The following is a 65,272-nucleotide window of genomic DNA, read 5'->3' on the forward strand; positions in this document are numbered from 1 at the left end:
TAGCAAAACAAGACAGAAGAGGAAGCAAAAAAAAACAAACAAAAGGGTATTAAGGAAACAGTGGTGGTGAAATATGATAAACAGCCAAACACTGGAATAAACATTAAAATAAAATGGGAGAAAAGAAAACGGGAGGTAAACAATTAACGTAACAACAAAAGCAACAAACAAACAACAAAAGCCACAAATACACTCACACACAAGTTACACGCACGAAATAAGCAAACAAGCAAACGAAACAAACACACTTCCATACAAACAGACAGACCGACACAGCGAAGTGGAAAACAGAACAGTGAAAAAGTACAGAAGTACACATACCACACACACACACAAATACAAACACACACATACGAGTGTAACACAGCAAAGCAAATGGAAAACAGGAGAGTAACAATGGTGAAGCAAACAAGCAGTGCTAGGAAGGGCAAAAGAAAGCTGTAATTTTAAGAATCAATAACGTGAGTTAACGAAAAATATAAGATAATGATTTAAAGAAGATAGTGTTTTTTCGACAAACCGGTTGTTTTATTTAATGTGATGATGTGAATATTGGATATTGGAGACTAACATCCGAACAATTGTTTGAGAGGATGATGGATTGGAGTATGGCCAGTTCCTCCAGTGGCAATTCCAAATATTTGTTGTCCACTGCTCACTTGTCTCAATCGAGAAAGTATTTTAGAAAGCAAGGTAGCTTGGACGACAGCAGCTATGGCTCCTACATATATTATTTCAATAACTCAACCCTCTACAGTTCATGGCAGTTCAAGTTAAATGATTTAACTGCCCGTTGCTAAATTACTCACTTATAGCGCCCACGTTTACTGGTTTGAAATTGAGACATGAAATATTTCATTGAATGGGCTGACATATTTCACAGGCCTTTTCGGATTCTCGAAGGAACTTCAAAGCAATGTTGTTTATATTCTGTACTGTACGAGTTCAATTTTCATCAGCAATGATATTTAGACTGGTTCTGAAGTTTTTTAGTCTATTTTGAGTGGAATTAATATTTTAATGTTGTTCTACTCCATTTTTATTCTTCAAACTCCATAAAATCTAATTATTTCTCCCTCACACAGCACCCAGAAATAAACCTGAGGGCATATACACCTCCTGCGGCTGTCAAACAATTTGTGTACCAAAACAACGCTGTACGAGCGATATCAATATTTTCACCTGATCGCCGCAAATTTTAATTACTTTATTACAGAAAATGTCTATTGAAATTGAATCTGCCGAGTAAGTGCCGTGAACGGTTTCGTGAGTGCCAACAACAGCGACCAGCATCAGCTAACATTTGCCTCCATTTCAGCGTGATTCGTCTCATACAGCAGTATCTGAAGGAGTCGAACCTTCACAAAGCACTACAAACATTGCAGGAAGAGACAGGCGTTTCTCTCAACACCGTCGACAGCGTGGAGGGTTTCGTATCCGACATACACAATGGCCACTGGGACACGGTGCTGAAAGCGATTCAATCACTAAAACTGCCCGACAAAAAGCTGATCGATCTGTACGAGCAAATAGTGCTGGAGTTGATTGAGCTGCGGGAGCTGGGTGCTGCCCGGTCTCTGCTACGCCAGACCGATCCAATGATAATGCTTAAGCAGCAGGAGGCGGAACGTTACATCCATCTGGAAAACATGCTGCAGCGTGCGTATTTCGATCCGCGTGAAGCATACCCGGAAGGTTCCAGCAAAGAGAAGCGACGTGGCGCAATCGCTACGGCACTGGCCGGTGAAGTATCGGTGGTACCGTCGTCGAGGCTGCTGGCACTGCTGGGCCAGTCACTTAAGTGGCAACAGCACCAAGGATTGCTACCGCCCGGCACAACGATCGATTTGTTCCGCGGTAAGGCCGCCATCAGGGATCAGGAGGATGAATCGTACCCGACACAGCTAGCCCGACAGATCAAGTTCGGCCAGAAGTCTCACGTCGAGTGTGCCCTCTTCTCACCTGATGGTCAGTATCTGGTCACGGGCAGTGTGGATGGGTTCATCGAAGTTTGGAACTTTACCACCGGCAAGATTCGTAAAGATTTAAAGTACCAAGCGCAGGATAACTTCATGATGATGGAACAAGCCATCCTGTCGATGGCGTTTTCGCGCGACTCGGAAATGCTGGCGACCGGTTCACAGGACGGTCAGGTGAAGGTGTGGAAGCTGATAACGGGCCAGTGCTTGCGACGGTTCGAAAAGGCTCACTCGAAAGGCGTGACGTGTTTGCACTTTTCCCGCGACAACAGTCAAATACTGACCGCTTCCTTCGACCACTTGATACGACTGTACGGGTTAAAGTCGGGCAAAATGTTGAAAGAGTTCCGTGGCCATACGTCCTTCGTGAATGAAGCCGTCTTCTCGCCCGACGGTCATCACGTGCTGAGCGCCTCGTCGGACGGTACGGTAAAGGTGTGGTCGCTCAAGACTACGGAATGCATTTCAACCTTCAAAGCGTTGGGCACACATTTGGCCGTTAATTCGGTGCTCATCCTGCCAAAGAATCCGGAACACTTTGTGGTGTGCAATCGGTCGAACACGGTCGTCATCATGAACATGCAGGGCCAAATTGTGCGTTCATTTTCGTCCGGTAAGCGCGAGGGCGGTGCGTTCATCTGTGCCACGATATCACCGCGCGGCGAGTTTATCTACTGCTGCGGTGAGGATCTGGTGCTGTACTGCTTCTCCGTAACGTCGGGCAAGCTGGAGCGTACGCTGAACGTACACGAGAAGGACGTCATCGGGCTAACGCATCATCCGCATCAGAATTTGCTCGCCTCGTACGGGTGTGACGGTTTGCTGAAGATGTGGAAACCTTAAGGATTAATGGACAGGCACCGTTCGGATGGTTGGTTTGAATGCATGCGGACAGTAAAAATAACACAGTAAGTGCATAAAATAAGTAAAATAAACGACAAGTGTGAGAGTAAAATAGGAGAAAACTGACATAGATAGAAATGAAAGAACACGGATTTCATTCTTGGAATTAGCTGCTTTCACAATGGTCGTACAGCACAAACGGCTACATTTAACAGACACCATGAATATTAAATCATTTTTTCACGGCATACGGTCGCCATTCGACAAGATCCGTAGACTAGCGGTGGAGAATGGCGAACAAAGGTCCTACTAATGATGTTTGCTTTCTTCTTCACCGTCTCACCACTCGACGACTGGTGCTGTATGCAGAATAATTTCGTTAGTGGCAAACCGGACGACAATACCACTGGCTCAGCACTGGCATCCTGCGCGAAAAGCGTAGTTGCGGTTGCCTAAAAATATGTTTCCGATAGAAAAGATCCTAAATTTGCATGTTACATTATGAAGTTGGAGAATTCCTTATAAGTAAATTTTTACTTGTATCAGAATCTCGGAAATACCCGTCAGTGCTACTGTGTGGCATTTTATGAGGTGAAGGCTGGTAATGAAATTATTCCCCTTCGAGGATCTTATCAGTTCACGAAGCCGTGGTATCACAAGTTCAGCCATAACTATATTCTCTCTCTATTGAATCAGTCCTTCGGTGTGCGGGTTGTTCCGTCACAAAAACCGGGGGAACACCGTCAGCTTGTTCCGAGTTCTAACGGTTGATTAAATCATAAGGCCAGCTCCTGCAGTTGGCTCTTTTAATTTGATTCTAACCGCCCTGCCATAAAAAGGCCCCACAATAAAGGGAGCTATTTAAGGGACATCTGCAGAGGGAAAAATATAAGGAGGTCACAAGACAGCCAGCAACATCTTTTTCGTCAAGGAAACTATCGTGGATCGTGTTGTTTTACCCCAACAAAAAAGAAAAGCGGATCCCTTCATCTTTCGGAGGAAGGTATTAAAAACAAAATCTTGACGACAAATATTGACATCTGATAGGAGCTTCATCCCTTTTCGTTCCTTTTTTCCTCGTATCCCTTCTTTTTTTTGTAGGTCGCATGATCTCCGGCATTACCGGCATATGTATGGGCCCCGTTGGCAGTAAAGTAGCAAACCCTTCAGAGGCTGTTCCCACGTGGCCGCCTGTTTTGCTTCGTTTTTTTTTCTTCTTTCGGGCCTTTTCGTGTTGTAAACAAAGCTCGGCGGGGACGGTTGTTTACATGGGAGCTAAAATAAACCACATCACGTATGCGCGTATACAGCGACAACCACGCGAACCAGACTCGCCCACCCACCGACCGACCGACCCGAGCTCCAGAAACAATGCGGCGTATGGGGTTGATGAAATGTTTTTGATGTTCGGAATTTGAAATGTGGTGCCATTCATTCAATCATCTCGCCGCTGGAATGCATTCGATTTCAATTGTGTTTGGTGGGTAGTCGCTGGATAGGTTTTTCGGTGCGTTGGACTCGGTATTACCCGTCAGACCGCTAGCTCTTTACGTTGGTAGAACCCATTTAAGGTATGCAATAATTATGTCCGGTTGACCAAATATTCAGCGTGCCTAATGCTCGCGGTATGATTGACCTGTCGGTGATAGCTCGGCGTACGGTTTTACGCGTTAATGTACACTTCCGCTTCGTTCAATTCTTTTCCCCCCTGCCCGTCCGGCTAACTGCAAGTCAATTAACGCACGGGGTGGTTTATTTATGTTCGGTACATTGAATTAGCTCGAAAGCTGAAGCGAATTGAGCGTAGTATTAGCGGCAGTGGTCCATGAAATCGAACCACCTTTCGAACGATTCGTGACATCAAATCCATACTCGGTGGGAAGGGTATTGGAAGCCACATGAAAACGATCCAGCAGGACACCCACCTACCTGTACGTAGTAAAAATCCCCTGATAGTCGCTTTTCACATCATGTAGTAACGTAGAGCGAGATAAAAATAATCTGATCTTAAAAATAGATTACAATTTATCCGATGATTGGGAACGCCACGGTGGGCATTTTGGACCAAATGTCTGGATAAAATTACTATTTATTATCAACGGTCATTAAGTGATGTATTTTTATTAATTTTACTGAAAGTACACAAATAGTTTCCAAACATACCCAAAGACTTTGGTGGTCATAGCGAACAATACAGTGCGCAACATATTAGTACAAAACCTGTTTTTTAAGTAATATAAAAATTGAATATAAAAATAATAAAAAATAAATAAAGAAAAAATAAGCATCTGTAAGTTTACTTGAAAACCCTAAATGTCCTTTTATATATATTTTTAATGTAAGTGGGATTGTCAGTCCAGCATACGGGGAGGCGGTCTGAATGGGATTTTAACCACGGACCTGCCGTGTGAAGACCTTAGCCGCCAACGCCTGTGCCACCAGGTCGCCCTTCATTTTTTATTAGAGCTTGAATATTCTTATACGGCCGTATTATTTTACAAATTTATAAGAAATTCTCTTTCCAAATTTTGCAGCTTTGTATCAAAATTTATTTGGATTCTGAGAAGTTGCCAAAAATGTTACTTAATTTTTTAATGTTTCGACTTAGCCACCTAACAACTTTTAAACAAAAATTTTTAAAATTTGATTACTTTATTTTTTTTTAAGCTCAACTGACATTTTTTAACAATTTTTAGATTGGTAACACACCCAATATGCATCATTCACCCCTTGTTATAGACAACTTGCTCGCTACAGCAGCTCACGTGAAATTTGTTCCGTCAATGATTTTGGATACAAATTTTTCCAATAATTCAATTCCAACGTTGGATGGCGGGGGTGGATTCTTGCCATCCCGGTCTCATCACTCGAATTTCCCAAAACAGCAGAACCGATTATGTGTCGGGGAGGGAGGCATTAGCGGCCCTAAGCCGCTAAAACCCGACACCGGAGACGGTAATTAAATTGAGTCAATTTTCAATTTCTCGTCCAACCGCTCCACCCGCCTTGTTTTTCCCTCATCGTCCTCGTTGTCGATGTGAGGTGATGGTAAATTAATATTTTTGGCATTCAATTGCGTGTGTGATCGCACACCGCCGCCGATACCGATTTTCTCGCAATGCGATTTCCTGTACCGTCGACTGGGTGTGAGATAATTTCCTTGATTTTGCCCTCCTGGGGAGGAGAGTGTTTATAGGGCCATGCAAACATGTACTATCCGACCACCCACACTTTCCCCGACTCGATGGGTAAACGGAACCGGGCCGGGCGAGTAGCTTAAAGACTAAACATCAATTTTCTGTGTGTTTCAATTCCGGACCGACGAAGACGCTGACTGCTAGCTGGTAATGAAATTGAATTGATTCCAATCCAGTACCGATGGGTTTTCGGATCCGAATGGGTCCGATTACGAGCGCTGATGGTGGACATGGCCGGTTGGCGCGCTACTCTCCTCGTGCAACCTTGTCCCGCTTCTGTTGAAACAATATTACGCGTTGAAAATGAAAATTTGCCCGATGGTCCGCTTACCGTGTACTTTGGATCGGTGGAAGATTGTATTCGATTCGTCACTTCCTTCCTTCCGGTACGGCTCCCATCCTTCCAGTTCCGTCCGACGCTTAGAACGGGAAATACGCTTATAGCGCGCTTTGCCTGATCCAAGCTCCGGTTTGGATATTTTTCCAGCGAAATTCATTTCGTTTTTCTCGTTCGGGTTTATATTTCAATGGTATCTTGCTTTAAAATTTTTGCAAGAAATCCGTGATAATGTGGCCATTATTGAGGAAAAGCAGAGGCGCGTTGCCTACAGTAACGCTTTCAACGAACAGCGCTTGGGAGAGTGTTACGACAAACGCTTTCGCGTGGCTGATACGATGGAGAAACTTACTCGCGGTACTCGGATGTAATACTAGATTTTCTTTTTTGGGCTCCCTTGCTTTTTTTTTCTCGTTTGAGCGTGTATTCTGGTATCTTTACCGAATACACCGTTCCTTTAAGACGAGCGACCACATGAAGCTGCTGTCAAACGCCAGGGCCGGATATCCTTTTATCTGTGCAACAATCCGAAGGCTTTGTCGATTCTCTCGCCACCTGTATGCCCGTTTGTGTGTACGGATTTATTTTGCGAGGACAGGCCCATTAAGCTGTGTGTGTGTGTGAGGTTTAGCAGACAACGATTCGGTGTGTGGGGAACCTTGTCAGAAACAGTTGCTGGCTCAAACCCTCGGCACATCATAAGGTGTGCCCGGAATTGTACGGTTTGGACAGGTCATAATAGACCATTGCGGATGGCAACGGAACCGGTATCGATTACACGCACACACACACACGCCCAGCAGAAGATGTAAATGGGAACGGGTTTTCCCCGAAATTGGTCCCGAACCAGAAAACAACAGCTTCCCATTCCGCGTTCCGCCGGGCTCCAGAAACAACTCCAAACGGTTGAGCTTACCGCACATTCGTTTGGCTGTGTGGAAGCTGCAGTTGAAAGTGGTCGTTTTTAGGGTGGGAGATAAACAAAATCTCTTTCTTTTTGAGGTTGGTCCCAGAACGATTACTGGGCGTAGAGCATCCCAGAAGCGCCGGGTGATTATGGCGCATTATGTGTTTTAATCAAGCCAAATCTTATCGCCCCGGATGGTATGGGAGTTTTGTCGGAATGTTTAATCTGCTCCGAAAACACACCACCATTGTCGTAATGTTTTGCAAATATTAGAGGTAGAATTCAGTATCCAGCGCCTGTGTGTAGTTAAAGATTATGTTCCAACGGAAATGATCATAAAATCATAATTATTAGTACTGTGTTGTTCCCGGTGAACGTTTTATCGCTAGATTTCCACTTGGGTGATGTCCAAAGCTCCAAGAGATTCCAAAAAGTGTTTTAAAATATTAACCATTCTGGTTAAAAAGCAGGAGTAGACATAAGAACTTCTGGGGACTCAAACCAATCAATTCAGATTTCCAGGTTTTCGGTTACTTCGGCCAACAGATTATATTCTTTCGATGAATAAACCCAACAACTCCATTTTGAATTGATTTTTTTGTGAAAACAGATAGACTTTAACATGGTTTATTTTTGCTGGGAACGCGTATTTTTCCCATCAAGCTTACTCGATTTACATTGCCTGTACTCTATACAAACATACACTCGCACAATACATGCATACAAACATTGATCGACTGTTTTAAGGTTTTCTTTTTACAATTTATACTCAAACTAACCTGATGTGCTTGGGATGATTTTTTTTGATGATGAATATCTAACACGAACATGACTAGAATCTGGGTTTGTTGTTGTGTGTCCTGCCATCATTAACGGACCGAGATATGGATGATGTGCGGAAGGCTGCACTTAAACATAACCACGGACGGGACAGGAAGGCCAATTGTGGGAAGGAAGCAATATTTACAGATGATATACGCACACACACACACACACAGCTACGTAATATAATTTGCCTTCCGAGTTGGTTTTTTTCTAGAGCGAAGTGATGGCCTCTTCGCCCGCCCTTAGCTAAACCTTCTCGATCTCCGTCTGTTGGCTGGTAATGTTGGTGATCTCCGCCAGATTGGTGCTGTCCCGCAGCGTACGCTTCGAACCGCGCGTACTGTAGCTCCGGTCCAGGTCCATGTCCCGGGAGCAGCACAGCTGCCGAAACACGCAGATGTAGCAGGCCAGCAGCGAGGTCATCAGGATCGTGCCGATGATCACGGTAATGACCAGCAGCACGCTGACCTCGCCCTCCATTTCGCGCGGCGTTGCTAGATGCGTTTTTGGCGCCACCGTTAGTGGGGGGTGAGTTTGCTGGGCGTAACGTGCCGACCGGGGGGGTCGTATCGGTCAAGTTGAAGTGCACGCCGAGCAATGCGGATGAATATGGATGATGGTGGAGTATAACCAGACACCGCTGCGGGGGTTTGTTGTAGCACTGAAAGGCCGAATGTAGGGCGGGCTGAGTGTAATCACGTACTTTCGGTGGAATTCACACGGCAAGCGGGTAGCATGCAGCGTTGGAGCATACCGACGCGGTACAGATGGTGGTTTAGTTCTAAACGGGGGGTGGAAAAGAATAAAGAAATGTGTGCTATAAATAAATTTAATCGTGTAGAGAACACCGAAGATTGACTGTAAGTAGTAGGAAAATGTATGCAAGTAAGTGACCAATCATATTTGTCCTAAATTTTCGACGGAATATCCAGGAATCTAAGGCAAATATGCTAATGTTCTGATTCATTATTAATTACTTATTTCTAGATGATCTTCAGTGGAGCGGTCCGGTGACCGAGACGACAGCGGTGTTGGTTTTCACACGTCAGTACCGACGATCAAATCCCATCCCGACTCCAGACCGCCTCCCCGTACGCAGGACTGTCTATCCAGCTACGAGTAAAATTAAGCCACAGAAAGCCAGACCTGGTAGGCCGTGACCTTTCGAGGTTGTACTGCCAATGAAAAAAAGACGGCGATCATCGGTAATTAAAATATTCATAGCAAATCATGCATAGTTAGGAGATGGTTTCTGATGATCTCCCGAAAGTCTGATAAGTTTTAGACAAAATTTGATCAACAAAAACTTTACAGTGTCACGATCTAAAGATAATCTCCAAAGATAGCCAACTCGATCACAAACGCTTTATATGGTAGGAAATCGATTAGGGAATCAAATTCGGCGTATTGGAAGATCAGAGTCCACAAATCTGATCTCTGGACAACCATCGTAGAGTATGTGTTCCAAAAGGTGGTTAGCAGTAGGAGGAACAGATTTTCTTTAATCTTCCCCCATCTTTTCCTTCTTTTTTCTTGGCCTAACGATCTGCTAGATCTTGACGGCTATCTAATAGCCGCAAAATACTTTTTGATAGCTCGTCGTCGAAAGGGAAACAGCACTCGAGGGATTCGATCCCTGCAATGTAATCCCAGCTATAGAGTGAAAATACAGTACTGAAATACTTATTAAAATATTGCCGAATGACTACCAAATAAATCTAAACAGTCGTGTGGCCCTATGAAAACTAAACAGCAGTTCCTAAAACTCAGGCAATTGAAAAGTTCAAATAATATCGATGGACCTTTTGTAAGAATAAAAAACAGCTCCGGAAAGTCATTTGCTCAGGAAAGCTTCAAAGCTGCCATTAAAATGTGAAGAATTAGGTTGCTTTAAACAAATATTCAATTTATTTTATATTTATTTTGGGAAGCAAGTTTCGATTAGCTCCATAATAATTCAAGTATGTGGTCACTTCCTCATGAAACCCCTTCGCTCTTCTTTTAACTACATACAAAGTACGACCTAGCTAAGCCACAAATGATGTGTGTCTGTGACAGATTTGGTTTTTTTTTTTGCTGCCAGCATTACTTGACCACAATTGCACAACACACTTTATCGCAAATCAGCACACATCCTCCACATACCCTCCTAAGGCATACAATGTCGTTGTACGCGAACAATACTGTTCGTTTGCCTCGTTTGACACGTGCCGGTACGCGCACGTGGTGCCACACCGTATCTATCGAATGCCGAAGAGTGCCGAATCTTCGAAAGTGAAAGCAAGACTAAGACGAGAGTGTTGATTGTTGTTGTGGCGGATTTTTTGTTTTTGGATGTTCAGAGCAATAGTTAGCTGGGTCATAAAAATGGCGCTCAAAATAAATCATGTGTGTGTGTGTGGAGGGAATGTGGACCAGCTTCCCAGCCCGGAGTTATTTGTGTAAACCGTACTGTACACCTGTTGGTAAGAGCATCCAGCGAGCTGGTTTCGAGTGTTTAGAAGTGAGCGAGAGTGTGTTTACTCAAAGGATTTGTTTAGAGTTTTCGAGTGCTAAACTAATTGAAATGCGATAAAGCGAGTCGGTGTGGCTGTTTTGTTTTGCTGTATTTTGTTTCGCTGTACCGCTTCGGGCGCGTAGCTTTGTGGTTGAGTTCTGCATACCATTAGCATGCATTGAGTGCGGGATATAATGTTTGACTAAAAGCGATTCTTCTCACCCTTTCCCCATCGAAAGAGGTTGGTCATGGAAATTTTGCAGAATGATATAAGCGAAAGGGATTTTGATGGGTGCTGATGATAGGGTTTTGTGTTGAAGCGGTTCGGTATTTCATTATGCAAAGAACAAGGATCCCGATTTACATGTGCCCGATACGAAATCTAGACCGAAAAGCAGAACCCCCAAACGCAGGACAACAATCGGGGCCAGGGAACTTTTTTAATTACTTATTGCGCAACATTCAATTTGTGTGGAAAACAATTCGCACGCCCTGGGGTTACACACAACAGGGGCAAGCACAGCGGCTGTGCTTGATCGTATCACCAGCAGCAGCACCATCACCAAAAGGATATTAATTAAAAGGTAGACTAAATCCTTTTTCTGCTCAAACGAACCTAAACGGCTGTGATGTTGGCTCAGCGTACAAGGACGCCGGACGAGCACGGTGGCGAGAAATAGGCCGAGTTGTAAAGTATCTGCTTTAGTCTTCCCTGTTTTTTTAACCGGTGCGTGTTTCGTCCCATGTTCGTCCGCCAACAACAATGGCAGGATGAAGCTCCAGCAATCGCTCGCGGGTATTGGAGCAACATTCGCAACCAGCCAACAAACGGAACGCACCCGACTCGGCGCATAAAATGTTAGAGCGTTCGTCTGTGTGATTTTCTGCCCTGAGGATATCTTGAGGGCGGCCTAGTACACAGGTAGACACATAATGGTTTCGGTTGAACCTTACGCAGCACACGATGTTTATGTTATGAAAATGAGCTCCCGCCAGGACGATTGTTGTTTCGGTGAGGCAAATTGAATGGTTATGCTTTGATATATATTCATAACGAGCCGTTTGGAACAAATCTAGCGCTTTAAGTAGCACAATAATACATGATTTCGAGGACGATGACGGTTTGAAGGCTTTGGTTTAAAAATTTATGCGTCTCCATGCACCCGGGATGATCCATTCCGAGGGTCACCTGGCCACCATATAAACGGCACTCCAGAACGCTGCGTGTCTAATGTTTCGCTCGAAAGATTTGTTATTTTTCGGGAATGAATGAATTATAAATGAATCTGAAGGAATGTTAAAGCCTCCATTCGACGGTTTTATCGGCGGCGTGCTTTTTTGTGTCTGCAAACTTTGGACAGAAGGCATCGCAAGCTCAATTTATGCACGCTGAAGGTAAACGAACTTGACGGCGAACGAAGAGCGTCAAGAGTTAATATTATTGTTTTGTTTGCTCTTAGTAATATGCAAGAATATTAACAAGAGCGTCTTTAAGAATCGTGCTGGAAAATTCGTTGAAAACTCTCGTTGAAAGCAGACATTTGGCTTCTATCCATGCTCCAGCGATTTTTCTATTCCTTCAAAGTTTTTTCTAAAGGATTTTCTGGTTATAAAATACTTATTGGTAAAAAAGTTATCCTATTAAGGAAATTACTTCCTTACAATACTTTCCCAAAAAACGCTCATTACGTTTTCTCTCTTCTCTTCATACTGCGAAGAATAGAGTCCTCGATTAAAGAGTAATGCACTTCAACCCCAATTAAGGCCGGAAGAAAGAAATAGGTCGACTCAGTTTTTGCTGTCCGCCGTTCATTTAGCCCAATTTTTTTTCCCAAAAAAAGGTCCGTCGATTAAGAAATCCAGCTGCCCGCGCGCCGAATCAGTTCCGTAAACGAACCGTGTATAAATTATGAACGTCTTTAAATGGACGGAAACTGATCAATAAACCAGTTCCGTGCTTACGAAATTGTGCTTCCTTTCAAGAATAAATGCAGACGAGCGAACCGACGGCATTGATTGCCAACTGAGAAGCACAACAAAACTGCTGCAACAAGATCAAACCGCAATCGGTGCAATCGGTTGCTGACGGGTGGGAAAGTAATGAGTTTTAAATTGGAATCGATTGGAGTTGAACCCTTTTGAGCTGGAGCTACTATTTGATAGTTGGCGCTGCGAGAGAAGCGATGTCGTGAAAGATTCAAATTAAGTGCTCAAATTCAGTTCAATTGCAGGCCGATTGATGATGATCAAACAGATCACTGCAAACAGGTCTGAACCTTTGTTTATTGTTTCTGTAGGTTGTTTGGGGGAGACGCGAGACGAGAGCAACACCGGTCTTCACACCACAGGGCCGGGGCTCAAATCCTATGCAGACTGGCTCCGTCGACCGCAGGACTTGACTATCCAGCTCATACCATTTGCCCGGTTTCTACAGTACGTATTATCGTTTGGTTAAAAGTGTATTATTACTCTCTACAACTTTGCGCAACATCGTTGTAACCTATGTCTTCAACTTTTCTAATTATTCTGAAAAAAAAAAAAAACGAGTGGCCTTATTGTTATGTTACACACTGTATAAGAGTGATGTTAATAAGAAAATTATTTTCTTATTAATTATTTTCTTATCGAATTTTGTGAAGCAAGCAAGCAGCTAAATAATTCATAGTCATCCAAAAGTTCGCCTAATTCAACAACGATAAACCATGCTCATCATCTACTTAACCTGACGTGTACCCCGTTGCCTCGGTACACCTGTGTTGACCCTGTGGACTCTGTAATGTCTCGTGGGGTTATCTACGCAGCCCTGATAGCTGCAATCAATCATTCCGAAACCATACATCCACCTTTTCTCTCAACATCCGTGCTCTCGATTTCTCCCGGGGGGTGCCTTCTCCATTGATCCTGTGTCCGTTCGGCCGAGGCAAGCAGAAATTTAATAATCCTATCGGTCCCATCCACCACCGATCACAGGTTAAGAGGCTTCTTAACCGGAGGGTTCAGTTCAGACAACGAAGCCCCAGCCCCGAACTCAACAGCGACAACAGCAAAGGCCAGCTTCCGAGCGTGCCCAGTTGCGGTCCGTTACCATGGCCGCCATCAGGATGTTGTTGTCGTCGTCTTGGGGCTAATCAGGCAAGGATTAGGATGATTAGTAGCATACTGTTGGCCGTACGCGGTAGCGTGCACGTATTGATTTCCCTATCTCGCCGTACGTGCGTAGCCTGCGTAACACGTAGGTTGACTTGTAAAAGAATGTAAATGAAAACCTCCACGCAAGCACCGAAGCAAGCACCGAGTCGAAGTGAAATTACTTTCCAGTTCCAATTGAATCTGATCTGAACCTAATTTCGCATTTGGTAATTTATGCTAAATCCAATATTGTATGTTTCGAAACTTCTTCTTGTGGGGGATATTAATATGCATGCGCCACGTGAGCTTTTTTTTGCCGTCCGCTTCTTTAGTCAAATAACTGTTGGTCCTGAAAAAGAAGAGAAAAAAAACAGGACCCCAATGGGACGTCGTCAGGGTTTTAATTTTGTACGACTTCTCTGCTCTGTGAGAGATGATGCAAACGTTCAATGTTTCTTGTTTGGTTTTCCGACGAGGACGCCCATCTACGGGCGAAGATAAATCTTGGGTAATGAATGATTAATTAGTGTTGGGAAACAGTTTCATCGTGCAGCGGGCTTGCTCGGTTCCTTCTGTGGTTCTTCCCTTAATCATCGTTTACCTTGACGCAGCATATTGATGCGTTAAAGGTACGGCGGGGTAGCGTTTAATCTGTTCAGGGAAATTTATCTCATCTGCTAAGTGGTGAGTATTGAATTACTCTCAAAAGGTTATTTAAATGACGAATATTTTCACCAATAGACATTACATTTCAATCTCCAAAACTTTGTTCAAAACGCAAATTCAAACAAAGCAATAAAAGGGGACCGTTTGCAAACCGTTTGAGGCCATCCATCCGACGGACAGCATGATTGGCCCAAAGCACTTTTTTCGACCAATTTGTTTGTTGTTTGATTCACAAAAAAAAAACACTTCCGGTGAATGTTGTCTGGCGTCGAGCCGTTACCGAGAACTGCCACAAGCAATTTTACATTTCAACTCTTCAACCCGTGTTTGTTGTACGGTCTTTGTGCGACTTTGTGTGATTTGTGTGGCGGAAAAACGCGCCCAAAGGGTTCCACGGGCTAGTAGTGTGAGGTAATTATGTTATTTCTTCCTAAAATAATCGTTCCTCGTACCGTACACGATACTCAACGCGGTGGGAAAGCCAAACCAGTCGTTCACTGGTTCCGTAGCGTGCTCATATGAAGCGCTGGAGAGTTGAGAGTGAAGCGTGTTCCGAAAATTGAGGAATTTCTTCAACCGTACCGTAAACCGTAATCGAAATATCGAACACAGCTCCACATACTTTAGAACGATTGGCGCTGCTTTGATTCACTCACGTAGGGTACGATTTATGATTGATTTCCCAAAACGAAGTAAAACACAAGGCGAACTCGCTAAGACTCAGGGCAATGCAATAAAGTCCTCAAAAGCTTACTTTTTTTTCCTCCCGGGGCTGCCCAGGACCGACTGTGGTTCGTTTCAAAAGGAAAAACATCACTCAATCGAGCGTTTATAATGTGATTTTGTCTGCTGTTTGGGTAGTCGGTTCTGTTCTGTGCTGCAGGAAGTTGCTACTACAGCACCTTCCCTGTCAGGATGAAGTTACGGAACGGCTCGAGAGGAACAAAACAGTCAGTCAGAGCGTGGTGAAACGTGGCCAGAAAATGATGACATCGATTCCCCCTATTCCGGGGAACTCATCGATCATGCCGGACGGGTCTGTAAACTTTAATCAAGCGTCATTAAGTGCGACACGATGCGTATCAACATGGCGCGCGCCGTTGTAAAATGGTGTAAAGGGACAAACCCTCGGAGCAAACAACTTTTTTTTGTTGTTGGTGTTGTTAGCCTATTTGTTTGTACTATGTGTTTGTCAATGTCTCTGGACCCGTTTTTCTGCGAGGTGGGACGGCAAGTTCGCGGGAGGACGCTTTAAAGGTTTGCTTTTCGAAGAAGGCAACCAAGAGACGATAGCAATCACTCAAATCGATGCATTCCGTTCGGAAAATGGCGCGCAACAAGAAGCAAGCGGATGTCTTCTCGTAACTGGAACTCCCCTGCTTCGAGCCAGCGGGACATTCAAATACCGATGCTCAGTTTAATAAAAGGAAAAACTTCACCCGGCAAGTTTGATGTAAAACACCAGCCTCGAATTTCCACAGCTCGGGTGTGTGTGTGTGTGTTTGTTCGGGGCGGTCTCGCCAAACTTTTACAATCATGAACTGTGTGAAAGCATTGAACCAACTGAAGCGTTCTGCATTCGGACTTTTGCAAAACGAAACGAACTTTTCGGCTGAAGGCCTCAGTTCCAGGTAACTTCGGGGTAGGAGGCTACTGGCCACCGATAAATTATTCATTTTGTACCAAACTGCCAGCACTTTTTTAATTGGAAGTGGTTCACTTTTGTTTGATGGCGTGTAAGATATAGATGGAATGGTTGAAGAGTTTTGGCACAAATGGCAAAGGTCACCGTCAGAGAAAAAGGTATTTTACTGAATGCGCTTTAGGCTTTTAAGCGACTTCAGAAAGGTGAAAAAAAACGAACACACACTCACAGATAATCATCAGAATTCCTGTTTACGGCGGCACTACCTTTTCTACGGTTGATTGACATTCTTCTCCCATTTTCAGCTCGGAGGGCTCCTGGAAGTTCCTGGAAAACACGGTAGGACCCATTCGCTGGAGTTTAAAATATGTTGCGGGCTTTGAAACAAACAGATTCTCTCGTTTGTCTCGTTTGAGGGTAGAAATTTTATTCGGCCACGCCGATCCGCCAAGTGCCCCCGTGTAGTGAACAATCTTCCCTACAAAAATAGCGTACAAAATATGCTGAGAATTTAGACCAGGGCATGGTGATGTCTAGCGTGTGCGATGGGATGCGAAATGTCTGAAAGCAATTTTCCACCAAATGGTCGCTTCGGAAACCTCCTCATCTTGATTGACCGCTTTGCGCTCTGGCTGAAATAAGTAAAGCAGCCCGATGCCCCATTTCCATTCCCGGGATGATCGTTAACGTGCCCTGCTAGCGAGCCCGAGCTGTCGGTGCCACACACCATGTGGTAACAGGCACACAGTGAGAGACGGTTATTATATTTTGTGAAACTATATTTAAATATAAAATTCTCAGTAATATAGGGTTTTCGCAGCCAATCATCAATCATCATCAGCAATACGGCCAGGCCGTTATTTATGAATAAAAAAATCAATCATCATCAAGCGCCTGAATGTTTTCACGAAATTTCACACTGCCACCGTAAACCCGTAATTTGACATCGTGAATCTCAAAATGGCATAGCAAAGATTGAATCGGTCCAACAAAGTTAGTTGTTTTGCCGGATTTCGATTAACGGCTGTAAAATTAATTCGGGACTCTAGAAGTCCATAAATCTGCTACAATGACGAGCTCTAGGAGCTGTACGATGATCTCACCATCGTGCAGCGAATTAGACTCGCCAGGCTTTTCTGTGGGCTGTTCACGTCATGAGAATGTCACCGTACGCCCCAGCCCGTAAAGTCCTTTTAGGCCGTCCACACGGACAGCAGAGGCGTGGAAGGCCCAAAAGACTCACGATGACGAATCCGTAATTCGTACGTACGATGGCGTTTACGATGGCAATGTGAAATTTGGTGAAATGTGAATGTGAAATGTGAAAACATTCAGACGCTTTACGACCGACTGGATATGTAAACCCTGTACTACTGACCTACATTATTAGTCCTTATTCTATAAAAAAATAAGTTTGCCCAACGCTCTATCCTATCCATTCGCACTGTCCTTCGACCACCACGTTAATGATCCAGAAAGTGAACCGTTTTTCTCATCAACGCGTTTTTCTTCATTGTGCACCATCCAACCCAACCATTGTGAACCCAACTCAATCTTTCAACCTCCATAGTCTTTGCAGCCGATAAGCAGACGATAACAACGGCCGTTAGCAAAATACCCGCGAGAACGGTGGCACACGAAACAAGCGTACATCAATACGAGGTGAATCCAATTTCTCTGCCGTACGAGAAGCAGGAAAGTTTTGCTCGCGAATGTGGAAACCACTCCCGGCGTTTGTCTTATGGGCTGTTGTTGTTGTGGTGGTGAGACTCTGCACAGCTCAATTTACTAGACCAACCAAAATGGCCTTTCGCAGAGCTTGTGTATCGTCCTGCAAAAAGCTTGACAATCCGGAATGGTATGTCACTAACTTTATTTTATTCCACCGATGGAATGCTGCTAGCTTGCCTGGGACGCATTATTTTATACATTTTTATTCGACGACATTTGACTTCCGATAACGAACGAAATTGGAAAGATGCTCTACCGGAAATCACGTTTCTGCCAGCGAAGAAAGGCTCCCAGCATGATACAGCTGGCATGGGATATACGCTCGCCGCTGTGGAAACTGATAGGACAAGGTCGGAAGCAAAAGCGGAGCAGACTCGAACAAAAGTTCAGGTGTGAAAGCTCGAATGACAAGCCCCCACCCGATCGGTCATCAGTTGCCTTATCATCGGGGGATTATGAAGAACTGAACTGGTTTGAAGTTTTTGTTAAGCTTTCTTGCGAATGGTTGTGCAATTTGTTTGTTTTTTTCTGTTACATGCCCGTTTTATTGGTAATTCTTTTTTAACGATCAAACCGATCTGTTTGATCTTTGATGGGTACTGGCTCACAGGTCGTCTATTCACGAGCATTACAATGCACAAAAAAGGCAACGCCAGTGGGAGCAATACTCAGAAAACGGAATTTTAAGGGCCATCCCATGGGTTGTTACGCATAACGTTAGCATAATGTTTGCCTTTTGGTTTGGTGAAAAAAAAAAACGGAAAGTTGTAAAACAAATCGATTTACGTTATATCTCTACGAATGGTCATTTTGGGGTCACAGAATCCGTGGACAGGGCTTTCAACATTGCGAACAACAAACATAGCCACCCAGCATGAAAAACCCCATTTAATGGATTGTGTGGTAAAGGTTATCGAAGTGATTGTGAATCGATGTCACTTGGCACGGTACATACGGCCGTCAGCAACCAGTTGAATTGAAGTTTCTCATTCATCGTTCCAAGAAGTGAGGAGCGAGTTCCGGTATCCGGATCCGGTCATTTTCACCTCGCCTGGGTGGAATTTACAGCCCCGAACGTGATTGGATTACCCGACCAAGCTAAACCTCGGCAGGGCTCGTCCTTAACGCTTGTACTGCTAGGCGTGGACGCACCCGGGGCTTGCCGTGGCAATTTATCAAATCACCCACAGGTGAGACGTTTATGGACGTAGCGGCGCTCCGTGTACCGTGACTGGTCGGATATAGCGCTACCTTTGTACGCGTGTAAAGATACGCACACGCACGCACGCACGCGAAAAAGGTTAGCAGGACGAGTGATGAAGAAAAACTGCCGTGTACAAAAAAAAAATGTAATCAAATTCCGCGCATCAAGTTGGGACTACACGTGTAGAAATTTCGATCGAACGAGCAAAGAAAAAAAAGAGGGCCGTATCAAATTGGTTTTTCCCTCGGGTGGGGGGATGTAAAATGTAAAACCGGGCCGAATTTGTGCTTTTTTCCACTTTTTGGCCTTACTATTTTAGAAATCGAAAAGCCATTGTGCACAATTCCCCTAAACGTCCACTGATTGAATGGTTTAATCTCTTTTTCGCGAAAAAAAAATAACGGCCCTTTTATTGACACCGGGCATGGAATTCTACTCCAAATTAGTGAAACCATTTTTACACCGTCAATCACCTGCCATCGCCGAGCGCGAGACATTTATTAAGGCGTGAAGAATATTACGCACCACGCAGGGGATCTTGTTTTTTGTTTTCCTCCTCTTCTCTTCACATTTTCACAACGCTCATGGAGGCGCCCAGTCTTTTTTGATTTTTTTTTTCGAATGGAGGCGCCCAGTCTTTTTCGATCCCGTCGAGTCAAGTGGTGCGCATGATGATAATTTCCAAAACACTTCAACGCGCGGCAGCATCACGCCGGCAAACCTTGAAATGATAATGTGTTTATTAACCTTTTGTCTTTTTTTTCTCTCTCGTTGCCCACATCAAGTGTGTTTCGGTTGTCTCCGGGAGTATCTACGGGGTGTGTTTTCGATTGTGTTGCACCGCGTTTTTGAAATGTTAATTTTAGAAGCGCATGTTCGCGTCGAGTAACGTGTTTCATCAGCGTCACCGTTCAAAAATTAGTTGACGGAACGGTGGGGATGGTGGTGGTGGTGATGATCAAAATGAAGTTGACTTCAATTACAGACCCTCAGTGTCAGCAAATTTTCCCTCCTCTCGATGCTCTGTCTGAGCATCGTTCCCAAGAGTGCGCTTTTGTATCCGCACCACCCATCCGCACCACCCATCCGCACCGGCACAATTAACAATGGGGATCCTTTCGCTGAAGATCCCCAAGGTACGGAACCGATCCCAACTTACCGAATTATTTCATCTTCCTGCACTGCTCGCCGATACCAAGCTCGCCCCGGTGGTTCCGTCGTCGTTGTCTTTCACCCGGACCAGTGCCAGTACACGGTCGTGATGAGTTTTGCCGGCTGCTATTGAATGGTGGTGGTGGTCCATTAATCAAAATCTATCAAGCTGGCAAGGAATTTTCCCCAAACCTAAAACCACTTCTGGCATCGGACAACGGCAAGGTTCGACTTTGCTTTTCACTTTACTTCCAAGAACTCGCGGGACCAACGTTCCACCTGCACTTTGCACAACGTTTTACGGCTAAGGAAAGCGTGGGAAGCGATTTTCATGCTCCCTTCCCTCCCTCTCTCCCAGTACGGCGTAAAACCGCTTCCAACTAATTCACTTGATGATATCACTGATGGTATATTCTCCAACAAGCGTACCGTTCCTTTTCCCGGTCAACAGTGGTGCCAACGGACCCTCTGCTTGACACGCTGCATTTAATTCATTTGCATTTTCAGCGTTGTAAAGGCATGTGGTGGTTTTAAGTTTCGTCAGAAGAGTTGGCGCACACTACTTGTTGCTTTGTTGCTAGGACACTGGTGGTATCGTGAGACGCGTCTACTTCGATGACGTACACGACGATTGTACCTTGTGTGGACAACGGTTTGTTCTCCGGACGGCCGCCAAAAGGAAACTGACTTTGTCTTGGAGCTGCTGCTTTGTCAACAACATCACGGTGGAGTTTCGCTCTCCGTTTTACGCTCTCTCAATCCCAGCTGTTTTGCTCTCAGGGCGATACTAACTCTTAGTGATGGCTCGTCCCTATAGGAAGTGTGATATCAGGTTCCAGGATTCGATTTAAATTTTTTGAACAATAACACAATTTTGTTTGCTTAACAAATATCTTTTATAATTTAAAAAAGAAGTAAAAATATTTATTTTTTAACGAACTGGATAAAATACTACACTTTCCCTTGAGAAATGTCCATCACTACAACCAAGCAGAGAGCAGATATCGCATTCTTCTCACTGAGAGCAAATTGTGACCAGTTGGTTTTGTGTGTTTCCCCATCTCATTTACGCACCAAATATAGTGCCCAAAAACGCACCGAAGTTCATTGTTGGTTCAGTTTCGCGCCATAACTTACCAGCAACGACACTCTTGTCGCCGAGAGAGCCCATGGGGAGAAGCAGTGTGTGGACCAGTGTCGTCCATAAAAAGTAATTTAATCGCTGCCAACGGTCTTTAATGCCGTCAAATGTAAACAATTGTTTTAGTGGCGCGAACGCAACCAACAAGTTGTTACGATCCTCTTGCCGTGCTGTCGTATCGGTTGGAGGATTCAGTGTGGATGATGCTCGGATTAAAGGGTAGACTGTAGCATTAAATCAGAGTGTAATATTCAATGGGCGTAATTAGTGTTTCAAATCATATTTCTTTATAATTACACTATTTTGTGCTTATCACTTATATTCAAAGCCGGTTACGGTTGATGTTTCACTAAGATAAGGATAGTTATAGAATTTTAACACCAGACAAACATCTGTAATATATGATTCCATTCGTAGAATCGTCCGTTTTTTTGTCTTCAAAAATCATCAGATGAAAAAAAAGAACTCACTATCCAGAGCAGACATTCGTCATCGGAAATGGAAGAAAATAAGTGTAGAAGCCAATAACAAATAAACTTTTATGGCGCTATCTGTTTCAGCTATGATGGAGAGGGATCTCAACGATGTTATGGAGAGGATTGGAGTGCCTCTGTTTATCGACACATTCAGTACCCTTTTCTTGTGATAATTATCTTTTAACATAGTGGTGGTAACATATTGTGCAAATCATTAATTTGTTATTAGTTCCCGGGGTTTAAGATATGCTATAACCGTTATACTGAAGCATTTAACAGTGTCTCGGAAATGGGTTTTATTGTGTCATCAAGAAGGTATAAAACAGCTTCATATGTGATGCAGTCTTCTGCTTGATTCATTGTCAAGGTTGAACATAGAAGGTTTCATTGCCCCATTACTTGAATAAATAAATTGACATCAAGATTCTACTGTGCAATTATTTATTGGGCAGTAAACAGTGCTTAAAGGTGATTTGGTGTCAGAAGCTGTTGCAGCATCAGTTCCCTAGGATAATTCAGCTGCACAGGTAAAATCAAGTCATGGAAACCGCTTGAAGGGTTTTTTACCACCTGGCCGTTGATTTAAATAATTAACGTTTTGTGTTATTTTAATAGGAAATCATTTTATATATTGTATTTTTTTTTATTAATTATCAACCTTCCAATCTGTGGCAGCTTTACCTACCTTTACACCATTGTAACTGATAAACAAAAGGATGTTGGTTCCTGGCGATCCTTTTACTCAATTCGAATTTGAATACTAAAATAAAAGTTTTGTTTTCATTCGATTGCCCAAATTATTCTCTAAGAGTTCATTTTGTATTTTAAATAGGAATTACAATTCAAAAGCATCAAAACCATTCCAAAAAACCGTGTCTTTTCTGTATTTTAGGCCAAAAAATTCAAACATGCGAAACATTTCATTTAAAACACTCACCATGAAACATTTCGTCAACCGAAGACATCAACCGTTTGAATGAAATGTTTCACGCGCCGAAAGGAAAACACAGCAACTGCAGTAAAACCGAACTCCACGGATACGACTTCATAAAAAAAAATCTTTCGGATGAATGAAAACGAGTGGGAAAAACAAAACAAAACAAAAACACCATTTTACATTTCTTGTTACTATTTACAAAAGCTTTTCGTGTTTTATTTCATTCATTAAATTCTCTGCACTTGTTAAAACTGCACTCACGCTCGCAATCGCACGCCGTTTTGTCAAGGGGCAAAAAAACCTTCCCTTTCCTGTGGCCCTATTATACTGCTGTTAGTCTTTTGCGCTAGCCTTTGTGCGTTACACAGAGTGTTCCACAGAGCGTAGCCATACAAGCTCGAACCCCCCTGGGCAAGATTTAACTTTCTTTAACTTTATCCAGCAGCATCCACCGAACAAACAAATCAGACTGTATAAGAAATAGTGTTTAGAGAGTTTCTAAAATTAGATATCACGGGTTCTGGTTTGCTTACGGGCTTTCCGCTACTAGCGCGCGTTCCGAGCGCTGGACACACGCACTGCTACTACACCCAACGGGGTCACTGACAGACGTTTGTCACTTACGTTAATAAATACTTTTCGCGCAGCAAATTCTACACGCTTCCTCTTTCGTGCTTTATTATTCGTGTTCGTTCCTCGTCCTCCTCCTTTCATGGCCTAAACAGTACATTTAAGGCAAGAAAACAGTAGTGCAGTAGTGAGAAAGCATCTCACACACTCGAGTTTAGTGTGGAAGCTTTACAACGCGTGCAATAAGTTAACAAAATTCGCTGTGAATGTTTTCACCAGTTTTATCATCGTCGTTTCGATTCCATTTTGTCACTGCATGACGTCGAAAAAGTGGGTTTGAAAAGACAATCGCATTTATACATAGTTAAATGATAAGGATAATAAATTACGTCCCTAATACTCTGCCCTGTTTGCTGCTGCTGCGGCCTGTTGGCTGTTGATTGGTTTGTCTTGTATGTTCATATCGTCTCCTTAAGCTACACGCGCACTAAATTACACTCGTCGTACAACGGCTGCTGAATCCATTGCATCCCTATTTCTTTGTCTTTTTTTTATTTTTGCTACTACTTAACTAACTACACAAGCTCCCATGCCTCGGGGATATGTCCATCAACAAGATGCAAACAACAAAACAGAATCCATGTGGGAGCGTTTCACAAACACACGCGCACAAGGATTGCTAGGCAGGTGGCGCTTAAAGCCTACAGTCGCGGCAGAACGATCGTTGTCCTGATCCTGTACAGTTTTGGCTATCGGAGCCCTTGGTCTGCCCGCCCTATCCGAGCGATTGAAACATAAATAATTTAGATTGATCGTTCATCCCGTCTCGCTGAGAGCTGCTTAATGTACACTTTTTACAAACGATTTCTTGGCTGCTGCGAGCATCCCGGCAATCACCCGGGATGGTTCAGTGATACAGCCAGTTCGCCGGAATCAGGTAGTCTTTGATGGTGTACAGCGATTTCGCGTACCAGTGGATGCCTTCGTGGCGGGGCAAGCTGAGACTATCGCTCGCACTACTTCGCTCGAACAGCGCCAACACCTTCTCGACCAGCCGGTACGGTAGAAAGCTCAGATGTGCCACCGTTTGGCTGTCGATGAGCGCATAGCATGACGCCGCTATCGAATCGACCACGATCGTTCCTTCGCTCGTCAGCGGTGCGTAGACACCCTCCGACAGGGTGGACGATATTCGATGTACTCGCCGTGGTTCGAGCGTTCCACCGACGTGCACCAGTATGTGATCACCTTCCCGGACTCGATCGGCAAACACGAACCGTGTTTCGGACCGTTCCCGACGCCACACCATCACGAGATGGGCCGGAGTGACTTTCAGCAGCGCTCCACCTTCCGCTTCGATCGTTACGAATTCACGCCGTTGATGGGTGTCCCGGTCCATAAACATAAGCACCTCGCTGAAGACGGTTTGGCCGGCCGCATCGACTGCCTGCACTCGTTCCCCGATCCGAAGCTCGCTTAGCTTCCGGTGGATGCCGGCCTCCGTCAGGACGGTGCTGTCCCCGGTGAAGCAACCGCTCGTATGGCTGGACTGGGAGGAATCTGGAAGCGAAATGGAAGAAGAGCGAGCGAGCGGTATGCGGTTAGTAAAATGTATTCAATTTAATGGTTTGGGAAAAATGTGGGCAAAGGTGAGTCCCAAAAAATGGTCTTTTTTAGTGCATTTTTGAACGGAACAGAAGAACGGAACAAATGAGAAAAGATTCTTAAAAATTCTCTCACACACACGCGCGCGCACCCGGTTGGTGTACCGACGCGGCGCCATGCTGTGGTTAACATATTTACTATCTATTGATTTATTACACCCCGAAAAAGCCAGAAAAAAAGAGCAAGGGAAGGAACGATGATCCTTGCGGTCCTCTTCTCATTCGCTCGGCATTCGTCCCGACTGCGGCTTTCATCTTTCTTTCGCAATCGATCTACACGATACAGAGGGGTGCGTATGTGTGTGCAGAAGGCGGGTAAACGGTCCGGTCCGGGAAATTAAAACGGTTCCCAGACCCGCGCCTCGCGTGTACGCTGCACCGTTTGCTTCATTTTCTGCCTTGAGTAGCTCGAGTTGATTCCCTGAACACAAGCCTGCGTTCTGTTGTGGCCATTGTTGAGGTTTGGTAAGACGAGATCAGCGAGCTGGTGGCGATCAATGGCGGCGCAGAATCGCATCAGCCAACGATTTTCCTCTTTTTTTTTGTTGTTTTCGGAACCCAAACCCGAAAACGCACCTCACTATGTCGGTCGGCATTTACACACACGCACCCAACCTAGTTAGTGGCCTACGGGCATTTTCGGTTCTTCCGTTTTATGTTTCCATGTGCTTTTTTTCGTCTTCGAGGTGAGTTGCAGAACAGAAAATGGTGCACCCGAATCGTTGCTTAAGCTTTGAGCAGCGATTTTATTTTTGGACGCAGTTTTTGTTTGGTGCGCTGCTTCATGGCCACTGTCAGACATTGTAGACACTTGGCAAACCCTTCCCGGGGAAGGCACGTTTTGATTCCTTAGATTATTTGCGGGGCGGTAAATACGCGAGTGTCATTTAATCATTTTTAATTGCACCGACTTGCTTTCTTCCCAACTCCGAACGGGGATCACATCAATTTTGCGCCTGAAAGTCTCATTTGTCAAACACCGCAGTACGAGGTTGTTTACCGTTTGGGGGTTTTTATATGCCTGATTGATGAGCGAACCCAACCCGAGCGCACCATCCACTCGGCTTGTCACGCTGGCAGGCCTCATCAATTTCATTCATCCCCGTGCGATGGCGATCGTGCGCCTCGATCGATCGATCGTTTCGCTGCAGATAAATCTTTTCCTCGCTAGGCGAACGGAACCCGTTGGGCTTGATGGTGATGGCGGTCGAAATTAATTTGATTTCGATACCGTGAGAGCGATTCGCGATCGTTTGCATGCAGTATTGTGTACACAAACATGTGGGTTATTATAAGTTCCGATTGGGACACTTGGCCGGTCGCGTGTGAACTGTCACGCTGGACTGTTTATTTACATTTGGCGGGAGTTACAATCCCGCGACCCGATTTATTTAATGTCGTTTTCTTCCTGCGTGAACCGTGATCGAGAGAAGGCGCGCGCCAGGTTCTCATGCTCGTGTTGCCTCCTGACGACCAACAGGGTCTCCGTCCGCGTGTGTGTGTGTTGTCACAACCATTATCTCGTTATTAAAAACGGATAAATGATGGCATAAAGAACCCAACTGACAGACGGAAATTGTAAACTCCGACAGCGCGCCTAACCATAAACAACGCGTACAAAGGCGTACTTGGAAGCCAGGCTGAAGCGGACCGGTGACACGGCCTGTCACACGATACGCCGCGTCGGTCGGGTTTGCCTTTGGAAAGATGAAACGGTGCGCGTAGTTCGATAGGGTACGCACATCCAACCGCATTTGGAAGGAAACACCCGTAGCGGTAGCCACAGGTATTTCAGAGGTTTCCCGTCTGCTGCCTGTTCGTTCGATTTGGAGGCATTGAAGTCTTTCGTTTTGCTTCGAGGTGATAGCATGGGTTCGACAGCTCAGTGATGTTAGATGTGATTCAAAAGAGTTGCTGCTTGATATGATCATCCACGCTACACATACAAGCATATTGTTTCTAGCTTCATAATACTCAAAGAAACAGAATCCTTATAGATTATAAAACACAAAAAAAGCAATCGACAACCTCACGCATGACGGTGCAGCTTTCCTCCTAAGAGTTGTGCCCAGAGGTTTCCAAGAATCACCATTCCGAGATGCGTAAAATACATAACCACAAACAATCGCCGCGTAAGTGCAACAATAATATTTGCCGATTTTTTCCCTCCGATTCCCCGCACTAGCATCCAGTCCTCGGAAGGTTGGCAATCAAACACCTGAACAAATCCCTTTCCAACAACGGTCCGGAACAACGAAGAAAAAAAACCGGCAAAACGCACCATCGAATACCAAAAGAAAGAAGGGAGAACTCATCCATAGCTCACCCAATCGCAAGTGCGCTAAGAGTGCTAAGCAAATAATCCTTCTGTGCAAGGACCGTTCCAGCGTGTCCCTCCTCGAGTTCAGTCGGCTCAGGCGAAAGGCAGGGATAATATCATTAGAAAATTAATTTTTCCATCCCGGGGAAACGGTTCCGTGGTGAACCGAGGCTTCGAGACCATAATCACATAGCGGCCGATTGATTAGCCGCTAGGGGAATGGGATTATCCTGCGAAGGGTTAACGTGGTGCTGATCCGACACCGAGGCACTGACTTTGAGCCACTCGAGCCTGGTAGCTTTAACAGGTAGTGAGAGAGAGCAGGAGAGCTTGGTTGGCTTTTCCCGGGTTCATAAACAAACATTTACATGAGCTTAACTGAAGATGAGCAAGAAAAAAAAAACAGCAAGAAGGCAGCAAGCAGTAAAATCCTTTCCATCGTTTTGCTTTCACTTGTTATCGATGTACCATCCAACGCACTGCGGGATGCTTGTTAATTAAAAACCCCAAAGTGCTTAAGGTAATTTACAAAACAAAAGCGCAGTCTGTCTTCCTCGGTTGTTTTTTTTTTCTTTTTGCTTGCTGGAGAAGAATTTTTAAATGGACGCATGCAGCTCGCGAAAATAACGATCAAACCCGGCGACTTCACTGCCCCAGGGGCGACTCGAAGCAGAAAACACTTCGCTTAGAACCATTAACCATCCGCAATCCATTGCTTTGCAGAGAAGGCCCCGTTTTAACAAGACGCTGATATGATCACCTCGCTTTCGATTGGGGAGGTTGTGGCACAGGAGAGAGAAAGGGCGCGGGGAGGGGGGGGGGTTGAAACAACCCTCCCTCGAAAAGGAAATGGCCGAAGAACGGTGGGGAATGGTCGGACGAGAATTAACAAGCTGCTCGTTAGCCTCATCTTCCTCATCATCGTTCTTCTTTCTGCGACCCCCAACCAGCCAGACACGGCTCATACCAATTTTTCGCAACACTTTTCCCCAATTGCGATGTGGGGTTCGGGTCGTTCGCTGCGGAACCTGTCGCCGAAACGACAGGGCGTAAACAGGACACCGATTTGCATTCATCAAAAGGTCGGTCTGAACCGAGCCACGGTTTCTTGTGCCGTTCTTGTTCCTCCAAAAGGGAGTATCCGGGGATGGTGGTGGTGCTTGCGCAAACTACAGGTTACGCGCAACGGCAAAGCTGTCGAAGTTGCTGCGAAAGCTGACGCTTTCGGCGTAAACTCAATTACCCCGTTCTGCAGGATTTCTCTTTGCTGCCATTTTCTGCACACCAATGGTGATGGCTTCGAGCCCGCGAGCAACCCGGCTTCCCAGGCTGGGCTGTTGTGCGTGAGTTTTTTGTACAACTTTTTACACGTACTCCCAAAACCTTTGACTCTGACAGCTTGCACTCGGAAGAAAAAAAATTGGAGGAATGTAATCCTGGCTTTTTTTTTTGTAGAATTCGTGCCCGAAAGCCGATACCACTTAAATGAGCAGCCGTCAAGGGATCAAGGCTTCCGATCGGATTTCAATAGCAACCCAAAATCGGAACTTTGTGTTGGCATGAAACTGATCTTACACCGAACGTCTGGCACGCATCCGTCCTTCTGTATCCTTGTCATGGATCGCACACGATCACGCCACGCCAGCAATGCCTCGAGAAACTCACCTGATTTCACCGAACAGTGGATGTGATTGCGGCTCTCGTAGAACACCCAGTCGAAGCCGGCCTCGACGGCAAGCCGTGCCAGCATACCAATCTTCGACCGATCCTTGTCCGACGTCATGATGTCGACGGCCCGTCCTTCGTAGTGCAGCGATTCGGGCGCATGCATATGGTCCTCGTCCCAGCCCTCGGTCACCATTAACCGCAGACCAGGCCACTGGTTCATCACCGACACGGCCAGTATGTTGAGCTTTTCCTTGCAGCGCTGAGGGGTGGAAATTAGCGAGAGGGGGGGGGGGGGAGAAGAAAAGTAACACGTTAGTGTTGGTGATACGTTAATTAAATTATCCCGTAATGATGCTAATTATTTGTCAACAAGCCAATACCCATAAACAACTGCAGGCTGCAACGCTGCGTCCTGCTAATAGCTAGCCGAACCGAACCGAGCGTAGCGAAAGTTTGCACTAGCAAGGGATGAGGGGGAAGAGGAAGGCCAAAAGAGGGGGGGGGAAGAAAAAAGAGGAATATGCAACGAATGATAACGGAGTGCACTAGAAGCAGGAGACTAATGACTAGCTTCGACATAAATTGATATCGATTCACCAGGGAGACCTTTGCCACGAGCTCCACCACGAGTAGATAGGGAAGTTGATTTCCATGATGAAGAAACGAACGCACACACACACACAAACAGAAAGCTAGTTATCTTCCCCGTTTTTTATCACTAGCCCATCACTAACCAGCAAGACCCGTTCCGCAGCGCTTTTCCTTGTCCTACTGTCACGCGTGTGGAAAGTGATCAGCAAAGGCACGGGACGAGGAATTGTGCGCGAACGAGAGGCGTGAATTGTGCAGTGGCCATCGGTAAAACAAATGCGTCTCATTTGCATTACCTCAACAGATCTCTCTTCCCCTCGCTTCCCATCCCTTTTTCCTCACGGAACGCAACGCACCCGAAGCTGATTAATGAGGTGCGTGTAGTGATAAAAATAAAAATTAATCTTCCAACTCCCAAACCGTCCTTCCGGGCGATCGTGTCGTGCTCGGTGTGTTCGATGCTGGTGTGTAATTTTCTTCACCTTTATCACACACACACGAGGGCGGAGGACGTGCTCAGACACACACACACACCTGATGATGAAGGTGATGTGGATGATGATGATTACTTTGGACTTCCATCAGTGGCGATCAGATCGATTTCACCTCCGCAAAACCAGTTGCCAGAAGCGTACGCTACATAGTAAAGCGAGTCGAGCCGGCGCAGAAGCGAAATGAAATTGTTTCAACTTCCATCAGCAACGATAATGGTAAATGAAACCGTTTAAAAGAAGGCTTCTTCCCGGTCTTTTGTACCAAGCGACGAGGCTTAGCGTTTTGCGATCATAATGCATCACGGGAAGTAAGATGGACTCCTTCGGGACAAAGTAGTCGCCAAAGATGGCTGTTGTTTTGTAGCAAGAATAGGCTGCTTAATCTCTTTGAAGTGTTAAAGTGAGTCTTCATTCTATCAATTTTTATAGTCTGGGAAAACTATCTCAGTTACAGTACCTGCTAAACATTTACAACGTTTTTGATAATCACACACACGTAACAGAAAACACAAAGGTTTGTGTTTCACAAAATCCCAGCCGTCCAGCGATCGTCGAGAAACATCTCCTAAAAACCTTTTTCTTTACGCTCGAAGCATTGACTTTTTTGTGTGTGTCTTTGGTTCAAAATTTGAGTTTCAAGATGGCTCCACATAGCAGCGACGCGTAGCTCCCGGGGCCCAAGGGAAAGGCGTGGCTTAAAAAGTTGATCGTTTGGAGAGGAGCAAAATAAAAAAAGGAAGCAAAACCAACAAAAAGTTGGACACAACCCGCGGACACGGGAATCTCGCGCAACACTCTGATCGCGTTTCGTTGCTTGCTTGCCGTTGCCCAGAAGCGAACCGGTGCCGATCATCTTCACTGTGGAAAAGGGACAGGTGAATCCACCGTTAGTCACCCGCTAGTTGAGTGTCCCGAAGCGCCACGGGTTGGGAGCGGATGGTAGAATGTGCGTGAGAAGGGCTCAAAATCAAGAGTTCCAAAAATCATCCCCATGATGATGAAACTATTGCTGTGAGTTTGTTGGATTTTTTAAGGGTTCGTCGCTTATCGACTATGCAAGGTATTTCCTGACTTGAGCCGAGTGTTACTCATAGATGAATCATTTACTTTGTTCAGTAGAATTCAAGCTCGCGTTGTAGGCCTTTATCCTGATTGACGATCCGTCTCCAAATAAGTCCTTGTTAAATGGACGCATAAGCATCGCAGTGCCGCCATTTTGCGTCGATTCCCAAAGGCATCGCTACCTCGCAGCTAAGCTCCAGGTGCTTCAAACCTAGAACGATCCAATCGGAAAGCTTACCGCTCACAGCAAAGAAGAAACCCCAAGAACTTCGAATGCTAAATTAAAATTTATGTCTGCATGTTTGTGTGCGGCCGATCGGCAGGACTTCTTCTCATCATCCTTCTTCGGTACATCACCAGCGCTGTGGGTGCCTGGTTTCCTGTGGTGGTCGCGCTTAATCGTATCTAAACTTTTCGTCACAGATGTCATATTAGGCCGGCTAAATGGTGTCATGCTTGTCAGACCGAGTTCCCTCCCCCACCACCCTCCCGACTCTGAAACTCAAAGCTCCCGCTGGGCTGAGCATTCGTTCCCATCGGGCTTTTCACCAATCGGTTGCGCATTCCGTAACCGAACCAGCTCGCTCGCACGCAGTAATTGGATGCCAGGGTGTCGTTTCCTTACTTTTTTATTTTTCTTTTCCCTCGCGATGCGCTACGGGTCCCAAATATCTCGAAAAGCTTCTCGGCCATCATGGAAGCCAAACGTCGTCGGACCTCTTGTGACCGTTCCGTTTCGTTTCGCTTGCCCGGAGCTACGATTCTCGGAACATCCGAGTTATCCGTAGCGGGCAAGGAGAATGGGCTTTTCTGAGGTTTTTCTGAACGGTTGTTTTCCTCCGATCGAGGGCTGAGGTGTTTGTTTTAAGGGCTACCGGAGACGAATCGATTTTCGTGTTCCGTGCTTTCCCAATCCAACAGTCAGCCGGTCCGTGTGTCCCTGACCGTTTTTATGTTTTCCTGCTTTGCTTTAAGACCAATTTGCCACGGCGTCTAAATATTTGGATGTTTCCTTGCGCAGCTTTACCTCCCAATGCAAAACCCATGACATACACAAACACACACACACACGCCGAAGGACATCGAAGGACCATTTGCCCTTTTTTCCCTTTTGCTTGATGTTTGATGCTGCTCCCGAAGGGCCTTGAACGTCACACCGGGAACCCGTGACGGACGGATCGGATGTGTGTGTGTGTTTCTAGCGGCCGACAATCGATTAACTGCAGTTGACTGACTTTGACAGCTTTTGCCGGCCGGTCGATTGTTGCGAAATGATGTTTTGCCCTAACCTTGACCACCGAAACTTGACGGGAGTTCCGGGACTGTTGGGAATTGCTTTTCTCGAATGTCTGTGGTTGCCATTTTTTTCACATTTCCTCCTTTGCATTGGCATCGTTTGCCAATGAAAAATGATCCTCCGAACAATCACATTTTCCTTCCTTCGTAACGGAGGAATAAAACCCATCGAAAGGATTAGGAATTATACCAAAAAACGCTGTATCCAGAAGGTCTCCCTCCGATGGCTCTGTGTTGACCAAACAAACAAGCCCGGTATTGTTCCCAGGGCGCAACAGCAAACACATTTATAAAAAGCGCATTCTTAGCCTGATTCAGGACAACAGGGACAAACCATCAGCGCACCGATGTTCGCTAATGGGAAAAGGAAATTTACACTCGTTTGTTAATTTTCCCTCCGAGCGCGCGTTTGTTTGACGAGCTGGAAAAACTCCCAAGGGTGCGGCTAGTAGTAGCTGCCAGTCCGAAGTGGCGATAATGTTCTTCACTTCACCTAATTATGTTTGTGGAGTCCATTCAATCCTCTTCTCTCTCCATGCTCTTTCCCCCCCCCCCCCCCACTTTGGAGGACCATTTGCAATGTCAATTAGCGCCAACCTGTGGCGGGTCTCCTTCGAACACTCTTCATCTAACCGTCGCGGGTCAACACAAAAACCCGACCACAGGAGCCTGGTATCCCAATTGTATCCTGGTACTCGGTTTGCGTACTACAAGTGGTGGCGCTTGGGCGGTGTACGTGAATGAAGCTTTTGTTCCCGAAGCCTTTGGTTGTGTCAACAAGCCCAACGCGTCTCACAAACGGTAGCTTCCCACCTATATGTGTAGGCAAACGTGACGTGAGCACATGATTTACCGTCTGCCGTCCGGTGGGAAAAAGAACCCACACTCCTTCTTCTTCTTCTTCTTCTCCACCGCTCTGAGCACTGAGGTACGCGTTTGTTCCACTCGAAAACCAAAAAAATCCCTCCTAATCGCGCAGCTTATTCGGTACGTGGGCCACAAAACGATAAGGACCACGCGGCCCGCTCACCGACCTGCCTAATGCTCCGATTTATTCTCACCCCACACTCAATAAAACCTCCATCAACAGAAAAGCTCGACTCGCGCGGTCAGTCGGTGTCACACTTCATGTCAAAATATTTCGTCAGCTCCGAACCCGGCGGGTGCGTGCGTGCGTTTTAATCGTTCGGGCACGATCGTTCAGCTGGAGCTGGTGGCCCGTAAATGGATGTGCGGCTCAGCCACCAAAAACCAGTATGTATTTATCCTCCACTACTACTGTTGCTTCTGCTCCTGAGGTAGCCCTCTCTCTCTCTCTCTCTCTCTCTCTCTCTCTCCCCCCCTCTGTCCGTCTGACCATTCCAAAACACCAATCCGGCAGCAATCAAAAGCGTTTAAGCGTCAAGAAAAGCGTGTGCGACAAATTCCTCCGACTTAAGTGCCTGCTGACCAGCCGGTTTCGTCCGATAGCGGGTTCGAGACTGAGCGACACCGGGATGATAAATGGACGCGCCCCGTCTGGCCGGCCCGCTTCTGAAGGTGGCCCATTTGTCAGGACCGCTTTGCGTATGAACCACTGTGCGGAGAACCACAGAAATCTTGCATCCCACGTGACTTGCGAGAGAACGAGAGACACACACACACACAGTGTGCGGGGGCACTCGTCAGGGGGGGGGGGGGGGGTTCGGGAGGCTTTGTCCCATTCTTTTTATTAAACATCCTTTAAACTGACATAAAAAGACGGGATGGGGCGCGCAAAAGGTGAAAAGGCGAAGAATTAAAAAGAGATAAGTATTAAATTACATCGCATTAATATTGCTCACTTATTTTGTCATTTCAAGTTCAGCTCTGTTGCGTGCTGCTTTGCCGGGGTAGAGGGGGAGAGATATCGGGGGGATCTTTTCCCCTGCTGGTTGAACGGTAAGTACACGGTGTCATCGGGTGTACATTAAACGCACATCGTCGTGTTAGGGCATTAAGCGGTACGCCTCTTTAAACCGCTTCTACCGACACGGGCCATTTTAACCCCTCGGCTGCAACCTGCTTCGTGTGAGTTTTCGGTGTGTGTCTCGTATGCATATATTATTGCACAATGCGAGATAGTGATCGCAAAGAAGGTTAAACGATGTCGCACACAGAAAAAAGACTCGTCGAGCAAAAGGGAAAAGGATGCGACCCTCGAAACAAGCGCTCGGTACCATTTTTTCCTGTGCATCGCTGTGCATGATTAATGGTGCGAATGGAGGTTGACATTAGACCCGCTTCCCCCCGCTCGCTTACCTACGGCAGACAAGTGGGCACAAGATTGAAAAATTATGATTAAAACGTAATCTTATATAATAAACCGCACACAATCAGCGAACTGCTGCGTAACGCCTGCGTCGCGGTGGTTTCAAAAATCGAAAGATTACAATCGGTGCGGGAAGCAACGAACCCGGGAAATGGTTGAGTTGAATGGATCGAATTACAAAAACCCGGCCAAAACCCGGATGGTGATGCTGCTGCCGATAAGACAGGCCGTTGGAATGATCCCGTTTCCACACGGTGGACCTCCCGTGTTGGTGGGCGCCTTGTTTGAGGCAGGTTAGTAGCTTCCTTAGGGAATCCTTACAAGATGTGAAGATGAATGGAGAGGGAGAGGGAACGCAAAGATTTCGATTGAAGGATTGAAAGGCAAAGGGGGTGGGAAAGCCAGGCCAGACCCAAATGCTGGCTGAGTGGATCACAGTATCCGGAGGATGTAATAGGATATTTGACCTCACCGAGCGAGGATCGATATCGATACCGGATCGATGCCGATTTTTCCACCTCCAGCGCAACCACGGCCCATGTCCACGGCAACCTAGTTGCCTTGGTGGCTTCAAAAAATAACCCAACTTTGATACCGCAGCAGAATAGGTTTGATCCCGGTCGGACAGGTCGGCGAAGAATGCGACAAATTCCTGCGGTTTTTGGCTTTTTTTTTGGCCACAAAACGGACGGCTGTTCCGAAAACCTGGAGACCTTCCGGAGAACCAAATTTAATTTGTAATGAATCCTTTCCTGACTTTGGGCAAGCATGAAGAATATCCAAACAAGGAAGAACACTTCAACAGAAGGTTAACGACACGGAACGGACAAGCAGCCAGTGTTAGATTTAACGGGTGAAATTCGACTTCCCAAAAGAACGTAGCGATGTGTCAAGGCTGCTGTCACAACAAGCGATAAAAATATTTCACCGTAAACAATTGTATCACAATGTAGTTGGAAGATAACTTCAGCGATTTTGTGTGTTCGGGAAAGGTTTCAATAAGCTTGAAACAGATCCATCCATAAATGTGCCTCCCGTATGTGCTTCCGCAGTGGCAATCACTCTCACGCCCGGTAGACGAAACACGTTACATACCTCGCCGGGTTGCTGCTTAGGTCAGTCGAGGTGTCGTGGTACAGGTTGCTTGCCACCGACCCCAGGCAGACTGGTTCAATTTAAGCCTTATTTATGAGACAACGAGCCAAATGAATGTATGGCCGGCGCATAGCACAGTGAGCTCGGCCGGCGTACGATGCTGGCCAAATTGCTGCGGATTATCGGTTTTAAAGCGGCTGATTATGCTGCTGTTCAAGCTAACTCAAGGCAAGGCACTAGATCCCGTTAATGTGCACTACTTCAGCCGGAGTACAACTCCCGTTGCGTTTTACAATTCGCAACCCTGCGGGCTATAAAGTTCGCCTGTCGGGGGCTGAAGATCAGGTCTGATGTCAGCCCTCGTGTAGTTACACGTGTCAGGTGTGTGCGTTGCCCGCGACATAGAACGTGAGCTTAATGTCACTTCAATAAATGTTGTCCGCGTTGCGCCGGAAAGAAAGATCGCTTGCACCGGTACGATACTGATGCATACCAGCAAATTCGCTATGCTGCTTATGCTAATTGAGTGGCGATTTAACCATGGACCGAGGATAACGGACGATCGTTCTCCATCAACTCTCAAGCGGATCAGCCAAAAAAAAAAATCAAGCAAAAAACGGGATGCTGTTGCGTTTAATTTTGGTGTCCGCCAGTTATTGTTGTCCGTGACGAAATCTGAAACTGTTCTCTTTTATCTATCTCTCTCTCTTCTTTCCCTCTCTCTCACACACACACACTAATGCTCCTCAGAAAGTGTAACAATGCGAAAAACCAAATCATGGTAATCCCGCTGCTTCAAACAGATCATAACTTATGTCTGCCGATCGATACGTACGATCGAGCGATTTGTTGCCTCGCTTGTTTTGTTGCCTTCATCCCGGTTCAGCACGCTTTCCGTTGCCGGGGAGCGTTTGCATCGTGGTTGCTTTGTTTCACACTGGCTGGTTCGGTCGAGCGATCCCCCTTTTCCCAAAACCGAGACGCTGAACCAACCATTGCACCGTTGCGCCTTAATCGTTGGTGCCGATCGTTCATCTTCCTCACAGAGGGCGCACGATCTCTTCTGCCTGCCTGCCACAAGTGTCTCCCCACACGATCGGGTTGCCCTTTTCGGAAGGATTTTCCCAGCAGATCGCTTGCAGCAGCAGCGAACAGCCGAACATGGCATTTTCGATCCACCGACACAGACCGTGGCGATTGCTCACAACTGATACGCGCCTTGAGTCGGAGCTCGTTTGCTTCATCGTTCTTGTACACCTCGCTCTGTGCTCTGTGTGCGCCATTTTCGTCCTTTTTTCCCCTGCAGCTTACGCGAGACCATCCCAGTGTGATGAGCTATTTCAGCCCATCCATGAGCATACGAGCTACAGCTATTAAATGGGTTAAAGATTAGCTAGAGAAAAACTTTTAAGTCCACGTTTGGAGATGAGATACGCGCACAAAAACATTCAGACAAATAAGCTTTCCCGGGCCTATTGTTTTCTCAAGAGCTAAAAATAGCCTCCAAACACGTTGCCACGATTTGTTGCTGCTGCTGCTGCTGCTGCTAAATGTCATTAAGATGGTTTACATTGCATTCGTTTCAGCGCCTGGAACGCTCGTTGAAACTTGCCATAAAGTCGTTTTTGAATCGACTGGACTGGCATTTCTGTCCAAACCAAACGAACCAATTCTAAAATTAAAAGCGAGAAGCAAATAAACATACACACCCAACCTCGCCACAATTATAATCAATTGATTGACTTTTAATCGAGTTTCTTTGCCGAAAGCTCTCGCTCAGTCACTATAATATTAGCCAACGCACCATAAAAAAGGGGAAAACTTTTAACCGAAAACTCATTCACCCACCCCACCCAAGCTCACTCCACATTGCGTTTATTGTTTTATGAGACGTTTGTTTTCCCTTTGCCATCGTGGCCGGTGTTGTGTTTCTCGGGTTTTTTGTTTTGTCTTCTCCACTTTTATGGTTGTGCCGTCATTATCGTTTACGGTGGTTGGTGGAAGTCTTTAGCGAACTCGTACGCTTTGATGCAATCGACCGATGCTGCTGCTTCCAAAATTAAGCTCAACAAAGTTGAGTCTTTGTTTTGGGTGTCTCTCCCGGTGGGACTCGAACTCGCTAATTAGCGCCTTGTAAATGGGTCTGCGTGACGTTAGAATGGGCCGTATATGGGGAGGGGGAGCCTACCAAAAGGCTCCAACAGTACCTGGGTTTACTTGCTTCGGTTGCCGGCATAAAAAGTCTCCCCGCAAAGCTTGCCGTTTACAACCGTATTAACTAATTCCCTTACTCCGCTTATAGCTTTACAGCTCTCGCCAAACACAAGACACACACTCTCTGGATGGGGCACTAGTCGTCGTCATAAAGCTTCAAACATTTAACCAGAGTACCGAAAAATCGCTTCCAAACGCTTCCAAACGGTGCTCGATCCCAAGCGCTATGGCAAAATTGTCGGCAGCCAAGAGTTGATGGCTGGCTCGCTGGTGAGTCGAACGAGCCGGTGTCATATAAATTCCATAATTGATTGAAATCTGAACGATTAGACCCCGCTTTGGGTCGGTATACCGATCCACGTGCATACGTGTTATGGATCGCCGGACCCGATGCTCCGATACCCGATCGTAAATCGATCATAAACGTTCCGCTTTTACAGGTTTTTGTCTTCTATTTTTTCATCCAGACCGGGGTGGTGCAATTTTTGCGCGTTCCGACTGCGAACGCTCCTTAGCTTATGCTAATGATGATGGGCACATTAAAACCAGGTCAACAATTGGCCAAAAGCCACCAGCGGTGGGTGGCCTTTAGCGATTAGAGAAGGAACCAACCATCTCACTCGGTCGGGTTCGAAGCGATTGAAGTCTAATGCCGGGACGGTATGATTTACAGCACCCACCAAACAACCGAGATACCAGGTTGAAGGAAGATCGGGAAGATCAGAAGATCGGTCATATAAATCTTCGTTTTTTTTTTTAATTCACTCATACGCGATACGACGCAGAATCCGACACCTGCTTGCGTCCGGAACCGGGGGGGAAAAAAACGGCCGGCCTGCTTCTGCTTGATGCGCACTGCGCCCGTTCCAATTCTAATAGCGCTAATAAATCGCAAAGCACCGACAATGCGGATCGCGGACACTGCTGCTTGTAGAGAAACCTCCCGTTAACCAACATCTCCTCTTCTCCACTGATGCCCCAGCTGCTCGATTGTCGGCCGTAACGAATTGTTTCGCCCGCGACCTAACGGACAAGTGTTAAAACTATCGACTCGCGTGCGACAAAGACACCGAAGGAGGCCGGTCGGAAAAGTATCAACCAAACCTGTGAAGCTGTGAAATAAACAACACCGGCTGAGACAAAGTAACACACCGATCGGTGGCCGCTGATGAGGAGCTATTTTTACAGCAAAGAAACCCTTTTGCTCCTTTAATTCAATTACATCAAGCATCACTTACAGTGCGAAAGAAAGAGAGAGAGAGAGAGAGAGAGAGAGAGAGAGAGAGAGGGAGCGAAGGGCCAGTTTATTAGTACACGGTGTACAAATATTTGACATCATCGTGCAGCTGTCAAAAGCGACAGTTAAATATTTACGTTCTGAACCAGATTTATATGTCAGCCGGCCCGATCCCGAACAATCACAGATTCACGATTGAATCCGTATGCTTACAATTACGGGACTCGTTCATCTTCTTCCTTTTTTTGTTCTTACTTGCTCACCCACTTTAAGAGCAGCGCGCGGGAGAGATTTGCTTATTTTTAATTACTCACGTCAAATACTGTGTTCCGTTCAGAGAGGTATCAACAAATTGGTCACGAGATCCACCCTACGCCCAAACCGCTTCTGGCCGCCCCCGGTGGTTCTTCCTTTGGACCGTGTTTGACAATCGCTTGTTAACAACATTCGCTACAAGTGTTTCGCTTCTCGTTTCCCCTACCACCCTCTACTCTCACTCTTGTTCTTCGTGTACTTGAAAACGTAACGCCAGCCAGCGAGCGCTACGGACGATTCTTCTCTTTCTCCAAACGGTCTGGACAGACGGGCGGAATCGAATGCGCAAAGCAAACGAGGGCACTCTAGTACGATCCCTAAAACGACAAGACACGTCCTGTGTTTATGGTAATTTCCAGTGTCCATTCTGTGTTGCTGTAAACCGCCCACCCACCCACCGCATCCGATCACCGCTACCAGTCCTTTGGTGCGTGTGCGTTGTTTTCCTTTAGGCGAGTGCGCAATGGGTTTTGTTTTCCCTGAGCATACACACACACGTACCGAAACGACTTCCAGCTCATCTTGGCGTGCGTCTTAAAAGCTTTTCTTCATCCCTTAACCGCCCCTCATTCCTTGATCAAAGAAAAAGCTCCCCGTACCCGGTAGTACGCTCGTGACGCATCCCCCGACGATTCCTCCAACGATCAGGTAAACACCAAAAAATCCTGAAGAAGCGATTATTTAATTTTTTTCTTCTCCAGCTGTGATTAAACACAGTTGCTTTCACCCCGAAGCGTGTGTGTGTTTGTCGTTTACTATTCCTGGCGGGTGTGAAAACAAAAGCGACCCCAAAACAAAATCATCCACCTCCCGATCCATCCCAACTGATCGATCGGCTAGTTTGGAATAGCTGCTGCTGACTGCTTGTTGTTTTACAGTTTTCCCCCTTATGGAAGGTGGACGAGTTTGTGCTTAAGTGCCTCGGAGCACGGCTCAAACGGTCCGACATTCCAACGATCCACCCTCCCTGGACGAACTAGAGAAATCCAAGCGAAGTAATGCAAGGTGTGATTTTCGATGATCGGCTTGGCCACACCGCACCGATTGTTTGTACGGGCAAACGGGCCGCGGGGTGAATAAAGAACACAAAATCTCTTTAGCTAATGCAAGAGTCCAAACACCAACTAGAGAAGGCAACAAAAAACTCAGGACCGTAGCACTATAATTGAATTTTAATAATTTATTTACATTGCGTTCGTGCGATGCGCATTACTGACAGCGGGATGGTGAGTGTGATCAGGGCGGAACGATTCGCAAACCTCGCTAAGGGAGTGAGCGAGGGAAGAATAAACAATCGAAGTCGATTGTCGTTTCTTGAGACGATCCAGATTGTCGGTCGCGCGATCGTGGGACCCGCGAAGCGTGGACTTCACGCCAGAGAATCGATGAGGCATCAGAAAAGACCTTCAAGAATGCATACGACGAAGCGAATTTTCTATATATCAAAACCTAGAGACACTCCGTCAAGACCCGCCAGAAGTGTAGATTAGCTAGAGCTCAATCACTTGGATTGATATAACCCAGATGCTCCGCGACTTTCGCCAGCTTTATCGAACTCTTCGGGGGCATAGAGCAGCAAAAAAAAAGAGCATTGAATTGATCAAAACCACATCCGGGGTTTTCACACCCATTGCTCCAAATCACTGCACCCAAATCGCGCACGACGATGACGACGATGATGATTAGGGCTGAGCTGAGCGCGTTTTATCAATGCACACACAAACCGCGCAGGGTCGTAAATTTTTCGAACGCACAGGAACGGATGACACACATCACAATTGATTAACGATATCGCGCTCGTTTTGTTGCGATCGATCGTAAACGGTTCCCCGCCTAATCCTGGTGGCTGATAGGAAGCGACCAGCGATAAGATTACCGTGCCGGAGCGAAATGCAACGAAACGCACGAAAACCCAACCCCCCACCCCCCCCCCCCCCCCTCCTTGATAAAGGTAATTCCCCAAAAACATTGGCATACCGATTAGCTTACGGCACGGGCTGTGTATTGTGTGACTTGTTGCTGGTTTGTCGAATTCTGGAATGTTTGGAGTGGATTAGCTTTCCGGGTGGATCAACAGCGCTCAAGGCTGTGGCGAATGGCGACAACGAAACGGAGCCGAAATGAGGTCGACCATGCACACGAACTCCACTTATCGAACAAGCGTTACGTTTACACCACGATTAAACGATAACAGTTTCGCCTTCAATTTTGAGCATTTTTTGTTTTTCGACTTGCATGTTTATACGGTGAAGCGTTGGTGTTAAGCGATATGCAAAGGACACTCGGCATGATTCCACAGACTCGTTGGGTGCAATCTCATTGTACCACCCGTCGGTACTGTCCTTTTTCCCAGCCAAGAACCATTTTGCCGTAAAACGATAAATACAGAAGTTTATGGGAAGCATTCGTTTACGATCGACTTATACGACCCTGAGCTGGTGTAATGAGCTGTGGCTCGGTACGCGTGCGACCTTCTCCGGACCATTACCGAGTCCTTCGAATAACCCCAGTCGCCGCCGTCCCAGGCATTACTCACCTGCGTCATAACACGATCCGCCCCGGTACCTTCCTCGTCCTTGAAGATGATGTCCTTGTTGTAGTTCGTCTCGAGGCTGCGGAACTTGCTGTCGTTGCGCGAGATCGGCCCCTCCTGCATGCCGGACGCGGACAGTGAATTTTCGCTCACGTTCGGCACATGCTGCTTAAACACCAACGGTAGCAACTTCCGGGTCCGGCGAGGACCACCGATCCCACGGCCCGGACCACAGCCAGCCGTTAGCTGGACCAGGGCCAACAGTACCACCATCATCCACACCATTGTCCTGTTGCGCTGTGGTGTGACCCTAGCCATACACCTTACCCCCGAACGATACTGAGACTTCACTTCCGGGCAAACACTGGCGTACCCCGCTGCGGCAGAACACGACTGCCCCACGGCACTCAACTCCTCCCCAGCGATGCTACTGTACGGTCCGAGCGGGCCGAGCGGGTCTGTTGATTGCATTTCGGGCACGGGATTGCAGGGTGGCGCAGGATCGACGACCGCAACTGGCGTTTGTCTCCAGCTGCCCATTCGGTTGTCACTGCACAGATTACAGCCTCGGGCCGCGGCGAACGAGGACAACGATCGGGACGATGAAGGCAGCGACCTCGCTGCACTCTTGCGGTGCATTCAGCTATTCGGTCGGCCGACGGGCAGTCGGCACTCGAAGATGAAGACGCCACTTAACCTTCGTCACTAATACACTTGGCACTCACACACACACACACACACACCCAGTAGTGCTATTACTACTGGGGAACAGCACACACTACACGCTTTTTCTTTAGCTTCTTTCTTTCTGGAGGACAACACGCACCCAACACCTCACAGCTTTAAGCACACGGTATTTTGCCCACTTAGCCAAACGGTATGGCACACCAAGCCAAACGCACTTGTCTCACCGGGTGACACACCCGGTTTGAAGATGCAATAATGATTTATTTCTTATCGTGCACTCGTTCACTTGTCGCGCTAAGCGGGTTATGCAAATGAAGCTGGCTGCACTTGTGTGAGGCCAGATTCAGCCGGATTCGTCGCCGGTCAGGTTCGCCGTCGATCGGTATGGCATTTGAAGTGCCTGCTACGCACTGGCGAGATTCAAATGTGCCCACGAGCAGTATTTATTTGGCACACCTGCACCCACACACACACACACGCGTGTTTCCGGCGGATGGGAACGAGCACTGAACGGACGAGTACAGCCCACACAGGAAGATAGTTTTCACCGAGGAAAAATCAGCAAAAAAACACGTACAAAAACACAACCGATTTTTACTTTTCTTTCGTACCAACCGGGCTTCTCGGGAAAATGCGCTGTTTTCTTTCTGTATATTCACGCTATTTTTCACGATCGTATTCGGGCGCTGTAGCAGTTTCTCGCCTCCAGATACCAGAGCGATGCACGCAACGCTACGGCCACGCAGAAACGATGGTAATTCGACTAGCACTAAATTAGAACTAAGTAGACTGGCGGTTGAAATTTTTCGAAGCTCGCCTTACCTTACGCTCAGCCGATCGCTCGCCTTCCATCGCCACCATCGCTCGTACAGCGAGAGCGTGTGTGTGAGAGAGAGCGAGCGTGCGAACGAGTGAAAGATAACCGAGCGACCGAGCGAGAGAGCAGCAACGACGGCGAAGACGCGAGAGCGAGATGATCTACGGCATCAATGTATCAACCCCACTGGGTGTGTGTGTGTGTGCGTTAGGGGGTGAATAAAAGGAAAAGAAAAGTCTCATCCCTTCTTTGCCGGCCGTATCCCTTATTCAAGCTAAAGCTTCGTGCGGGTGTGTGCCCGAGTGAGATAGGCTGTGTGCCGGTAAGCCAATGGAAACTGCTCGATAAGTGACGTGAGCGAAAGTATCAGCATTTGGATGAGGTTGTTAGGCGAAAGGAAAGCTTTAATTGTTTCTCTCTCTCTCTCTCTCTCTCTCGTTTTCTTTCGCTTGCTAAAAGGATGGATCGGCGAGGACGAGGGTGAGCGTCGAGAGTGAGAAAGCTAGTTGTTTCAGGCTGAAAACTCACCCCCGAAGGATGGTTTGCGAGGGGTGAAATATAAAGGGGATGCGTTTGCTTTTTTTTCTTTTTCCAATTTTCCCTCAACTCTCCGTCGTACGCATACACACAAACTAGGCTGCTCACCCTATTTCAAGTGGTGGTTGTGTATCGGGAAGCTTTCGAAGCTTTTTTCCCCCCGTTCATGATACTCGGGTTCGCTGCTAATCGAGATTATGCTCGTGAATGCTGTGCGAATATGTGTGTGCTGACTATGTTCCGGGCAGGAAAATTCCTCCATTGCGTTCAATGTCTGTTTGTCGGCACAATAGAGACCCGGTGAATTGTAAGCCGATTGAAATGTGTATCAGCAGTTTCTGGTGAATGAACATCGGCCGGATGGACCGAACGGTACAGCGAATTATGCTCGCAAGCGTAATCATACCATCACCAGCTAGTCAATTGGGTGTATGGGTCTATGGCGAAGTTTGCGGGAAGGATTGAGCGAAAAGGCAATACAGCCACAAGGGCCTTTTGTGCCAGCAGTTGCAGATTTGCTTACTCAGTCGAGCATCCTGTGGCGGATGTCCAATGCCGCCAGGTGCTGTGAAAGTAATATGTGTGCACAATTGCATTAGCTTGTGTGAATTTAAGGTTCGTGGGTGAAACTTTGTTGCTTTTGAAATTATTAATCAATTCGGTCGATTTTATTTTCTTTTTTATGTATAATTCACTGATATATAACTAAACACGCTTACCTACATATATTTCAAACGTTATAAATTACAGTGATCTTTTTTTTTTCAAGAATATTATACAAACACACAGATAGTCTTTCACTGAGTTTATTAGCTTTTGGTATGTAAGATTCTTATAATCATCATATTTTAAAATTAGATTAAACACAGTCAATTAATCTTCTATGTCAAATATTGCTAAAGTTTTATTTGTAATTTTGATGAATGGTTTCTATAATTGCCAAGATTGTTCAAAATGTTATCCAAAAGATGAGAGATAACTAACCAAATTAAATATTTCATTCCATCTTGGTTGTTATGTTGCAAACATTGATGATCATATTGGAAGATTTCACCCTTCAGACAGCAACATAAAACTCCAACGATCCCTTAGAAACACATCCCGATTGCGCTCGATTTGTAGGAAGCTGCTCAAGCAGAAAAGCACAATCGCATCACGGTTTCGCAGAATCGGCAAACCATAGCCCCGACCGTTTGGAGAAGGGACCCCCACATTAAGACCACGGAGACGCAGATGCAAGAAAGAGCAGACACTAGCAGGCGCGACCCGTACCTGCGGGCGAAGAAAACGGGTCCAAGGCAAGCGAACGCACGCACGCACACACGCACCAAGACTCGAGACGAGACAATGAAGAAGACACGAACAACACCTCAAATCCCGCCCTTTCCGAAAGCGATCATTTATTCCCTCACCCCAAAATCAACAACAAAAAAAAACAACAACAACAACAAACGAACAACAACAAAAAAAAGCTCCGCACCGGCACAGCTTGTCATCTCGCTCGCGATCGCACAAATTTTGGGTTTCGCAGGTCGGCGCGGCGTTTTCGTTTCGTTTCAAGTCGTTTTTTTGGTGGATCGAAATACAGCCGGCATCATGAGAGGTTTTTGGAAGTTTTTTTTGTGTATACTTTTCTGATCTTCCGTTTGCCAAAAATTGGCGCTAGAAGATAGGGAAAAAAATTAAGCACAAGATTATGATGATTCCCGGACCCTTTCTGGTGGTGATAATGATGAAAAGAAAATGAGGTTCGGCTGAAGGAGCAGCAAAACGGCCATGATGATCACGCTCACGATTATCGTCGGGCACGGAAACGTGCGAATGCTTGCCCATGCTTGGAAGTGAAGCATATCAATGGCTTCCTCGTGTTGGTGGTTAGTCTTGGAGGGATGGAACCCACTCGGGAAAGGAGAAAGGAGTACCATTTTTCAAAGGGTTCCGTGGAAAAAGTGAAGGTGATCGAGAGCTAGAAGAAGAGGTTTTTTCTTGCTTGTTATCCATAAACTGGATGGAAAGAAAAACAACAGCTCAACAGATGACCATTCATGAAGAAATGGGTATAAGAAGTGGGATATCTTCGATGTGTTGCATATGGTTTAAAGCAATTCTGGAAAGAGATTACTGGAAAGCAATGCTGTTAAATCTTGATGCAGGTTTCTGGATACAACTGAACTAATAGAGCCTGACCGTAGCTAGCGGAATGCGCAATCTGTCTCATTTAAGTTAACCTCACAGTTCCTGTCAGCTAACGAAACTACCAAATACAAAATATAAATCATAGCAACATTTAAAGTCTCACGGAACTGCTGAGCACTTGACGTGCAACACACAACAATCGCATACTTGATTAGGCCAGCAGTTTAGATGCGGCGTAAAAAGAGAGAGAGAGAGAAGTAAACAATTAATAGCAAACATAAACTAGACCGTCTGCCACTCATACGGCCAAAGTACACAGTATAGGGCGCGAACGATCGCTTGGCACAATATAAATTATACCGAACAAATAAACACTACTCGACTATCGATTGGTGCTCGAGCTAGAATAATCTGATGTCACCAAGGAAGGTAATTAAGGTGCATGAGTTTGCAGTTTCCTCGAGACCGACTGACTGACATTTCAAATCAGCTTGTTTATTGTTTATGCAATAAATTTTAGCGGGAATCTTAACCACAAAAATAATTGTGTCTGATTTAATCGGTTGAATATCACACTCAAGTTTATATAAAATATTATATAAAAATAGTGAATCATAAATTCCTGAACAAATATAATTTCTTATCTCCACTTCTTGGAATTCGTTAGCTCTAATTATGCATGGTCTGAAAGATGTATATCCTCAATCTTCAGACGGCCGGATTGGACATCAATTCGTGTCCTGATTGGCTCCCTATACGCTGGACAGGCTCTTCTTCAGTCTATCATACCTGGCCTTCCTTGACTTGATTTTATCCGTAGCTAGATAGTCAGATCCCATCCAGATCGTCTCCCCGTACGCAGGGCTGACTACGTTGCTACGGGTAGAATCAAGTCACAGAGAGCCAGAAATGGTAGGCCGAGACCTCTCGAGGTTGTAGTGCCACCGAAGAAGAAGAAGAGATAGTCAGTCCTGCTTACGGGGAGGTAGTCTGATGTGATATGATCCCCGGTCCTATTGTGTGAAGACAAGCATCGATATCACCTAGGCCAAAGGATCGCCTCGTTTGGATATCCAGCTACGAGTGGAAATAAGCCACAGAAACCAGAATAGGTAGCCCAAACCCCCTAGAAAATGCTAAATAAATTAACCAAAGATTAAAGTACTAAGTCATCAAATCTAGAGTAAAGAACAAATTGCTACAGTCTCATCAACTGCTCTACCAGGAATACTTCAACACTCAATTTTTATGACGCAGTCCTTTACGCGACTCTTAACATTCTCGTGATAAAAAGTAATATTTTAATGCCGATCTTACACACTTTCCTACAGCTCAAAAGATTGGCAACCAATCCCAAGCAAATATTATTAGTTCATTCAAACCAAACAGCCATAAAGATAACCACCCCGCGTCACTTGGGCCAATAGATTCCAGTTAAATGCAGAATGACTCGAGCAAAATAATAAATCGAGGACACGGTGTGTAATAAACAGTTTAGCTTTACATCATCAAGTACCAATTTCTAGGAAGTTGCAGTGTGAAAGCAGGAATTAGCAAACATCCCTCTAAGTGGTGTCATTAGTGTACAGATACCATCCGCCACGCCACACCACCACACCTTGTCAATGATAGTCCGTTTGCTTAAAAAACCGGTATCGAGAGGATCTACACGCGAATGTACTAGATGTCCAAATAAATCATGCTCGGTGGAGCGTCTCCGGACGGAGGATTGTCTTGAAGCGATAGAGGTAGGGCACCATTGATAAAGTGCAATAATAGCTCACGATGTCACACGTCCCCGGGGTGCGTCAGATTATACAATCTTTGAGGCGACGGCTTGTCGTTTTTTTTTTGCACCTTATGGGACGTGCCGGAATTATGTCAGTGCAGCAGAATTTCATCGCCGACACGTGCATTGATCGAAGGCGATGACCGTACTGCACCGTCACGGCATTCATTCATTGCGCATTCATGTTTCCGGGAACGGAGTGCTAGATAAGGGCTTCATTCACCAGAGTTCAATGGAACCGGGAGTATGAAGCTCGGGATGGTTGCACGTTCGAATGATTGAAGCTGGAGCTTTGGTCACCACAATTCTCTCTCGTCAAGTCTCTCGATTTTTTTATTGCCTCTCTTTAACTTTGTCGAGCGCTCCGTCATCGATTTTGCTGGCGTCAATAGGCCAAGCGATAACACAGGCAGGTGTTGCTTGTTCCGGCCTGTGTTTTGTTAACACCCAACCCCCACACCCTGCTATCAAAAATCACCCACCCAATCGACTTACGAATGTGCCACTTTTCACGCTTATAACAATGATCAGCTACAACTTGGCAAGACCCGTTTGTGTTTGTGTTGTGTGTACAAGTGTACCGGGCGATTAGATGATGCCAGAGCTACGACATGCAACTGTGCAAATAATGAGGTCGTTTGGTGCAAGTTGCATTTCGCCACCCCAATCCCCATTTTCCACCCAACCAACCTTGGTGAGCTTCCCCCCTAGATGATGTGAAACCAGCGTGCAGAGTGCGTCGTATCACATTTCGCCTGCCCATTCACAGAGCGACTAATTTGCTCGCCGTTAAATGATCCTAATAAATTATTGTCCTTTCCTTGCGTCGTCGGACCAATGCGTCCCAAGAAAGCGACCCATGAAACACAGAAGAGAGAGAGAGAGAGAAAGAGAGAGAGAGAGAGAGAGACCGGGCCAAAAAAAGCAGTGCAGAGTCGCACATTTAAAACGCCACGGACAAAACTAATGGCCAACCGTGCGCGCGTGTGTTGGTTGGTGGTGGTGTGTCACTCGATACGAATTATATTCAAATTAGCGAAATCATAAAAATTAATCAAATCAAGATAAAGCTGCCCGCACGCAGAAGGCCTCCAGCAACTGGCTTGCAGGCAAGCAGGCAATCCGCGGCGGTTAATCGTGGCCGGGCATTATCATCGTGACCGCGGGTTCCCAGGCACAGGGGATGCATTCCTGGTGGAAAGCGGGCATGGGAAGAGATAAAATCCAATACGATTTCGCTTCTCCTTCGCAGGTTATGACACTTTTGCACGCTACGCTTTTCGGATTGAAGCGATGATGGGTTGGTGGTTCTGGCTGGTGCGAGATCTAGCCTCGTTGACTAGCGAACATTACGCGTCGGTCGGCGGCGCGGCCACAATGGCAGCAGCCAATGATCAACAAATTTGCACATGATTATAGCATCAGCTTGCGCTATCCTTCCGACTCCACATGCAAATTGCTGGTGGAAGAGGAAGGAAGCAGTGCCGACTTCAAAACAAATCACTCCAAACGTCAATTCGTACTGTCGAAATTGGGCAACAGCGAAGAAATTCTGAGGATCGCCGAAGCACCACCGACTGCAGTCGACTGTTCGCATGAGAACCTGCCGATGAGCCATAAAAATTCACCTTCACTCCCCGTTTGCGATGGATAATATTTTACGGTCTTCTTTTGTTGTTGAATCGTTCCACTCTTGGTTGAAGCAGTCGAGAAACGGTTGGTGTGCAAGATTTGCAAAGGTAGATAATTTAGCACTTCAGCAGAGCCTCATGGCGTTAATCGAGTTGGGGTTGCGCTTTTCGCACTGCAAGCTGCGCTCTTCAACTTGACGGTGGTTTTGAGTCCTCAGATTTACCTGCGTGGAGTTTTATTAATCATGTCGGAGGAAGTTTTTCGAAAGTGGACCTCAATGTTTTGCTTCAACATTATGGAGAATAGAACGTTGCTCTATTTTTAGTAGAAATATTTAATCGACATACTTTTTGGATATGATTTCAATAATTCCAAAAAACATCCAACTTCTTCGTGAACCCTTCCAACACATTAGAACTGCTTCCAGTGACCTCCTGTAAATCTTGGTACAACCTCCTCCATAATGCGTTCCATGCGGCATTCAAAACGGCAAGGGCGTATCGTTCAAACTACTCCCAGGATGTCCTTAAGCCCCTGCTTCCCGGAACCCATTATCCTTCAGCTACATTAGCACTGACAATGATGCACAACAGCCCACAGCCAGCAGCAACAGAAGCAACGGCAACACATTACAGACCAACGTTTGCCAACACAGCCGGCTACCGTTGTGCCGGCGGATGGCATAATGGCTTTACAGCACCGGTTGCACCTCTCAAGGATGGTGGATCCTGCATGTGGTCGAGCAATCCCCGGAAACCCGGGACACACATTCACACGGGAGCGGACCATTCCGTTTATGGTCGTCGACGATGCCGGCGAGGTGCCCGGGCAAGGTCATTGTCATCGTTAAACGATGCCAGCGATTGTTTTGCTTTCTGCGTTCTCGTTCGCGTCACTAATCCAACACACCTAAGCCAGCGCAGAGAATGGAAGTATACAGTCCAGCGACTGTGGACCGCGAATGGCCACCGTGTGGCTGACCATGCTCGGAAGCTAATTCTACCCTGAAAGCTGCTTAAAATCTCACATCACGGCACCGAACAGCGTTTTGCCTGTTGGTTGGCTCAACCTGTCGCCTGCTTTCGTTATCGTTCCTTCGAGGCTTGTGTTCAACTCTTCACCGTGGTTGCTCAAGAACATCGAAAGGTCACCGGTTGTCCGATTGTTCGTTGCGGCTGCTCGTAACTTCTCACATTACGGTGTGCTGGTGGTGATGGTGAGTTGTAAAGCTTGGGCTGGGATATGGGATGGGTTCGGGAGCGTTACACGGTGACAAGTGCATCCGGCTGAACAGATGTTGCTGCTGCTGCGATGTGACACCGTGATACGGGGCAAGTGATTTGAGCGGAGCTTGTAGTAGCTTGCTACAAGTCGTTTAACAAGGGTGAGTAGCACAACACAGTGACGAAATGAATGCATCACATGGGTTAAATTTAGACCATAGACCTTTCCTTATCTAGATAACCAAGAAGCTAATGTCACTGAATGTTGTGTTGCAATAACAAGCCCAAATCTTCGTACGATATCTTAGCTTTACATTCACCTAAAAATGTTAGAAACAAAAGCTTCCAAAAAGGCACTACAGCCTTTAAGACTCTCGGCATGCCATTTCAGTGTCCTTTGACCAGATTGTTTCCCTAGCTGGATAGTCCAACCTGTAGAGAACAAATTTTGGACGCCGTGTGGAGATCAACATCGCTACCTCCTCTGTCAACGGATCATCTGAATGTCTACAGTCAAGATAATAAGAGTTGATCACTTTGACAATACTATCTGAACAATTCTAAGATGAGTTGTTTTCTATGAAATTGTATGTACTTCATTAAATGAGTTCTTGGGATGAGTTCATTCTAATCTTTCGGCAGAACCAATATCGATTCTCATCCGAAGAACTGACTATCCTGGGAGATCTGGTAGTAAACAAATCCAGAAATTACAGGCTAAGGCCTTCTGGGGAATCGTCTTATCCAGTGGCGGATCAACCTATAAGCGGAAGGATTGATCGCTCGGGGCCTCGCCGGTTAGGGGTCTTACTCACAAACGAGTCACAATTAGAGGACCCTCAACTGCCATTCCACTCAGGGCCTACAAAGGACTTGATCTAAGTAATAAAATATTGTGAACAACTATAACTTAGTTTAACAGTTTACACTGACAACTCAGTATCAAAAATGTTGAAAGAAAACTGTAAGTTAGACTAAAAAACAGAAGGTTAAACTAGCTTAAGAACTCCGGTAAAGTCAGAACTTATTATCCTGAGAGATGGGCTAAGCCTGGAGCTACTGCTCAATCACAAACGACTAGTCGTACAAACTGTCATCTAGTCTTATACGACTGAGCCGTAGTTCCAGCCTAAGCAAATGTAAAGAAAACTACAAAATAAAATTAACATTGAATTAACCACAAAGACTCTAGCCAATTAATTCACAAAGAACTACTTAACATTTACTAACAAAGCTGTGAGTTAAACAAAGAAGATGTAGTTTAAGTAAAAACCTCCATGGAAGAGATGTCTACCAAATCCATCACACTAACCCTAGACTCTTCGGAATGTTACAGCATTCCAAAGCAAACCACTCGCAACTGTTGGCATGTCTGGCGAAAGTACTCCAAGACATCCAGTCTCCCCAGCCTCCACCCACCCCTCTCCCCCCTTTCCCCCACTCCCAAACGTACGGAAACCCCCGATGGGACAAGATGAAATGATAAAACATAAAATGTTCAACCACGCTGTCGCATTAATCTTCGTCGCCAGTCCATCCGATGGGCTATTAATTTATTGTCGGCGATTTGCATATTGGCATGTTTGCCCATTGCACGCTACCGCACGCCGGCTGGTGGTGTCCACAGCTCGCCCCGGGGGTGATCCGCGCGGAGGACAACGGGCGTGGCGGACTGCAGTGTCACCAGAGCAGGGCCAACACATCCAACCGGAACGAAATACCGGAACGTCTTTCGTCTTCGACTATCCGCCTTACCGTTCACCGAGGGAGGATTGTTTGAGGATTCTTTTTACCTTCTCTCTTTTTTCTGTTATTTTTCCTGCTTTGTTTCGCCCTCCGCACAATGCTCTGTGTGTGTGTTATTTAAAATTTCCATAAATAAACAAGCGCCACTTAGCGAGTGTCAGAAGAAGTTTGCGTTTTGATAGTACACCATTACATGGTGGTAATTGTTGTTTTTAATGTTCCACCTCGCGTTCGTAACCGGTGCGCCAAACCATCGGAAGAACCGCCGAGATCGTGAAGATGCGTCCCGGGCTCTGCTGGTTTTTGTTTATTAATGAACGTCTACGAGTGGCTTCAGTGGAGTGGTTGTGTTTCGGTCCGGCAAGCACATCGAAACACGCCGGTAACATTGTTTCCAGCACGATATGGCCACAAGCTTTCCGGGACCTCCAGGTAGAACACACCTGTACAACAGCTGCCATCGCCGAGCGGTATGGCAACAAGTGGTTCTCGGTGTGTGTCGCAGGGCTCAGCTTCAACTATTCGCTGGCGCCTCTATTTGCCCGCGCACAAGTTGCCATACGGATTTTACGGTGAACTCCTCCAACACATGGGTTCCGGAATCCCACACAGGACGCGCGTCCTTACACGCATGACCCGCCCAACTTCACCCGAGCAAGAGCGAGAGAAACAAACGTCAACGGCGAACGGAGATGAAATATGTAAGCAGCTATCTAATTTATTACACTATTAAATTAATTGGAATTATATCAACTGTTTCTGATCGCGCAAGTGCCTACCACTTTTTTATTTCCCCCTTTGTTCCCTGGTGGCTCGCTGACGATCCTCACCCGGTCGCACCGCTTCACACGTCGGCATTTGTGGGCACTGGTGGGCATTTTATCGTATCGTATCGCGTTCAAACGGAACCGAACGCTCCGTAGAGGGCCTTTAAAATCGTTGGACAATCTTTCAAATTGCCCCCATAGGTTTGGAACGCCCCGCTTGATACGTACGCACCCGGGACGGGAATGCTGCAGTGATTCCCGTGGCTGGGCAAGAACGGAGGAAGGATCGCGAGAGAGAGAGAGAGAGAGAGGACGAGATGTTCCAAAACCAGTCAAACGTATAAACACACAAACACGATTTGTTAATCAATCTTATCTTAATGTGTTCGCTATATAGCGTTTTTTCCACTTCTCGCCGGAGTCTTCTGGGTGTGCGTGTGTGTGTTTGGTGGCTGGAACTGCATCGGTGGCGAGCTTTGCAGCCAGCGATCCGGACGTTGCTAAAGGTCGTCCAACAGTGTTCAGCTATAGCTGAGAAGCTGATGAAGCGAAGTTTTTTATATGAATTCTTCCGATTTACTTCTTCCCTACTCGACACTTTTTGCGCATTCCTTTTGCTGGTGGCTAATGTCTCAAACGGCTCCTGTAGGATTACGGACTTCGAAGCCTGCTCCGTGTGATGTAACATTCACGTGAAGAAAGGCGATACAATAATCTCACTATTGCCGATATCACCTCGATAAACAAGTTTAAAGGTTGGAGAAATCATGTTCTCTACTTCATTCCCTGATGTCCGGTAGGCAGGTTGGTGAGTACTTTCCGAGAATCTGGGACTCTTCTTCAGTGAAGGGGTTAGAGCTAGAGAGACCGAGCAAGAGAAATCGATTTTTCCCCGCCTGCACTTATGCTTTTACCCATCACTCATCCACGTCTTCCATCTCGGCCCTGTCCCGGGCCGTACGATGGTGATTTATTATTAATTCCCGTGGCCTTGTTTGACTTGATCTTCTCGGCTGTCCGACAGGCGTCATAGCCAACCTCCCGTGTGTTTACTCTAAACTTCCTTCAAGCACGTTTCAAGCACGATCTTGAAGCATTCCCGATTCCAAAACCCCGCGATCAGGTCCGATTCGGGCTCGATTCGGCTCAGAGGACAGGTAATCCGTGGCCCATGGCGGTGGTATTTTTAATTTTCGGTAGTCAGCCAACTGTCAGATTCGAACAAAAGCGCAACACAGAAGAGTAACATCGTGCTGCAAGCGACCCGGCGTGCCTTGGCGTGTTTTGCTTCACCTTTTGCGCGCTTAATGCCTACGCAAAAATGTGATTCGCTACGAAGCGGTCCGTGGTCCGATCGTGGGCCGTAAAGCGCGCGCGCGAGCGCTCGTTTGCCAAAAGCGTTGTGCTGCCCAGCCTAACGTACACCGTCCGTTTTCGACCGTGGCCAGTTAAGCAGTGGGGAAACGGGGGTTGGGGGTGCTTGGTCTGGATTTATTTTTTACGATGGTGGTCGCTTTACACAAATTAGTCATCATCACATATTACGACAAATATTTATTGCCTTACCCCCCCTGCCTGGGTTGGAGCTGGAAGGATGAGCCGAGGGTTCGTCGCCTGCTCGGTACGCTTAGGAGCGGTCGGGAAATGACGTGATAATTTCCTATCCCAGCCTTCCCAGCCTGTCCTTTAGCCGCGTGTGGAGAGCACATGAGGCACACATGAGTGGATCAGCTTCGACGCCTTGGCGGAATTTTATGATCGACTGCACGTTTAAGAGTGCGCAACCGTGGACATCGATGCGCATGTCTGCCATTTCCAGTGGGACATTCCGGCCACACCAGTGGGTTGGTGGTGGTGGTGGTGGTTATTCTGGCGGCCACATCGACTGCCACCGTTTACAGAAAACACAAAACGCCACGGTTCGATGTCAATGAGTGTGTCCTCTCGACGGTCATGAGTGTGGTGAGCAATCTATGCTGTTTACCTAAACTTGGACCACACTGCGTCATGCGTTGCAATTACCAATAATAAGTATTGATTCTAAGATTTTTTTTCATTATTTTCTTTTATCTAAAAAAAATTAAGAATTAAATAAAATTGCTACTAAACCATATTTAAGTAGATTACATGTGTTTTACTAGCGTATTAAAGACTTTAATTTAAACATGATTGATCCGTTTATAGTGTCTCTTTTATGGTTTGAAAAATGTAAAGCAAAATTAAAACCTCTAAAAGCTTCAATCCCCCGTTTTTCTCATTAATGCTCAGCTTAAGTCTAATTCCAATTACCGTTGTTTATCCAGTGTGGCATAAAAATAGAAAATAAATTATTTGATTTCCTTCCCCATTCACAGCATCCATCCAACAACTACTCTGCGTCTGTGTGAATTCGTCTCGCTACGACGCTTTGTTTACTTCCCTTCCGTACCTTGGTACCTTTGGCCACGGTACAAAAAAAAACCTCCTAGCCACAGCCGCTAAACCAAACCAACAACGGTGGCGTGAAGACAAATGCGCCATAACGCATGTCCGATCGCGACTAGCGAAACCAGCCCGTGAACGGTAAAAAAAAGGGAGACCGCGCCGGCAAACGCTAACCGGCCAGAAGGCCGCACGGTCAATATTTGTCCGGTAATCGATGCGCATGGTCGCCAGCAGAGGGTCGCTCGCGGCCGTAACGATCTTGGAGCGTAAGAGCGACCACGGTTAGACATACAAACCGTAGCGTTGATGCGAGGGGAAGAAAAGAAGGTGAAAAAAAGGGCGAGCGATTCTGCGTTTGTAGAATAGAAATTAGGAGCAATTTTTGAAGAAATATTAGATTTTATAGTAAGACTTCAAGGACTTTCCTTAACATGGGATGTCTGAAAATCCTATTTAGTTTCAGACTAAATATCTGAAATCAAATCTCTGCGGACAACCTGGGACAACAAGGAGCTTCCAGAAAGCTAGTTATCTTCGTCCAAGTACCACTACCAGGATCGTTTAGCACCTCCGATGACCCGAAAGCTTGTTGTCTTGTTGAACCGAAAAAAAGAACAGCGCTCCTTAAAGACCGGCAATCATCCAACCGGTTCTACCCGAATCCGCCAAACATCCCCACCGAACAGCTCCTGGCTAGTTAGGACAAGGATCGGCACTTGAACAACACTGGCTACTACATTTGTTTGCTCCGCTGGCGTAGGGACCGCTGCCGCCTCCCAAGCTTTGATGCGTCCTAATGAGTTGTTTGCGGTATCCTCCAAGTGTGAACCAACGGTGGCATTCTTTGCATCGGAAGAGCTGGCCGGCTCAAGCCGTTCCTTTAAACCGTGCCGCTGTATGTGGAAAGCTAACCGCATCTTTGAACGGTACGCTTGGTCCTCGGGAGGATCGCGTAAGATCACGTTAACTTCTCCGGTGGTAATCCTACTTTTGGTTTCAACATTCAACCCCCGGGTCGGGTTCACCTTTGTGTACCACGGCGGGGACGCTCGGGAACAAATTGATACGAATCTTGCTTGTTTTGGTTCCTGCCTGCCTGTTGGAAACAACATTGATACAACCCCGCCACTCGGTACGGTTCCTTTCATGTTTCCAACATGTGACCATCGTTCCATGCCGATTGCTTCACGTTACTTTCCATTTCTTGGTGTGCTGCATGCTGTGCACACCACGCAGAGGGCTCGATGAATGAAGGAAGGAACGCTTCCAGCTGCCAGCCCCTAATCTTGTGGCTTACGGCGTGCCATCCGAACTGTCATTGGCTTCAAAATTGGTTTAAATTGTACTTAAAGAACTAGAGGGTGATTGAAAATAGCAAAATGGCGTTTCAAGCTACAATGCTCTCTGTCTCTCACTCCAAGGCTAGACATTCATTCACAAGGCAGCAACGCCATCCTTACCGCCATAAGTAATCCAATCAAACGAGCAACAATTCTGCCACTCTTTGTTCTGATCGGTGCAAAGTCAACAAACGAATGCCATCACCCCTTGGGTGGATAAACGCCCAGGTTGCATGCCGCAAAACATCAATCAGGATCCGAAGGGTCTACGATCGGGTGGGATGCGAGAGCTAGGATCATGGGACCAGGTATGCAGCATTCATCGGGACAACATGCAAACAAACGGGCTGGCCCTTGCACACCCACCGCACACGCACACGAGGTCAACTAGAAGCAAAAAAAAAGGACAATAAAATCACTCACACGCACGCAGGCAATAACAACGGCAATAAAAATCAATCGAAGCAAATCTTGCGCCCGAACTGGCCTGAAGTGCAAAGTAGCGGCAAGCGTTTAGTGCCAGCTGATGAATGAAGCTCGACCGCGGTCGCAGTCCAGTGTCTGCGATCGATCGATGTGGAGGAGGCAAAGAGGACAAAACACACACACCGAGTCGTGGATGGCAGCTTGAGGCACCGGAGCTTGCCATGGCAAGTGATACTCGACCCAAGTAGGGACATTAAAAAGTAAACCAAGATAAACAAACACGACTCCTCGACGGCTCCTATAGGGGCCACTATAGGCTGGCGGCGGCGTTATAAAACTATGTGTGAGGTATTTTTGTGCCTTTTTTATTCTCGGTCCTACCATACCGGAGAGCTCGGTGTGCCTGTTTGTGTAGTTCGGGTTTTTGTTTCGTTAAGTCTTTTCGGTTTCCCAGCCCAAGAAGAAGAGCGCACCTTCCGGCAAGTGGCCATATCGAGACAGCCTCCGGGGGAAACGATCGTTCCGTTTTATGGGGTTAGAAAAGTTTTGAAAATAAAGCAGCGCATTAAACAGAGAGGGAAAAAAATGAAAAACGTTCCCCGTTTTCAGTGGACAACCGGTGGTTAATGATGGTAATGGTGATCGGATAGGCTACCTATCCGCGCTTATCCCCGTGTGGGTGTGTGTGCGTGCCTGTATGTTTACGGGGCGGCAAAACTGTCACTTGGTCAGTTGGCGTTGGCATAAGGGTGCGTTTCTTTGTTGTCCACTCGACACCCGATGACAACATCTTATCTTCCGCTGGGTGCGATTGCGCCCTGAAGCCTTCTATTGACACTCGGAGTCCCCCTCGATGCTGAAGGGTTTATGGAGCGGTGCGTTGAGCTTTTTCGTGTGAGTGTGTTACTGTTTTTTTTCCTTTTACCATTCTCCCCGAGAAAGGGACCGGGAGGAGTCATGATTCCGGATCACCTTTTAATTGTTCCCATTACTCCAATGGTGGACGAGTGGGCAATAGTGGGCGTCTGTCGCCCTCTCGAAACTGACGGATCGAGGTTACTCGACCCTGTCTACTCGAGGGCAGATCGATTGCGGTGCGATCATCAACGGCGCTGATGTGACAGGTTGTAAACAAATACTTACAGCCAATTGGAAACTAAACTAGGGCCGTATGTTGATAATTCATGTGATTGATTGTTGAAACCGTGTCGTAAACAAAATGTGTTTAAGCCTAATCAATCTTGCTCTGAGCACAGTTAATACACAGATTAGGTACGTACGTGAGCTCAAGTACAGATGGGTTAAGGCTTGTTTTATTGTAGGGTATTCCCCTGGGCACTGGATTTTGCAGGTAAAAGTATAACCTATTCTGAACTCAGCTTATTATATTCATTAGCGATGTATCTACAATAATGCTATATCGTGTCTTGCGGATTTCTTTTATATCCTCACGTTGGAATATTCTTAGCATTTTAGTATAATACTAATATTTAACTCAAAAAGAAATTTGAAGAGCTTTTCAGTCTAGGACTGCTGCAGAAGTCCTCAGAATCCAACGTGTTCATCAGCTAATTCAATATCCCAACTTTCTGGAGGACGAATCAACGTCATAAGTACATAAGAATTTGAACTTATTTCCTTCTATTTGACCTTCCAAAAAACCTTAACAAACTGGCTCGTCTGTAGTGATAGGAAAAGGAATCCCAGTGGGGATCCGAATCTTTGAATCCCAATCCTAACAGGAATCCAAATCCCTCCAATTTAATCAATTTAAACTATAGTAAAAACCGCCTTTTTAAAATGATATTGCAAGTATTTATCGCATCGCTAGTTTGCAAATTTGACTAACGGATTCAAGGCAAGGAATAAAAATAAACCTTTGCAATAGATCTTGATAAAAACGATCGGAATCGTTTCCTAATCGATCACTGCACATACAGGTATAAAAAAAAACGTAGAAAACCCAGCATATCATATACAAGCGGTCATTAATTTTGTCTTGTTTTCGCTGACGCTTTTAACCCATAAATTATCTAGCCCGGCCCAAATCTGGTGGCCCTCATGTTTGACAACAACACAACAACTCCCAGCGATCGGGAGGCAATTGTACCGCTTTTCCGGCATGACAACAGAACTCATCTGCGGCGTGCGGATGGTTTTGTGATGGATTCCGGGAAGAAGGAAACTACCAATTGGCAAACGATATTGGTCTGCGGTATTGTTACTTTACTGCTGTGGTTAACCGTGTGCTTGACTTCTCCGGCAGGGTGTATGCGTGCGTGAAAGTTCGGAAAAAGCCGGGACAGAGTCGTATCAATGACTTCCTAATTCCTGGTAAATGCTGCCCATATCCCGCAAGCCCTACGCAGGATTTCTCCCTCCCGGGAGTAGGAAACTTCATTCATTCGCACCAGGAATGGAAGACTTCCCGTAGACTTCGGTAGGTACCGTGTTTTGCTACCGAACCTGGCGACCAAATCGGCGACCACAGAAAAAGGCACAAGAAAAGGTACACAAAGGGACGCAAAAAGTTGGTGAATGCCGATGTGCAGCGAATCGTACTGCCTTGCCAGCTCTAATTTTGATCGTATTGTTATCTCGTCACCCTATCGAATTGACGTTTGTGCTTCTTCGGCAATTGCTGGCAACTTCGTCACAAGGACGGCTAATCTCGGCCCAGGTGCTCGAACTGTACATCCCTCCACGAAAAGCCCACCGGACGACACCTGGAACGAGGGAGCCGTGCTGCCTGCAAGCTGCCATCAATATAGCGACCGACAGTCACCAATTCTCAGCATTTTTTTCCCCCGGGGCGTACAGAAAGGAGGACCGGATCGGGGCAGCAATGTGCCATAAATATTTGTAAACACCGGTGCCGCCTTGTCATCGTCCTTGTCGCCCTCGACAGCTCGCGCGCCCTGTGGTTCTGATGCCGTCTTCTTCTCGTTATCGACGCCTGTATCGAGAGCGCGGCCAGGCCGACCAGCGCCCAGGAATTTGTTATGCTAACGCACATTCACACATTCTCCAGTCGGCCAGACCATTGGGCGGAAAGGTTTATCGATGAGATGCTTTCTTCTCAGCAGCAGCAGCAGCAGCAGCACGGCCTTTCTCCATCACATAGAGCTAACGTATCTTGGACCAGAACTTTGCGGCGTCCGATGCGCAACGCTTTTGTTATTAAATATTTGGATAATTTAAATAAAATAATCATAAAAGCCGTGAGCTTTATTGGCAATCGTTTAGCGGGTGAATGGACACCGTCCAACAGAGCCGTGGTGCGCTTGAGATGTTGGGCTTGCTTGCTGGCCGTTGTCCGGCTTCACGATCCGGGGGTCGACATGAACCGTACGGTACACCATTCCGGTGCGTTGTCTAGGTTTCCCTTTTTTCTCGCTGTCGTAAAATGGAACGAGGTGTGTAAAGCCAACGGCACTATGGGCAAAACAAATAATCAGGACAAACTTTAAAAAATTAGAGCATTAGACAAGAGATAGAAGACAATAGATGTGAAAAGAAATTTTAGAAACTGAAAATATTAAGTCAAGTAAAAATAAAGAAAATATTTTATTTATAAATAAAAAAATATTTAAAAATTTTAAAATAAAAGATGATTTTATTTATAAAATAGAACATGATATTGTATATTTTTTAGTATAAGTATATTTTAAAACAAAAACTATGTCCAATAGACCATCAGAAAGTAAAAAAATCAAGATCAAGTGGTAGACCTCACAAATAAAAGCTCAGGGCAACATGAAGCAAACTTATAAAATAACTCTTTCTTAATGGCCCACATGGATAGAACGTTAAATAAAGGTTAATATATAACTAGTCTGGATTATAAAACTTATATTATACCCATATTACAATGCAAAAAACTAACAAAAATCTAAAATAGATCAGATATAAAATTTAAGCTGATGGTTATTTATTATGCATAGAATATTCATCCCATCCTACTTCATTGGAGGCGATCTGGTTTTAGTTATTTATGTACAAAATTAATAGAAATTCAATAAATTTGGCAAAACAAAACACCAACAACAATTGTAGCCTATCCATCGGTGACCGTTTCTCCCGCTGTGCTGGTGAGGTAACACGATCACGACGATGCCGTAAGCGATCGACATTTGCCTAAATATCGTTCTAATCGACCATCCGCCGGCGTCCGTATAGTCTACAAGCTCGATCATAAAAGCCACGGGTATCTGGCACCACTCATCCCTGTTTCTCTATCCACTTTAGGCCTCTCACCCGCAAATAAAAAAGTGGAAGGATCGGTTAGATCGATCGACAGTTCACGCGAACGAGAAACTAGCCGATCCTCGAGGACTAGCCCAACCGGGCGAAGGTGAAGATAGCGTATGATAATATGTTTTCAAGGCATCACTGCGTGGCTCCGTGGGTTGGTGTGCTCTCTCGCCCAGCGTTCCGTACGATTATGAATGGTGGCTGCGTTAACAACCCATCACACGTTTGACTAGCTAGACTAGGCGAGGAGAAAACGAACGAAAAACGGCAATGTCTGAAAGAATGTTTTGGTTTGCCTTTCGGATTTTTTGTTCGTTAGAGCGTGTTAGAAAAATGGCCCAATAAAGAACGTCTTCTGGCAATCAAAAGCCCAAGAAAAAAAAACAAACGAAATCGCTGCAGGACGTGAGGTGATGAGGCTTTTAAATTGATTTTAATTGTGTACCGTTTTAGGCTTGTTAGAAGAAAACGATTCTTGTTAACACATTAGTCCGTGTGGTGTGTTTTGGCGTCGGTGCTGGAGCCAGACAGGAAGCCAGAGTTGCATACTTTTCTCTCGCTTGCCGACCTATTTTTGAGGAGTTTAGCTCGCTTTAAACTCACCGAAGCACGCGCGCCTACAACTCGATCCCTTTTGAGTTGTTTGTGGTTGCTAGTGTTTATTGGACAATATCCTGCCGGTATCCACCACACTTCAACCATCCATCCATCCGGTCCAACGATGCGGGAAAATAGAACATGCCCACCGCAATAAAACTATAAACCCTTGGGAAAACCGCACAGGAAACAATGAAGCCTTATCGATCGGCTGCTTAGCGTTTCGGGCCTGGTGATGGAGAGAAGGAAAAAAAAACTCCTCGGAGGCGGAAGACCTTTTTGACGGGAATGACAATATTTACCCCCAATTAGCCGTTTGCCGACACCGAAGCATACGCTGTGGGGTTGCTGGAGTAGGATCTATGGTTTTTTTTTTGCAAGACGTGACCTGTACACGATTCTCCCGCAAGACAAAGCCGCACACCGAGCACTCATTAAACCGACGCGTACCTGGTGCTCGTCGGGCTTTTGGTGGTAGATTGGGTCTTTCTAATGTTTGTTTCCTGCTGGTTTGTCTTGTTTTGTGGTGCGGATCCCTTTAAACCCCTAGCATGCAGCCAGATCGGTCGGGTGGGTGAACAAAAAAGAAACGGGATCATAAAAGGACAACCACAACGATATATGCAAAAAAAAAAACGATACCAGGACCCCGGAAAATGGAACAACACAGACACACGGACGAACATCAACAAATCACGACCAAGAACAAAGAGGGCCAAACGATCGTCGAAAAATCAAACGCTGACACCGACAGGCAGCCAACCTGTCCCGCGTTCGGTTCGAACCCTCGGCAGGACAACACCGAGACTCGCACACAGTGAACGACACAGCCGATGGGAAATGGGAAACCTGACAGGACCACCGGGAAGGCCAGCCCGGCCAACGACGATCAACGACGATTTGCGTGTGCGCGCCCTCTGCCTTTTGACAGCACTGAGCACCGCCCTTGGGCCAGGAAACGCAACGGCAGTGGCGTCTATTTTGACACATTTCTTTCTCCGCCGGTCCTCCGGTGATGTGGCCGGTGAGTGATACGGAAATGGTGAATCAATGTTTTGACACATGGGCTATTCAGAGGGGGTAAAGTGGCACGTTTTTTGGGTTTTTGGGATGGCCACCAGGGCCTATGGGCAGAAAGTGGTACGCAATCCTGGTGGCTTTTGTTCTGAATCTCTCGCTCTCTCTCCCTCTCTCTCTCTCTCTCTCTCTTTTCTAAGGTGATTACGTCCTTTGTTTTGGGATGATTTGCCGTGGGAATGTGATTGCTCAGTAGAGGGAAAGTCTCGTGAGGAATTTATAACATTAATACATCCTGAGAAAACTACCGGACAATCTGAAACCTATGAACTGAAAAGGCATTATTTCTTGTTAGAATTTCCTGGAAGAATTGTTTAGAATTTGCAAAAAATGATTTGCCACTTCATACACGCGTTTTCCACCTCCAAGTCTTCCTACAAAACGGGCGCCATAATTAAAATGGAATGCTCATCACCTCCAACAGACACTAGCCTTCAACAAAGCAAGGAACCAAATCCCCGCGAACAAACCCTGACGGACGAAAGAGCGCCAACTTGGGTGCCTAAAAATCAATTACCTTATTAAAAACTCGAAAAGAGGGGCTACGGGAAAACCAGTCTCGTTCGACGGTTTCGGGTGCCGCCCCAACCCCCCTCACCCCCTCCGTGTGCCGACCGGTACTGATGGAATGAGGCGCGGAAATAAAACATGCGAACAGACACTCACTCGCGCGCCCCGAAGTCAAAAGGATCTGCGCGGGAAAGAGAAAGCGACCCGAAAAGGGCCGAGGCAGCATAGCGTCAGGTTAATAATCAGTTAAGCGACGACGGTTCGGGGTGTTAGATTGTAGACAGGGAAACGAGGACGTCGGATGGGCACGAGTAAGAGAGAGCGAGAAAAAACAGAGAAAAAAGGGGAATAAAAATGACTCTAGACAGCCGTATCGATGCTTATTTAAAAGTTCATAAATAAAACACCGTAAAGAGTCGAGCACCCATAGAGTGCGCTAGCCGGCACAACTATGTCTGGTGCTCGGCGGTTTTGGGGCTGGGACTGGTACGCGATACCAGCGCCAGCAGATGATCCCGAACGAGGTTACCGGCAACAAATGAGATCGACATTCGCGACAACGGAAGGCACTGTGCATCATCATCATCCTTCCCGAATTCGCAAGGTCTCTCTCGTGGTGGTGGTGGTGCAACTTCGAGCTCAGTGGTCGAAAATTCACCAGAAACGAATCTCTCGTCGGACGATCTCTCGAGCTGGCAGAAGGGCTCACATTCCCGGGGGTGGCCTCCATCACCGTAGCAAAAGGGTTGTGGTGGCTCAGAAGCCATTGCAGCATACCCGTGCTACAGTATCGGCCGATCGTAACGTATCCGATGGCTCCACTTGCCATCCGTTGCTGAAAGCGCCTCGGCTGGCGGGCAGCAGTAGGTGATACGAAAAGTCACGCGTGCAGACAAAACCGATATAAATTTGCCAATACTTTTCCATGAAATGTGGGTCCAGGACTGCAATTGCATCCCATCTCTGCCCTGTTCTTTTTGACTTGGTCCAGCCAAAAAGCTAGCTGTACTTCTCCAGTGATCTTTGATTACCGGCAGGATATCTGCACCACAAGATATAGCTTAGCTAGCTCTTGGTTAGTTCCGCTCAGGACTCATGCCCGTAGAGGACCTTCGGACGCATCAGTGTGCAAATCATTGTGCATTTCGTGTGTTGCTGGAGTCATTTGCACCTCAGGAGTTTGTTAAATCCACAGTAGGAATGATGTTCCTAAGAACCCTGAATGTTTTTGCCCGTCGCCCTTATAACTTAAGCCCAGTGAAAAAACTATTATTAACTTACTGTCTTTGGTCTTG

General features: G+C 46.2%; 4 protein-coding genes across 17 annotated transcripts in view; 2 read left to right on the top strand and 2 right to left on the bottom strand.

The window, feature by feature from the left end:
• LOC118506460 (cubilin) overlaps window positions 1–519 on the top strand; it is a 93,000-nt gene extending 92,481 nt beyond the window's left edge. For all 14 annotated transcript variants that reach the window (XR_004905509.1, XM_036043623.1, XM_036043626.1 and 11 more), the window contains one exon: window positions 1–519. This exon is cut by the window's left edge and continues 6,263 nt beyond it. The gene's annotated coding sequence lies outside the window, so the exon portion shown is untranslated.
• Window positions 520–1,104: 585 nt separating this feature from the next.
• On the top strand, window positions 1,105–2,934 carry LOC118506465 (WD40 repeat-containing protein SMU1). Its single transcript, XM_036043639.1, has 2 exons — window positions 1,105–1,245; window positions 1,319–2,934. Exons 1-2 carry the CDS (start codon window positions 1,220–1,222, stop codon window positions 2,820–2,822), a joined length of 1,530 nt encoding a protein of 509 aa, XP_035899532.1. The 5' UTR covers window positions 1,105–1,219; the 3' UTR covers window positions 2,823–2,934.
• Window positions 2,935–7,852: 4,918 nt separating this feature from the next.
• LOC118506466 lies at window positions 7,853–20,797 on the bottom strand. The gene is made up of 2 exons (XM_036043641.1): window positions 20,120–20,797; window positions 7,853–8,869 (listed from the first exon to the last, which is right to left on the bottom strand). The coding sequence occupies exon 2, from the start codon at window positions 8,566–8,568 to the stop codon at window positions 8,335–8,337; it is 234 nt and encodes a 77-aa protein (XP_035899534.1). The 5' UTR covers window positions 8,569–8,869; window positions 20,120–20,797; the 3' UTR covers window positions 7,853–8,334.
• A 2,043-nt stretch (window positions 20,798–22,840) lies between these two features.
• LOC118506467 (protein hedgehog) lies at window positions 22,841–43,491 on the bottom strand. Its single transcript, XM_036043642.1, has 3 exons — window positions 42,019–43,491; window positions 28,886–29,147; window positions 22,841–24,796 (listed from the first exon to the last, which is right to left on the bottom strand). The coding sequence occupies exons 1-3, from the start codon at window positions 42,652–42,654 to the stop codon at window positions 24,144–24,146; spliced, it is 1,551 nt and encodes a 516-aa protein (XP_035899535.1). The 5' UTR covers window positions 42,655–43,491; the 3' UTR covers window positions 22,841–24,143.
• Window positions 43,492–65,272: the final 21,781 nt, after the last annotated feature.

The sequence above is a fragment of the Anopheles stephensi genome, chromosome 2 (assembly GCF_013141755.1).
Source record: "Anopheles stephensi strain Indian chromosome 2, UCI_ANSTEP_V1.0, whole genome shotgun sequence".
NCBI classification, from domain to species: domain Eukaryota; kingdom Metazoa; phylum Arthropoda; class Insecta; order Diptera; family Culicidae; genus Anopheles; species Anopheles stephensi.

Excerpts from the sequence above, each read along its gene's own strand:
- LOC118506465 (XM_036043639.1), top strand. The coding sequence starts at position 1,220 with ATGTCTATTGAAATTGAATCTGCCGA. Across the intron at positions 1,246-1,318 it reads ATTGAAATTGAATCTGCCGA|CGTGATTCGTCTCATACAGC; the intron begins GTAAGTGCCGTG and ends CCTCCATTTCAG.
- LOC118506466 (XM_036043641.1), bottom strand. The coding sequence starts at position 8,568 with ATGGAGGGCGAGGTCAGCGTGCTGCTGGTCATTACCGTGATCATCGGC.
- LOC118506467 (XM_036043642.1), bottom strand. The coding sequence starts at position 42,654 with ATGCACCGCAAGAGTGCAGCGAGGTCGCTGCCTTCATCGTCCCGATCG. Across the intron at positions 29,148-42,018 it reads CGGATCGTGTTATGACGCAG|CGCTGCAAGGAAAAGCTCAA; the intron begins GTGAGTAATGCC and ends TCCACCCCTCAG. Across the intron at positions 24,797-28,885 it reads CCACTGTTCGGTGAAATCAG|ATTCCTCCCAGTCCAGCCAT; the intron begins GTGAGTTTCTCG and ends TTTCGCTTCCAG.